Source organism: Hyaena hyaena, unplaced genomic scaffold, assembly GCF_003009895.1.
Source record: "Hyaena hyaena isolate Hyena2069 unplaced genomic scaffold, ASM300989v1 scaffold_346, whole genome shotgun sequence".
NCBI classification, from domain to species: domain Eukaryota; kingdom Metazoa; phylum Chordata; class Mammalia; order Carnivora; family Hyaenidae; genus Hyaena; species Hyaena hyaena.
The window spans coordinates 137,795-209,883 of NW_024080978.1; positions in this window are offsets into that span (position 1 = coordinate 137,795).

Sequence of the window (72,089 nt, forward strand, 5' to 3'; positions counted from 1 at the left end):
TTATTGTGCACACAGCAAAAAGTTTATAAACTTGTGCACACACCAAAAAGAGAGTTTATAAACAGGAATCACTTAAACAAAAATATATAATGAGGCTCAGGGGCATATTGCTATAAAGAAGCCTATAATAGTGAGAAGTCAGTGACAGTTCTCAGTAATTGGTTATAATATTCAAATTTTTGTAAATGACAGGGAATTGATCAGCAGTTAACTTCTGTTAATCTTGGGAAACAGTTTAAGTTTTGCTTGTGATTTTCAGAGGCGTAAGCAAGAAATGGCCCAGGTAAAGTCAGTCTTACAGTATAAGCTAAATTAAGCTTTGTTTAAATGAATAAACTGGTTTTGTCTGCTCAGGGAATTTTCAAGGCTGATCTCTGTTTTTGATGTTAATAGTTTCTAATGAAACTGCTATTTACTATAAATAAGATTATGGAAATGGACTCAGCATGTGTGGTTCATTTTACATATCTGGAGTATAGTGTACTATAAAACAGGATGTGAGAATATAGTAGAGTTTGACTTATAGAGATCTTAGCACAATTCCTGGAACATACTATGTTTCATCAAATCTAAGATAACATCGATTTAAAGATATATGATTATTTAATTTATAGTGGGAAGAAGAGTAATTACACTATGATCCAATAGTCTATAATCAGACATTTCACTTTATATTTATTGAAAGAGCTCTTTTAAACTTATATATATGTATATGTATGTATATGTATGTATATGTATGTATATATGTATGTATGTAAAACATATATATGTAAAACATATATATACATATATATATATATAAAACCTGGCTGGCTTTGTCAGTTAAGCATCATACTCTTGATTTAGACTTAGGTCATGGTCTCATGGTTCATGAGTTTGAGCCCCATGTTGGCCTATGTGGTGAAGCGCAGAGCCTGCTTGGGATTCTCTATCTCCCTCTCCCTCTGTCCTTCTCTCTCTCTCTCTGGCACTCTCTCACTCTTTCTCTCGAAATATATAAATAAACATTAAAAAATAATATATACATACACATATAAATCATAGAGCATTATTTGCATACATTAAAAGAAAATGTAAGCAAAATAAATTAAGGCATTGCTAAAACTTTTAAATATTGGCTTTTCTTAATATCTTTGCAATTCAGAATTTCATCTTCTGTTTTACCAACATTGTGATACAAACATTGTTGAAAAGAGTGTTCAACTATTGGGTCAATGTGTTTATTTTTCTAGCCAGTGACTTAAATTTTCCAATTTGGGTGATAGATATAAAATAAAATATTTTTATCAGAAGTTGTATCAATAGAACTATAACTCTGGCTAATATTCTTTCTTTAAATTGATTCCTAAATTATTTTTGAGTCAACTGTTAAGTAATCAGATGTTCCCTCAGGTATAATTGACTAATGTGTCACAACTGTCAGGTGGCTGAGAGTGATTGAAAGATTAAATAGTCATCCCAAATACAGAGAGAGGACAGGTTGGGACAAATATGCATTATTATTTGAAAAAAAGAATGAATTGAAGTACAGCAGTTTGTGCTCAAGATAAAAGGTAAGCAGGTAGTAGCTACCCATTTTCTCTTAAGAGTGTTTGGCTGTGGAAATATGGAAAGAGCTCAAATGTCCAGTGACAGATGAACGGATAAAGAAGATGTGGTTTATACACACACACACACACACACACACACACACTGGAGTATTACTTGGCAATCAGAAAGAATGAAATCTTGCCATTTGCAAAAACATGGATGGAACTAGAGTGTATTATGCTAAGTGAAAATAGAGAAAGACAAATATCATATGACTTCATTCTTATGTAGAATTTGAGATACAAAACTGATGAACATAAGGGAAGGGAAGCAAAAATAAAAAAAAAACAGGGAGGGGGAAAACTCTTAAATATGGAGAACAAACTGAGGGTTGCTGGAGGATTTATGGGTGGGGGCATGGGTGAAATGGGCAAGGGGCATTAATAAGGACACTTGTTGGGATGAGCACGGGGTGTTATATGTAGGGAATGAATCACTGGATTCTATTCCTGAAATCATTGTTGCACTACATGCTCACTAATTTGGATGTTAATTTTTTAAAAAGTGTTTTGTTGTGGTCTTCTCTCACACTATATGCTTGAAACATTTTATATTTAAATACTTATTAACAGGGTTGTATATTGAAAGCCCAGGGCTTTGCACGTAGCAGTCCTTCAGTAGATACTAGGCTCTTCCTTTGCCCCTGAACTGCTGATACCCTCCTTGAATGCCTTGTCTGCAGGTCACAACTATCCCTAGCCTGGGTGTGTCCCAGCTACCATAATCCACTTTTAATGTCTGTCTGGACTCCACATGGAAATGGATTCTATGCTGATAGGTGTATTGTGAACCATGGAGTATGATATGAAAATATTAATGATGCATTTTTTTTTCTCTTTTTTTCCAGGAGTTTTGCCTTTACTGCTGCAAGATATTGGAAATTCATTCAAGGTTTTGGCTTTTTATGAATCTGGATTTATGGCTCCAGACCTACCTAGAGAATTTAATAAAGGTGAGTATCATGTACAAAAGTTATATTTCCTATCTCCTTCATGAGCAGTATTACATATTTAGTACTCATTTTACCAAAACTGGGAGACGTGTTTCTGTTGGCCCATATGTTTCCTCTACTCTTAATTCTACAGAATACATTCTGAGTTATTTAAATTAACTTTCAAAGCCCTTGGTAATCTGGTTCTATATTAATTCTCCAACTCTGTCTCCTTATGCTCTCTTCCAAAAAACTTCTGCTTAAGTCAGACTGATCTTGTCATGGTCTTTTGAACACACCATGTGCATTTCTGTCTTCCTATCCTTACTGTTCAAACATCCCTCCAGCTAAAATAAATTCTGTTCGTTTTTTTCCACAAAGAATGTTGTCTTTATTATAACATTCTCTACTGTTATTGTAGAACACACTCATATTTCCCTTATTTCATTCTTTCAACAACTATTTCTTGAATACTTATTATTACCAGGCAAGTGGATAAGACAAATGAAAGTCTCTGTCATTATAGAACAATAAAGGCTATAGGAAGTAATTAAGTGATAAACATAACCTTAAAATATAATTTTAGATATTGATCATGATACTAAGGGAAATTAGAGTGATCAAAATAGTTTCATAGACCTTATCAATAACTATGAATTCCAGTCTATGGCACATTTAGATACTGTGCATTAGATTGTTATTTTACCCATGTATATAGAGCTTGCCTGCATGATTAAAGCATAAAATTAAACTCCTAAATTCATATCTGCATTAGAATTAGCAGTACAGTAAGGAACAAGAAAGCAATTCAAACTTTCGTTCTTTTTCCCATAAGATGATTTGCAATTGCCAGGTATGTAAGCATATTTAAAGCCTCACAATAACACATATTATTATTATTGATAGATTGACTCTTATGCTCCCCTTACACTGCTTTTCAGCAGAGAGGCAGGCATTCTTATATTCATTTTGAGGATGGGTACAACAATTGACTTGGAAGAGAAGTGAAGCTTGTCTTTTGCCAGAGAATTGACCAACCACTCACTCTCAGGAAACAGAAGGGTGAAGGGTAGAGGGTAGTTTCTTGTGCCTCCAGTATCTTCCAGGGCCAAGGCCCCCACTGCTTGGAATTCTTAGTATTGCAGTTGCAGTCCAGAAAGTCCAGGTAGCCACAGAATCTGTTCAGAATATTTAAGCTGAAGTGGCCAAATTCTATCAGGTGGTGATAAACTACTTCTGGGCCCTAATAAATAATGAAATGATGACTCTGATGATAAGCACTAAAAAGGTATTGTAGAATGGTGTTGAATATTAGATTAGAGTGTAGATTGTTTCAGCTTTTATTACTAAAACCAAAGATGTTAATAACATTTTTCCATAAATTTTATAAGTATTTAATGCTCTTGCCATATGCAAAGTAGGCATTAGCTGACAACTTTATAGATGTCAAACTTTTAGCAAACTATTTCTATGCCTTTGTAAAACTTTACAATTTTTACCATGCTTATAGAAATAAAAATTTAGCAATGAATTCAACACATAAGATATTAAAATTTACCTTTTCTCTTGAGTTTGTTTGTTTTTTTTTTTCTCACCTCCTCAACCCCAGAGTGCTGGTGCTGCATGTCTCTTGCATTTTAAATGACATCTGTAAATAACTTTTTATGAAATCTTTTGGAAACTTTTTATGTCTTTTCCATGTAGCTACTGGCACCTACAGAGTTGCCATCTGAATTTGGAGATCTATAGTATTTAGTTATCTGGCTCCACAGGACATGATATTGGGTTCCTAGATTTGGAGATAAGCCATCTCTCTGAAGTGTCCTTCTGATAGTTGAAGAGCCCACACTAGTTTATCTATGTACATGTGAAAACCTCAAATCCTCTCACACGGTTTGGAGGTTATGCAGATGTCCCTTTTGGCAAATTACTTTCTTTTTCCTTTCTTATTCATGAGATCACCATTTTTCCCTTTTTATTTTTCAAAAGGCATTATATATTCAACTCCAACTGATGTATTTCTTTCAAAACGCCTTATTGTGAGTTATATACATCTGGGAAAACAGATGTATGAACAAAATAATGCAAAGAAAAGTTTATACCAAACCTCACATATTGAGTGCTGAATGGTTCCAATCACCTGGAAAAAAATCAAAGGTACTAGATTTGGTAATCACCAAGAGTTGTTAATCACATATCCTATTTTTCTTTTCCTCCCCATTCTGTCTCATTTTCTATATCTGTCAGTTCAGACTTAGGGATTTTGACTCTGGACTGCAGCCCATTTTTCCCATTGGAAGTTTTTCAGAAATCCTATGGGTAAGAGAGCATCTGGCTTATGATATTTATAAGTGTCTGAGCTCCCTAATATGCCTAGTTACTGTGGAGACTAAGAGCAAATGGGAACCTGAGCTGAAAACAAACCTGGCAGAAAGCTGAACTGAAATTCAGGCTTCAGTAGAGAAAGCATTCAGTGTAATTCCACAGTCCTTTCCAACTCAAGTTTTGAACCGGTTATATTCAGTGTTCTTTGTTTGCAAAGACACCAGTTTAAAAAATCACAATATTGGGGCACCCGGGTGGCTTAGTCGGTTAAATGTCAGAGTTTGGCTCATGTCATGATCACATGGTTCATGGGTTCAGGCCCATGTCAGGCTCTGTGATGACGGCTGACTCAGAGCCTGGAGCCCTCTTTGGAGTCTGTATCTCCCTTTCTCTCTAACCCTCCCCTGCTCACGCTGTCTCCCTCTCTCGGAAATAAATAAAACATTATTTTTTTTTAAATCACAATATTTGTCAGTACTGAAGACAGACATCAGATAACCCCATTTGGCCTAGCATAATGTACAATGAAAGCTCTGTGATATTTGAATCCAATTATTTGGTGTGAGATTATATATATATTTCTGCTGTTCACTCATTACTATTTTAAAATGTTAATTTATTCATTCTAGATAAATATTATATATTTCTACCTCACTTTACTCATATTATAACAAAATAGTACCTCATACATTTTATACCACATTATTTGTCAGTTAAACTCGTTTATGATGGATGAGTTTTCCTAGCCTGAAAAATAAAGGCAAAAATGAAGCTACCCTGTTTGCCAAGTCCACTTCCTGCTGTACGTTTGCCTACAGGCTTTGTTAGTGCTTACCATTTGCTGTTTTCTTTCCTCTTACCATTTCTATTTCTCTTAGCCATTTGTATTACCATTTACTCTTTGTTTGAAAGAGATGCTGTGCTTTCTTCTTATACTTGATGGCTAAGGATATACCCAGCTTTAACAGTACATAGAAATTTATCTGTGCACCCTCTCTTCAAAAGAGTGCTACTCTTTGTTGAAAATCAATCAAATAAGGGGCACGTGGTGGCTCAGTAGGTTGAGCCTCAGCCTTCGGACTTCAGCTTAGGTCCTGATCTCACATTTAGTGAGTTCAAGCCCCACATCAGGCTCACTGCTGTCAGTCTGTCAGCACAGAGCCCTCATCAGATCCTCTGATCCCCTTCTCTGCCCCTCCCCCATTTGTGCTTTCCCAAATAAATAAATATTTTTTAAAAGAATGAATAAAATAAGGAACTATGTACTTCAGTTAAAACTAATTTTCCAACATTTAAATATTCTTCTATACGTAAAATATATCTTTGATATAAACAAGTTATGATTCTTCACACAAATACCTTTTATCCTAATTATAAACTTCTTTTTTTGTACAAGTGTTTAAAATGATTTTAGTTGCAAAAGACAGGATGTTGCTCAAGACAGGGACTAAAATAGAAAATAGTAGAATTGGAAAGACCTGACATATGAACTCAATTTTTCCATGTCTACAGTTCATTCTTTGAGGATGTTCATTGGAGGTGTGATACCGTATAAAGAGGATGAAACAGAAATTCAGAATCCTGGGTGCTAATTCTGGCTCTACCAGTTAGTAACTGGGTATATTTTCAAAAAGGAACACTAATTTCTGCCCAACCAGGCTGACAGGGTCCTTGTAAGGATCAAATAATCATGAGAGTACTTTATACGTTATGGAGTAGCATCTAAGTCTAATATATTAATATTTATTGCTGTATTCCTGATTTGCAAAGTAGCCTTATTTATAGCAGATACATAATGAATTGTTTCTAATTAAATATTTTTAAATTGAAAAATGATGGATGCTCCTTTGAAGAAGAGAAACAAATTGATAACTATCAATATGTACTTACAATATGTACTTACAAAATTGATAACTAATTTTTAAAGCTTTTAATGTTTATTTTGAGAGAGAGAGAAAGAGAGCAAGTGAGCATGAGTGGGGGAGGGGCAGAGAGAGAGGGAGACACAGAATCTGAAGCAGGCTTCAGGCTCTGAGCTGTCAGCACAGAGCCCAATGCGGGGCTCAAACTCATGAAGGAGAGATCATGATCTGAGCCAAAGTCAGATGCTCAACTGATTGAGCCCACCAGGCACCCCTGTAATCTTTCTTAACTCTCAGATAGAAACACGATTAAAAGCCCAGTATATAACCTTCCACAACTGTTCATGCCCGTGTATACGCAATCCCGTAAACACATGTATGTGTATGTGTGCGCCTATATTTAACTTTTGTTTTTCCTCATTATTCTCATCCTAATGCATATTCTTACTTTTCTGTATTAGTTCTTCCATTCACTTATTTACTTAAAAGTCTATCAGTTTGTACAGTTTAAGTGTGATCTCTGTGCATGAAAGAAGAGCTGACATGTTGTTTGAAGTCACTTTATGATTTTTACATGATGAATGTAACATAACCTAGCTAATTATTCCTTTATTGATGTACATTAATGTTGTGTCCAAATTTTGCCACTATAAATAATTCTGAATAAACTTAACTTCTATAGCAAGTCCTCAATTTCTATTGGACAGATTTATAATGGTGGGTCAAAAATGTATATTTTGGGGGCACCTGGGTGGCTCAGTCGGTTAGGCAGCTGACTTTGGCTCAGGTCATGATCTCGCAGTTCATGGGTTTGAGCCCTGTGCATCGGGCTCTGTGCTGACAGCTAGCTCAGAGCCTGGAGCCTGTTTCAGATTCTGTGCCTCCCTCTCTGTCTGACCCTCCCCTGCTCAGGCTTGCTCTCTCTTTCTCTCTCTCTCTCTCTTTCAGAAATAAATAAAACATTTAAAAAATGTATATTTTAAACAATAAAAGATAATATCAGATCACTTGCTGAATTCATAGTCATAGGAGCCATGAATTTAGAGGACCACTATTTTTCTTTAGCTAATTTTATAGATCTTAAAAAACAATCATTTTTGTTGCACCAATTCTCTTCTTTCTTTTCTTTTTACTACTAATTATATACGCTTATTTTCATAGTCTTTGAGATAGATCTGCCTGTTATTATTCTTGACTAATTAAGAAAAATATCTGTTTATTATTGTACACTTTTAGAAAGTAATAACTATGGTAATATCAGTAATCTTTTTGTTAAATATTATTGTGTGTTTAAAAAACTTTCAAGACTTAATATTAAGCATAAAAGCTCAATCTAAACCACAGAAATTGTCTAGATCAGTGCTGTCCAATAGAACTTTCAGCCATGATAGAAAGTTTCTATACCTGCAGTGACCAGTATGGTAGCTATGAACCACATGTTACTGTTGGGTACTTGGCTGAGGAACTACAGATTAATGTTACGTAATTTTTAATTCATTATTGTTTAAATTTAAATAGCCACATGTGGATAGTGACTCTTTAATGGAGAGGGCAGACTAGAGTACTTTCATGTGTTTAGAATTGATTCTCTGCACAAGGAAAGGAAGTGTGGTTTTTCAACTTAACAGTTAAAAATATAGTGAAATGATTATTTTTGTGGAAACACTGTGTATGTGCTACTGAAGAACTGGCTTGAAAGTGACTCAACACCATCAGTCATCTTGATCTATTTTGGCAGGTCAAGTCAATCAACCTTTGGAATCAGACTTAGCATTTAAGATGCTTATCAGTCAAAAATAGTACATGGTTCTGCTCTACTGCAATTTAATTGGCCAACTATGAAGAAATGGCTTTGTAATATTAATTCATGCTTTTTGTTTTGTGGCTCTTATAGGTTAATAAATATTACAAGATGTGCATTATTAATTTGAAAATATGTATTTTTTAAAGTTTTTCTTAATTTTTTAATGTTTTATTTATTTCTGAGAGAGAGAGAGCGTGAGCAGAGGAAGGTCAGAGAGAGAGGAAGATACAAAATCTGAAACAGGCTCCGGGGTCTGAGCTGGCAGTCAGCACAGAGCCCGACACAGAGCTCAAACCCACGAGCCGTGAGATCATGACCTGAGCCGAAGTCGGACACTTAACTGACTGAGCTACCCAGATCCCCCAAGAGAACATGTATTTTTATGTGATAGGTTGTAATATAACAACTTTCCTATTTTTTAGTGCAGAACAACATTTTTTAATTTTAATTTTTAAATTCTTATTTATTTTTAAAATTTATTTTAGAGAGAGAGAGCAAGAAAGAGAGAGGGGCAGAGGAAGAGAGAACTAATACTGGGCTTGATCCCATGACCCTGGGATCATAACCTGAGCTGAAATCAAGAGTCGGATGCTTAAGGAAATGAGCCACCCCAGTGCCCCAACGTTTTCTTTTACCTAAATACTGCCTCATGTGACTTTTCAACACTGCAGTAGTTTTAAAGGGTAAGTTTTATAAAAGTACAGTATTCAACTACTCTTTCTGAATTTTTAATTTCCTACAATTAGCACTTGAAATGAGTTTCTCTCCCCATCCTCCCATTCTGACTTGATTTCTGACTCACCTAATCATGAGATTTCAAAGTAACTACTTAGAAGTAGGCTTGTTATTTTCTCCTATTATTTCTTTCTTTGCAGAAAGGAAAGTCAAGAAAAATTCTGTCTTCTGTTACTGGCACAAATCTGGGCTTAGTAGAGCCATCCCAATTTCTAAACCCTACCAGTTTAATATGCAAATATCAATGGCTTGACTAGCAGAGAATGTAATCCTATTATAGTCTCTAATTTATGAGTCCTTAGAAATCCTGATTAGCCTTGGTAATCACCTGGCTCCTTTCTTGGATATTATTAATATCTTCGGTGGTTTCACATTTTTCCATGTCAGAAAATATGATTTTGGCTACAGATGCTTCTGTCAGAGAAATACCATAGAGTTTGAGTTTGTGTAATAAAATATCTAGACAGATATTTTGTTCCATATTCATTAATTAAAAATCATGTATCTATTTGAAAAGTGAACCCACACTGAAACCTAATTGTTTGCAATATTTGATCTATTCTATTTCATTTACTATCCAAACCACTCTATAATATACGCATAAATCCATTCCTGTTTTGACCTCAATTTTACATATACATTATTATAGTTATATGAACTTTCCAAGTGTTCACATCCATTTAATATTTTATATGGTGAACTGAAATCTCGAGTACACATATATACCTAACACAGATTATACCCCAGTGCCACAAAGTATGAAAACTATGAGTTTGGAGGCATACTTTCCTACATTTTGCTATCATTCTCTCAACTTAGGCTGCATTCTTTCATCTGTAAAAATGCAGCTAATTATACTTGTTTAATACCAATTATTACTGTTACAACAATTAAATAAAATGTATTACCTGCCATTGGTTATTGCATTTCTATCAGTATACCTAGCATTGGATAGCTGCTTATAAATGGTACTTCTGTTAGTTTTTCCTTTCTTGTCAATTTCACTCTGCCCCAATGTAGTCATACCATCTATAGTTGATTCACAAAAATTGTTTAAAAATATGAAGTAAGCCCAAGCAATGGGGGCAGGGGAGCTTTTCAGATCAATTTTTTTTTTTTTTCTAGGACAGAGAGAGACAGCGTGAACAGGGGAGGGTCAGAGAGAGAGGGAGATACAGACTCTGAAACAGGCTCCAGGCTCTGAGCTGGCAGTCAGCACAGAGCCCGACGTGGGGCTCGAACCCATGAACCATGAGATCATGACCTAAGTGAAAGTCGGACGCTTAACCGATTAAGCCACACAGGCGCCCCCAGATCAAATTTAACTGAATTTGAGTCTCAATTATATCAAAGCCCTACAATATAACAGGCAGCAAAACCAAAAATGTGAATCTTCTTTAAGTAGGAAATTTAAATAAAGCTAAAGTATATCTGATAGTTTGCAAACATTGAATACAAATGGGAGTATTAGTGATATTTCAACATGGGTAACTTAGTATGTCTAAGACTAATATAAATTCTCATTAAACATGTATTAAGAGAGCTTAGAAATTCCAAATCAGGAGAATCAGGAAAAGGTGAAATTATTAAACGTATTTGAATATAACTTTTTTTTTAATTTTTTTTTTTTTTTGCTGACAATGTATTGTGTAAGATTAAGGATAATGGCATCAACATTGACATTCCTTCTGTCAAGCATTAGGGATTACTTCCCCTTCTACCTAACGGACTGTGGCAGCACTGACACTATGCCACTTCAGAGCTTAGCATTTAGCAGGACAGGCACCTTCCTCCCAGGTCTCTTGGAGCCCTAAGATGATAGTAAGAAGTTCAGTGGCTCTGTAAAAAACACACATGAAGGCTACATAGAGAAAGAAAGTGACCCAGTTGAGAGAAGCCTTCCTGCAATCCACCTACCAGTTGAATGCCATGGAATGGCCCCAATAAATGACATTTAGAGCAGAAGGATCTCCCATATGAGGCCAACTCAAATGCCGCACCTGCCAGATCATGAATTATAATAACATGTTTTTTGTTTTAGAACATGAAGTTGAAGAGTAGCTACTTACTCTATAATCGACAACCAAAAAAATGTAGGGGTGAAGAAAAAGAGCTCCTTGCCAGTTGAAGTTACATACACAACTGTTTCATTGATTCTACGTGTATTAACTGTGAAGATAGTAATACAAAAACAATTTATCCAAACTTGTTATTTTAGTAGATTAACTGGCCTGAGTGTTATTAATGTGTGGATAATCTTTGCAATAATTATTGGTCTTTACTATTTTAATTTATAGAACTAATGTCTTAGAAAAATAATGAAATGATGCAGGAAAATTGGATATTTAGGGAGGCAGCATATTGTATTTATAGAAGAGAATACTAAATTCTCTATCAAAAAAATCTGAGATAAAGGCATGTCCAGGTGGCTCAGTTGGATAAGCATCCAACTTCAGCTCAGGTCATGATCTCACAGTTCATGAGTTCGAGCCCTGTCTTAGGCTCTGTGCTGACAGCTGGGAGCCTGGAGCCTACTTCAGATTCTGTGTCTCCCTCTCTCTGCCCCTCCCCAACTCACACTCTGTCTCTCTCTCTCCCAAAAATAAATAAACTTTAATTTTTAAAATAAAAACCTGAGATAAAATATTTACTCTGCCACTCATTAGTTTAGAGACTTTGATCAAGTCACTGCCTTTGTGGGTCTTAAATTCTTCACCTGTAAAATTAACTCATTAGCTTATCCATAGGTAGCTTCCAGCTCTCTTTGAAAATCTCTGAGTTCCAGGGTGCTTCCATGGCTCAGTCAGTTAGGTGTCTGACTCGTGATTTTGGCTCAGGCCGTGATCTCACAGTTCATGGGATAGAGCCCCATCCTGGGTTCTGGCTAACAGCATGGAGCCTGTTTGGAATTCTCTCTCGCTTCTCTCTCTCTTTCAAAATAATAAATAAACGTAAAAAAAAAAAAGAAGAAGAAGAATCTTTAAGTCCTTATTTTATCTTTGTTTTGTGTTTTTTAGCTTTATTTTGAGAGAAAGAGAGAACACAAATGGGGAAAGGGCAGAGAGAAAGGGAGAGAGAATCCCAAGCAGGCTTCACACTCTGGTGCTGAGCCCCCTGTGGGGCTTGATCCCATGACCATAATATCATGACCTGAGCTGAAATCAAGAGTCAGATGCTTAACTGACTGAGCCACCCAGGCACCCCTGTTATGTATTCTTTCAGGAGGTGGTCAATCAGATGTATCCACAAGAGGCGACAAAGGAGAGGTATAATAAAACAAAGTTTAATTTGCTCACAGGTGCTATAGAGACAGAGTTATGAGGGGCCACATGGGGGAAGTGCTAAGGGAGCATGCTCAAACAGATAAATGGGCACCAGAGAGCACAAGGACCCATGGGCAAGTGGGTGTCAGGTTGGAGGACACAAGCAAAAAGCATGAGGGGATATCACTTGAATGACACTAGGTCACAGATATGGGAACATATGAAGAAGAACTTGTGGCAGGGGTCACCTAATCATACTGGGTGCACCTAGTCACCTGGATGGGGTGCTCACAGTATATTTTGAGAGATGTTGAGGTAGCAGGAAAATAAGAAGTTTTAAAACTTACAGTATAAGTTATTAGATTGCGCTATAGTCAACATTCATGTCGACCTGAAAATCATATGTTAAAATCCTAATGCCCACTATGATGATATTAACAGATGGGGTCTTTGTGAAGTACATGGGCTCCACCTTCATGATTAGGATTTGTTGTTATAAAAGAGACTTCACAAAACACCTTAGCCCCTTCCATCATGTGGGGATACAAGAAGTCTTCCACCTGGAAGAGGGCCTTTATCCAACCATGCTGGGTGGCCCCCTGATCTCAGACTTCCAGCTTCTAGGACTGTGAGAAATAAATTTCTCTTGTTTTAAGCTCTCTGGTCTGGCACTCTTTATAGCAGCCCAAACAGACAAAGGCAGGTTGCAAATATTTTAACATGTCACAGCAGAATTTATGGTACCAAACCTAGTAGGTTTGAGAGCAGATGACTTCTTTCCCCAGCACCAAGTAGTACAATATCTTCAACGCTCTTGGCTCTCCTAAATATTTCAGCATTCTAAACTAAGCCTTGATGATTTCCCAGTGAAAACTACTTTTGTACAGGAAGGAGTCAGTACAAACTGCTTGATTCTCATGTGTTGACTTGTCAGGTAACACTAGTAGTTTAGAGAATGCTTACTTATATATTATTTATCAAGGAAGCTGTATTTTCTTAGGCCTCATGTGAGCAATTCAGTATATAAATAATTTGTACTTTCCCATTAACTTGATGCCTTCTTTGCCATTTCCATACTTTGAAGTTACTTGTGATAAGTCTAAATAATAAAATAATACTAGAGATAATTTAAAATATATTGTCAGCTATAGGAATTTTCTAACTTAATTGGCTTCCCTCAGCATGTGAGTTTTAGGGAGAGCATTATTACTGCATGTGGGTTTTACCTTTAGATTCACGTGGATTGGGAACATTGTGAATTTCACAGTAGCACTTTCTGTCTTCTTGCCTTCATTTAAGGTGACACTTTGATCAAAGGTGGCAAAGCATGAAATTATGGCCAGCTGTAAAAGTGTCACATGCTATTTCAAAATCCTCCGGCAGTTGGGAGAATTTCCTGATTATCTGGACCCACCATGGGAATTAAAATTCAATGTGCCTGACATTACAGCATGTTTTAACAAGAGCACAATTATATTCCTACCCTGTTTCAATATAGAGTTGCCTCGTCAGAATTGTTAGACAAGTCCATGGAGGATTGGAACTGTCACCAAGCATCAGCTCACACAGGAGAATAAAATGAAGTCAATGGTTTCTGCCTTTATGAAAATCACTAATTGTATTTTATTTAAAAATATGTGCTCCCATGCCTGGGGCAGGCCCTGAGAATGTAAGAGAATCAATCTATTTTCAAATTTTATGGCAAAATACTTTATATAATAAGAGTGCTTAGCTATTTCTTCCTCTATAAAAAAAATTCTGGGACATATGCAGCAACTGTCACAATCATAAAAAATAAGACGCTTTGAAAATATGTCTGTAAAATTACCAGCTTTATTTTTATGGAGAAAGGAAAAATGTCTTCTGTGGGCTTCAATTTTATTGAAAAATATTGATTGAGCACCTACTTCACACAGGCTATTTGCTAGACTCTGGGGTACAAGAAATGCATAAATACATTTTCTACCTTCATGAAATTCACAGGCTAGGAGAGGACACAGGAATTCAAATAAAATTAATTCCTAAGTCAGAAGGAAAAAAAGATGAGAAAATAAATAATTACAACCTAAAGATGATAAGCCTGTCTCATAGGATGGGTTCAAAGACAGTGCTCAGGCCTAACAGCAACTGCAGAAGTCTTAAGTCTGCAGAAAGTAGTAATCATTTCTAAGAATATCATTGTTCTAAGGTGAAAGGTGTACAATTTACCTGTTTGTCGTAATTTATGTATAATGTATGTCTTTCATCTAAATTCAAGAATCACCTAAATTCATGAAACTTGTATGACATTGTTAACAACAATAAAAAAGTCATTTTTTTAAACTGTAGCTTTAATAATATTTGGTGTTTGCACCTAAGGAAAATAAAATGTAAGAATTCTAATGTAACCAGCAGACCTAAAGTAACAGGAAGGCTAAAGAGGAGGAAACTGAGTTTTGACGGTTGCTTTATGGTTCCATGATAGAAAGCTAGACATATGTATGCATAAGGGGTATCTGAGCTTCTATTCTACTCCATTTCTGTGAGAGCATTTCTGTTTCCATTCATTTCTGTTCAAGTTTTATTCCTCTTTTTTTCTGCATGATTTTTAATTATGTTTTTTCTTCTACTTATTTTTTTTCTATTTTTAGGGTGAACATTATTCATGTAAGACCTTTCTTCTTTCCCAAAAAAGGCATTTAAAACTATGCATTTCCCTCCAAAAACTGAGTATCTATACTCATAAATTTTTACATGTTTATTTTTTATTTTCATTTAATTAAAAATAACTTTACATTTTCTTTAAGTTTCTTCTATGATACATGTGTTATTTATTGTAAGTATTTGGGAGTTTCCCAACCTTTTGCTCTTCTTTCTAATTCAATATTTTTAAATATTTTAATCCTTTAAAATTATTGGATTTTGATTTCTGGTCTAGCCTAAGATTTATTCTGAAAATGTATGTATGCATGAACAGAATGTATATTATTTTCGTGTCTGGTAGAATACTCTATAAATATGAGTTAAATCAACTAGGCTGTTAGTGTTGGTCGGATCATGTATAATCTTACTAATTTTTTACCTAACTTTACAATCTATTTTTTATAGAAAGGTACTGACAATCTACACCTCTGATTTTTAAGTTGCCTACTTATGCTTTCAGTTTGCTTAGATTTTGCTCCATTGTCCATTGTGGCTCAGTTGTCAGGTTTATACATGTTAATGGCTTTATATTTCCCTGATATATTAACACTTTGTTCATCATGAAATGTCCCTCTTTGTCTCTAGTAATATCTTTTGTTTTATAGTGTGTTCTGTCTGCTGTTAATATATTCACTCCAACTCTTTTATAGTTACTATTAGCATGATGCAACTTTTCCCCATCCTTTTAATTTCAGTCTGTCTGTGTTTTTTAATCTATAGCATGGATCTGTAGATAGGCTATAACTGAATATCATCCTTAGTTCAGTGTAACAATCTTTGTCTTTTGATTAGAGTTTTCATCTATCCGCACTTAATGATATTACTGGTATGATTGGGTTAACCTCTGCATTTTGCTATTTGTTTTATATATGTCATGTCTCTTTTCTTTTTTTTTCTTTACTAGCTTGTTTTGTGATTTTTAAAAAAATGTTTTATTTATTTCTGAGAGAGAGAGAGAGAGACAGCATAAGCAGGGGAAGGTCAGACAGACAGGGAGATACAGAATCTGAAGCAGCCTCCAGGCTCTGAGGTAGCTGTCAGCAGAGAGCCCAATGTGGGGCTCAAACGCACAAACCATGAGATTATGACCTGAGCCAAAGTCAGACGCTTAACCAATAGAGCCACCCAGGCACCCCACTTGTTTTGTGATTATTGCAAATTTTTATTGTACCATTTTAATTCCTCTGTTGTTTTGTAGCATTTTTCTTCTTCTAGCTACTTTCTTAGTGATTATTATAAAAGTTAGAATATGAATCTTAAATTATTGTAATCAATTTCAGGTTAATACTTAGTTGATTCTGGACATTAGAAGCAACTTTCCTCCAGTGCATTTTTATTCCTTCTTCGGTATACTATTATTTTCTTGTATATTTCATTTATGTATGTAATAAATCCAACAATATAGTCTTACAGTCATTGGCTTTTTCACTATATTTATCCACATTTCCATCATTTATATTGTTATTTATTTATTTATTTATTTATTTATTTATTTATTTGTTGTAGACTTGAGTTACTGTCTGATGTCATGTACTTTAAGACTGAAAGCCTTTCAGGGCGCCTGGGTGGCTTAGTCGGTTAAGCGTCCGACTTTCGCTTAGGTCGTGATCTTGCGGTTCGTGATCCGAGCCCCGCGCCGGGCTCTGTGCTGACTGCCAGCTCAGAGCCTGGAGCCTGTTTTAGTCTGTGACTCACTCTCTCTCTGACCTCCCCTGATCACGCTGTCTCTCTCTCTCTCTCTCCTAGAAATAAATAAAACATTAAAAAAAAAAAAAGACTGAAAGCCTTTCTTTAATATATATTAAAGCATATCTGCTAGCAATAAATTTACTTAATCTTTGTTGAATTGTGAGTGTTTTATTGTCTTTCCTTTTTGATAGTAGTTTTTTTTTAGGTATACATTCTGGATTGACAGTTTATAATTTTTTCTTTCAGCATTTTGAAAAGGTATCTCTCTGCTTTCTTGGATTTTATTGTTTCTGATGAGAAGTTACCCATTAATCATACTATTATTTCCTTGTACAAGATTAGTCATTTTTCTCTTGCTGCTTTCACAACTTTTTAATCTTTGTCTTTTAGCAGTTTGATGTGTCCAGATGTAGATAAATCTTTGTACTGTGTGAAATGTTTTGAGCTTCTTGGCTGTGTAAATTAATGTTTGTCATTAAATTTGGGTAGTTTTAGGCCACTATTAAAATAGTTTTCTCTCTTTTACTCCTGGTTCTATTACATGTAAGTTGGTATGTTTCATGTTATTCCATAGATTTTTCTGGCTCTATTCCTTTTTTTTTTCTGTCTTCAGATGGGATAAATGAAATTGATCTGTCTTTGAGTGGGATGATTCTTCCTTCTGCCATTTAAATATGCTATTGGGCCAGTCTATTTTTATTTTGGATATAGTACTTTTCAACTTTAGAATATCCATTTGGTTCCTTTTAAATAGTTCCTATTTCCTTATTGAGACTCCCTATATATTATTTATTGACCACATATATTTCTATAATCTTTAAACATAGCTTCTTTTAATTCTTGAATATATTTATAATTTCTTCCATAGGTCTTTGTTATAGTCAACATCTGAACTCACTCAGGGATTGTTTTTATTGACTGCTTTGTTTCTTTTTTTTTTTTTTAAAGCTTATTTATTTTGAGAGAAAGAGAGAGAAGGATAGAGAGAATCCCAAGCAAGCTCTCTGCTGTCAACACAGAATCCAATGTGGGGCACAAACTACCTATCCATGAGATCATGACCTGAGCTGAAATCAAGAGCTGGACGCTTAATAGTTTAAACCACCTAGATGCCCCATTAACTGCTTTGTTTCTTGAGCGTAGGTCATGTTTTCTGTTTCTTTGTTATGTTTCATAGTCAATTGTTGAATATTGGCATGCTCAGTAATATGTCGAACCTACTATGGATTCTGTAGTAGCTGATGTCTCTGCTCAGTTTTGATTTTGTTGTTGTTTTTTTCTGTTTTTTCAGCCTGACTTCCTGAGGCTCCTGTATCTGTATACCCCTCTGATCAGCCAGTGATGGGTTACAGATTGTGCTCAAATACTGGGATCCTGTATGATTTATACCCTCTGCAGATAGATCTTTGTTTAGTTAGGGAGCATGTAAAGTTCAGACAGCTTCAAGTCTCCTTTGACATTTGCTTTCCACTGTGTCCTCGTGGATGTCCCCTGTGGAAACATGCAGCCTGCCAGTCAGCCAGGCATGAATACAGAGTTCGTCTTACTCTTCCAATGCTCTTGCATTCCTCTAGTTTCCTTATAAAATACATGGCAGGTCTGTTGATAGCCCCAGATGAGAATGTAATCCGAGGATGGCAGAATTGAAGGCTTTCCGCATTCATTTTTATTGAGTGTGCTACTTTGCTGACATGCTCTCAGCTCGTGTTTTTGCCTTGGCTGCAGGTCACGACAGCACTTCCCATGCAGTGAAGCTGCTTCTTTACATGGTCAGCACCACACTAACCAAGCTGGGGAGGGGTATGAAAACAGCTCCAGGCAAAAAAGTCACTGTCTCCCATGAATCTTATCCAATAATATGGTAGCCTTTCATGAATACAGACTCTTCTGCTTATTGTTTGCCTTTAGTAGTCCCCAGAGCTATTCTTTGCATATTTTGCCCAATTTTATAGTTTTTTTGCTGGGATGGGGGAGGGAAGGATTTTCCAATCTCTTTATTCAGACACATACTTTTTAGAAAATAAGCATTAAGTAGAAACTAATATAACTATTTATGATTTATTATAAGGTTACTCTGACTAATACAGTATAAATCCAGAATAAAAATAATTAGGTCTATAAGTAAACATTCATAAAAGAGTCTAAATAAATATGGAAAAATATATGACAATGTTTTGTTTAAAATGAATGTGGAAAAGGTAGTTTTGTAGTTTTACTTGCTGGTGGTATAACTGGCTATCCATTTGGAAGAAACAAAGTGAATAATTATCTATGAAATATAAAGTATATCATAAAATAATAAATTTCAATAAGTCTAAGATTTAAATTTTAATAATTTGTAAATAATGTTAACAGAAAATTATTTATGTGAGGGGCAACTTGAGATTTTTCTTAAGCAAGACTAGAAGCACAGAGACTTCGAATTAAAAACAATGCTTGAGAAAAGAAAAAGAAAACATGATATATAGAATAAGAAGCCAAATGATAACTCTAAGGAAAAAATTGTAGTAAATAAACAGACAAAATTTGGCACTATTAAAATGTAGCCAAAGTCATAAAGTTGGTGAGGAAAAATACAATAGAGAAAAAAATAAATAAAAGAGATTGTGGTTGACACAAAGGCATTGCCATTCGGATCTCTTTTCAAGAGAGAACCTTCCGCAAGGAGATCCCTTAGGTAGCAACCTATAGCTGAAGATGCCTTCTGGATCTCTGTCTGTGATCGTGCACTTCCTCATAGCTCCTGGCAATGATTGAACAAAGTGATGTTATAAGGCCTCGCCATCTGCCCAGTGCAGTAGCAATATTTGTATCACCCCTCTCCACCAGGCTGGCACAGTCTTATTCAGAGCTGCTCTTCTTAAAAAAATTCTTCTTTCATCTACGTTCACAGTCTCCCAGGGCCATTTTGGTCTGAAAGCTCCCTGCCTGCCCTTACTCTCTCTCCCTTTTATTTTTCATATGAATAATTCCCAATAAATCTTATTTCTTTCAACTTTTCCACATTCCCTTCCACTATTCCTAGAATGAACTTTTAAGAATTTTGAACTTGAAACTCAGAATTATGACCACAAAAAGTGTGCTTTTAGAGACTCATCTAATATACTGAGTGATTATCAGAACAAAGTGAGTCTGTCATTGAGAGATCTGGGAAGGTAGGTTGTAGAGTGTACCCTTGTACAGTCAATAAACCAATATGATGAATTAAGATTTAAGAGCCATTCTGTAGTTTTGATGAAAATAACTTCAGTTTCTCTTCCCTAAAAATAAAATAAAACAAAAATCAATCAATTACAAAATACATAATAACAATAAACGTGAAAGAAACAAAAGTCCCAAAGGCTTGAATATAAAGAAAATAGTTCCATAAACAAGCCATGTGATTTCGATTGCATAGCATTTGCCTGTTCAGTTTCCTCTGCCCGGTTACTCCCTATTCTTCTCTTTGTTAGTTATTGCTGAAATGTCTAAAATCAGGGAAATGTCACTCCTAGAGTAGATCAGAGGCCACTGTCAAGTATTGTCATGCACTTTTTCTTATTAGATGATGTCACCATTTGTAATTAACTTATTCACTTTGTAATATCCTAACATCTTGCTTTCCCAGATTCTGAATTTTACAACAAAAGAGACTGTCTTGAGAATTCACTGATGTAATTTCATTACCCAACAGAGGACCTTGCACTAATAGCCTCTCTATAATATTTAGTAAATAATGGCATAGATACATTCATAGAATTCAAATACCATAACACCTTACATCTGTCATTGCTTATAGTTTCCAAAGCTTTTTCAGTACTAAAGTTATTTAAACTTCACAATTACTGTATACAAGATGAGCATACATATTTCCATTTTATACATGAGGAAATTGTGTCATAAAAACAGACAGGCACACACTGATAGTAGACAGGGAAAAAACAGTTTGTTTTTTAAATTAATATCATCCACAATTCTCTAGCCTGGCTACTCAAAAGAGTCACTCTCAGATTTATAATATCTGTGTCATCTGGGCTATTAGGAATACAAAATGCCAGACAGGTTATCTTCCCAAACTCCCTAAATCATCATCAACACTTTAACAAGATTTCCAGGTGCATATTAAGCTTTTGGAAGGATGTTTTAAGAAATTTGGATCCTTTTGATGAGTAAGGTGAAGGATATAGAGGTGAAGATAGGGTGAAGTTTCTCAAAGCATGAGAAAGAAGTGACAAGATGAGACCACAGTTAGGGAAAGTTAGGGGAAAAGAGACTATGGCTTCAAAACAGAAAATTGAAAAGATGTCTGGTTGGGTTTTCTTAATTGAAAGCTTCAGTGTCATATGATATTAGTGTTCTCTCCATCTCTGCTATGAAAACTTCAGTAAAATATGTATTGCTGTTACTTCTGGGGAATACCAAAACAACAGTGAGGACATTTTTTTATTTGATTGGTGTTTGTTGGTGACTTTGTGGCCAGGTGATGTTTCATCAGTTTTGTTATTCACAGAGCAGTAGGTTCATTGAAAAGGAGGCACAGAGGACAAATGAAATAACACACATAAAAATGCTCTAAGCAGTGCAAAGATGCTAAGTAAAATCACAGCATTAAGATAATGTTCATGAATTATCACAATTATGAATGAAAGTGCTCATTTATGTTTTTTATGGAATTTTCTCTAGAAGAATATAAATAAAAGAATTTAAGTTTGTGGACACTTTCTAATTGAATAGCTAATTATTCTTTCAGTGTCAGCTATTATGGAGTAAGACAAGAATATAACAAAGAAAAACACTTAAGGCAAATATAAACTGCAGCGAGATAAATAATTTACTGGTGAGTTTAATAGGTACAGACCGTGTTCTCTGATGAGTTTATACATAATACTTTATAGGCAAGGAATTCAGCATTCAATTAGATTCAAGAAGTTTTATGAGTCCTACACTATGAGGAGATAAAGATTTGTGTGAGATATAGTGTCTTACCTCAAAGGTCAAAGATCTGGCATGTTTCAGACTCTGTGGATATTGCTCCTTTAGAAAAAATTGTTCTGGGATGCTACTTAACTTAGTTTAATGTAAATATCTTTTCTCTTAAATATACAGGTGATCCACTTCCCAAACACGGATTCTTTTTTTTTTTTTTTTTTTTTAGTTTATTTATTTATTTTGAGAGAGAGAGACAGCACAAACAGGAACCAGATGGAGAGAAGGAGAGAAAGAATCCCAAGCAGGCTCTGCGCCAATGGAGAGCTTGAACTCATGAGCTGTGAGACCATGACCAGAGTTGAGACCAATAGTCAGGTGGTTAACTGACTGAGCCACCCAGGCACCCCTCAAATACAGATTCTTAGTGTATAGTCAAGACACTCTTTTATTTTTTTTAAATACAGAATCCCAGTAATTAAAGAAAAAATTTAGTGGCTTATCATTGAAAATTATTAGATCACAGGTGCTTTTAAGCAAAGCCGGAGCCTGGCATAGAAACAATGCCATCGAAAGTATATCCCGCCCTTTTCGTCTCATTTTTGCTTCTGATTTCTGTGTTTTTCTTTGTTCTCAGGCAGGCTTTCACTACATGGCAGCAATTGTCTAGCATGTTTTTAGTGTCCAGGAGCATCAGGAGGAGAAACACTTTCTCCTCACATCCATTCTAGTTCTGAAATTAATGCTGACCATTCCATTCTGCTTGAGTTTTGTGACCATTCTTGCACCAAGCACAGAATGCAAGTGCAGACGTCATTCCTGGCCCTCTCAAGCCAGGCAGTTAGAAATCATCTTAATGACAACTCCTGCAGATGGGGGCCAGTACAGTTAGGAAAGCAAACTAGTAATCTATGACTCATGTGGTTAAGCGTCCGATTCTTGATTTCAGCTCAGGTTATGATCTCACCGTTTCATGGGATAGAGCTCCACATCAGGCTCTGCACTGGGTGTGGGACCTGCTTGGGATTGTCTCTCTCTCTCTCTGTCTCTCTCTGTCTCTCTGTCTCTCTGTCTCCCTCTGCCCCTCTTCTCACACTTGTTCTGTCTCTTTCTCAAAATGAATAAACATTTTAAAAATAAATAAATAAATAAATAATAAAAGAAAGGAGAATGATGACTGACAAGTGACAAGCAGCATTTTCCAGCCCCAAATATACATTTTGGCATAAGGATCATTTAGGGCTAATTATTTTCGAGAGGCTGCCAACACAGGAAAAGCTCTGAAAACCTGGAGTGCAGGTTACCCTTTTGTAAGACACGTTTAACATTTATAAGGGAAATTTCCATTTGTAAGTGCGTCTCCCTTTCTGTACTGGGAAGAGGATGATGACTACATCTCTAGAAACTCATCCTTGGAGGAGGCATGGACTTAAACATACATTGCAACCATAACCTCATTTACTGAGCCTTTCCTCATAACCATCTATATGTAGCCCCCAAACCCAAAATCTTTTATCTTTATCTAGAAACTGTTTTTGGGTGGTGACTTGGACCATTTTCAACAGTTGCTTTGTTTTTCTGGTGTCTCCCATGTATAAAGGAGTTACATGTTATTAAGCTTGCATTTGTTATTCTCTTGTTAATCAGTCTTTTGTTGCAGGGGGTCTCAGCCAAGAACCCAGAGAAGTAGAGGGACAAGTTTTTTTCTCCCCTATGTGAACAGGATAACAAGTCCTTAGGGGCCATATCTGTATTTTGGTACATGTTTTATAGTATCCCCTTTTTATCTGGTAAGAGGTACAAAATTCTAATTCACCTTGAGATTGCAGTGTCTATAAATGAACATGCACCTGAGGTTTTTTCTTGAAAAGAAAACATGCTTTATGAGGAGTCAGTTTAGCACCAAGGTTTCAAAGAATTAGCTCTGGAGAAACTCAAGTTCTGTTCAGCAGAAATTTTTTTTCTTGGTTGAGATTAATTTTGTGTTTTCCCTTATTGAAAGCAATGGCAGAAAACCAATGAAACTGCAAAGTAATCTTAAGCCTTAATAATGTCAAAACCAAACCCAGTACCTGAATGTCCCCCTTTATCCTTCTCAACAAAAAGTTGCTAAACTGCACGTTGCTGAATTTGAAGTCATCACATGACAGTTTAATCAACTCTTCCCTTTCCTTTGCCAAGAAGCCATCTGGCAGTGTGTCTTTTTCATTGAAAATGTGTCCCTGATCCAATTTTCATTTGTTATCCTGTCGAGAAAGCATTCGTTCCAATGGGGGACCAAATTTGAGCACTGTTCTTTTCTGTAAGCACAAAGGATGAATTTTCATTTTATTTTCAATGAGTAAAGTTTCTTAAAGTTATGGCATTATTGGCAGTTCTTTTTTGCTGCTTTTGTATGTTCTGCTGATGTTACTTTCTTGTTGCTTTTGTTTTGTCATGAACATTCAAAGGCAAGCTTTTTAGTTGTAGTATACTGGCATCCCTTTCTTTCATTATGGTGTGTGAACAACTCAGTTAAGTAGAAGCAGCTTCACAGACATAATTCATCCACAAGAAAACAATGACATTAAAGATAAAAGTAACATGCACCTCAGCATAGACTTTCAAGAGCAGAACCAAGTACTTTGGAAATATTTATTTAAAAATACACAGATAGGGGCGCCTGGGTGGCTTAGTCGGTTAAGCGTCCGACTTTCGCTTAGGTCATGATCTCGTGGTTCGTGGGTTCGAGCCCCACGTCAGGCTCTGTGCTGACTGCCAGCTCAGAGCCTGGAGCCTGTTTCAGTCGGTGACTCCCTCTCTCTCTGACCCTTCCCTGCTCACGCTGTCTCTCTCTCTCTCTCTCTCTCCTAGAAATAAATAAAAAATATTTTAAAAAAAGTTTAAAAAAAATAAAAATACACAGATAATAAACTTTTTTGCAATGCCTTACTCTCTTTTCTTGCTTCCCCCCGGCTTAATTGGGGTATAACTGACAAATTAGAAGTATATATATTTAAGGTGTGCAACATGACATTTTGACATATGTATACATTGTTAAATGACTGCAGCATCAAGCTAATTAACATTTAAATCACCTCACATGTTTGCCATGTGCATATGTGTGGTGAGAACACTTAAAATCTACTCTCAGCAGATTTCAAGTATACAATACAGAATTGTTAACTGTCGTCATCGTGCTGTACATTAGAGCTCCAGAACTTACTTATCTGACAAAATTGGAACTCCATACCTTATGACTGACATCTTCTCATGTCTCCCAACTCTCAGCACCTGGTAAATACCAATTCCACTCTGTACTTATGTGAGTTTGACTTTTTTAAACTATACATGTGAGATCATGCAGTATTTGTCTTGCTGTGACTGGCTTATTTCACTTAGCTTAATAATCTCAAACTTCATCAATATTACAAATGACATAATTGTCTTCTTTTTAAAGGCCAAATAATCTTCCACTTTATATCTATAATATATTACATATTATATATTCCAGAAATAGATATGTCTGTATTTCTCACATTCGTTTTGTCCACTCATCTGCAATGATACTTGGGTAATTCCCATATCTTGGCAACTGTGAATAGTGCTGTAGTGAATGTGGGAGTGCAAACATTTCTTTAATTTCATTTCCCTTGAATATACACCCAGAAGTGGATTTTATAGGATTATATGCCTTCCCTCAATCCCATAAAGCCAATCTAGATGCTGAAAACCTCACATTTAATTTCCTTTGGTCCCTGTGCTGAAGTGGTTAAGGTTATGTATGTGCCTTCCCCCAAGTCCAGCAGAGTCGAACATCTATTTGCATGTGCTTGTGTATAATCTATAGAGATTTGCAAGTGCCTTCTGTTGGGGTGGTGACTAGAGCAGGGAGGGGCACACAGAGTACTGAGGGCACCTGTGGGCTTCCTGTAAAGAGGTCTGCAGGTGATATGACCCACTAGCCCTCTTAGTGGAGTCCATACAGCATTTAGTAAAAACCAAAACTCTATTGAGTTTTGCACCCCAGCTGCTGTGAGCTGCCACCACTATTCCCTGTTCCTAGCTACTTCTAGGCTCTTCATCCTGATGATGTCCTCAGTTTTATGGGTGGGGCAAGAAAGAGGTGAGTCTCTTGGGCAGTGTCCTGTGTGGCTGGGGAAGCTGGGCACTCACTACACTCTCACTCTCCCTGTGGGACAAATCTCAGGTTGATGGAGCCTCCCACATCTTTCTCCCTTTCTCTTCTTGGAGGAGAGATAAGGTGTTTAAAGTGATAGTGTTCTCCTTATCTACTTCAATGCATCTATTCTAAGGTTTTTTGATTCAACAGAGTGCTAAGGCCTTCTGCTGGACTCCCCAGCTATCAAAATGGTGCTCTCCTCTGGGGGTCGTTGTCAAAATCACTGTTTCTGTGAAGAATGAGCACTAAAAATTCTTGCTGACGTCACTCCCCTAATTTCTTGCCTTCTTTACACTGCACTGTCCACAACCATGGCCAAACTAAAGTTGCTTCCTTTCTTCAGAACAAATTGAAGATCTTTCATGATTTTCTTTGATATGACAGGCTTCTTTATAATATTCTGAGTTAGGTGATATGAAACAAAGTGAATAAATTCAACAAAATATATAAAATTCCTGACTACTTGTTTAAGTATAAGAAGATAGGCTACCAGATAAGTGGGCCAGAGCCATTATAACAAAATACAAAGCAAGAAAGCAGAACGTTTCAAATATTATTTTATAAATTTGTAGTGTGCTGCATGAAAAAAGCTAACACTCAGCAAATGCGATTAGCTTGCCTGAATTTTTTTCTTCTATAGCTTGACAGACTTTTGTTTTTCATAGACAATGGCTTCCTCTGATGAGTAGCTTCTGTTGACCCCTTTGTTTTTCCTTTGTATGTATCTCAGTTGTAACATTTACCCCATAGACTTACTATTATACACATTCTGGTGTCCTTATAAGATATAAACTCCCATGGTATAAAGTCTGTTCCTCACTATCTTTTTGTGCCACTGTCTAGCATTTTGTGGTTAGGATAAAGTATACAATATGTGAATGGAAAGATGAATAAATTAATAGAAGACAGCTTTCTCAGAAACTTCCAAAGGAAAAAACCCTCTGTAGTCATTTATAGGATGAAGAGGAAAAAATAGTTTAGTCCAAAATCTCAGAAAATGTCTATTCTTATGAACAGCCTGTGGGATCTATGGTGTTTGTTAGTAAAGAAGTACAAGTGTCATAAACATAAGCCATCAATTGTGTAAAAAAAAAATGTTTAGGAATTTGAGAAATGGCACACTACATTTGGCTCACTACAGAGGATGAAAATTTAGTAAATAAGATGGACAAAACAACAAAATCTGGAATTTAAAATGTTTTGAGCAGTGTTTAACAGTTTTTAGATAAACAAGATATCCTGAAGAGAATGAGGAGACAAACTAAAGACTGAAGTTAAAATAAATATGAGGCTCCATATATAGAACATTAAGCCTTCAGAAGAAATAGTAGCTAAATCATTTCAAACCCGGAAAAATAAAGAATGTTCACTTTTGCTAATGAGTAAGAAAACCTGTTAAAGGTTTTTGGAGAAAAGACCAGTATATTTTGTAAAAAAAAATTTATAGAAATTATAATTGACTTAAAGCTAAGACCAGCAATTTAATTTAGGGGTAAGTAACCCTCAGCTGATTGTAAAGTAATACATTAGGTTTCAACAATCTCATTTCAGAAATCCCTTTAAAAAAATTGGAATACAAGCAGAACTAAAGCTAGGTTGGTGGTAGAATATCTAGAAATTATATCATATGCAGAGCAGCAAATTTCACATCATTATAATATTTAAGTATCTAGTAATTGAAACCAACCTGCTAGGAAGCAATATTATGAGGAAGTAATCCTACCATCATTGGAAAAACACTTCTCAGTGAAAGGATATTCATCTTTGCAATGGTAAGGAAGAAATTTCTACCCCAGTGCCATATTTAATTAATGACCTCTTTGATCTCTCTTACCTTTAAGATAGCATTTTGAGTAGGAAATATTAATGGATCTTTACAAAATATTTTATTGCTACCAAATATAAAAGAGTTGACAACTCTTCACCTGGCCACCCATGTTAAAAGTTGAAGTCTTCATATCACATAAACCTAACCTCTTTCTAAATATTGTTAGTTTCACCATTTTTTAAAATATGCACTTTGCTTTTCATTCACTGCTCTTAACTACTGTAGTAAACTTCTGTTTCTATTTTAGTGATTTCCTTGCCCTCAGATCCTCATTCTCCTCACTGTTCGATAATCATTTTTGTAGATAATGTATAAATCAGCTCATTTCTTTCATCTACTTAAAAATATTCAAGTAAAGGATGAATTTTATTTGGTTTGGTTCTGTATTAAGATGGTTATACAGCCACAGCACCTAGAAATAGCTAAGTCATATTTTGTAACAGTCACCCTCTTCCTCATATGTTCCTTAAATGAGATTTATGAAAGACAAAAAATAGCAAAAACAAGAAGGTACTACTTTCTGGCCTGGACTTCTGCCTGAGATTAGAACTTATGGTTTGACCAAGATGTCTTTAACATTCTCCTCAGCTTGACTAATTTTTTTTTTCTTTTTTTAGAGGGGGAAAGAGAGTTTGAGTTGGGGAGACGGGCAGAGAAAATTCTAAGCAGGCTACACATTCAGTGCAGAGCCTGATGCAGGGCTTGATCCATGACCCCTGGGGTCTTGACCTAATCCAAAATCTGAGAGTCTGACACTCAACCATCTGAGCTACCGAGGTGCCCCACCTTGACTAAACTTTAGACTTGTTTCTTCCTTAGGATAAGCCACTGACCTCCCTTTTGTTAAAGCATTTGAAAATTTATAAATGCAAATTTTTCTGCCTGTTTTAAATATATATAAATCTCTTTAAAAACCTCCTTTTGGTTTTAAGACTTAGGGAATTCCAAGAGTGAACCCAAAGCCATCCCACTGACATGTAATCATTAAAAAAGATAGTGTCCCTATGTCCCAGCCTGTGTGGGAAGGTGGGAGTCTAACTTTAGTGGGCCCTGGCTCCAAGTTATAAAACTACCTCCTGTGATGAAAAAGAAAGTCTGTATTTCCTTTGTGTAAGCTCAATTAGCAAAATTAGAATCTTAGATGCCTTAGGACCCTAGATCTTAAAAACTGCCCACCCCTTTTTTTAAAGGGGAGTTCATGTTAATCTCTCTCCTCTCTTGCAGTAGTCTTTACTGAAATCTTCCTTGCCTTTTTAACTTTGGTGCAATTTTGTACTTTCATAGGCTTTTGTCTAAGAAGAAAAGAACATTTTTTCTCCTCTAAGATCAGATTTTAAAATCTTAACATAAGCCACAAACATGGGCATGTTCAAAGAATGATAAGGTAGAGGATGAATAAAATGACAGCCTGGTATTAGCCAGCTCTTCATGGGTCAATTTACCATGGGAGCAAGGAGTAGAAGAGCATCAGAGGCAACATGGTGGCTGGGCTGGACTGGATAAGGTATGGGTAACTGAGGGAGCCACAACATATGTCTACTAAAATACACACCAATGAATGGAGCTTAATCAGTGTCCTGGAATAGGAACTTCTCAAATTTTTATTGCTTCTTATCATTTAAAGCTGAAGCCAAGGCAAGAGAGCTAGTTTGGGAAGAAGAAAGGTAAGTACCTTCAAAAGTTTCTCATTTGATTGTATAATAAAGTCCAACCTCAGACTGGAAGCTAACTTAAGAGTTTCCATTCCTATGTGGTACAGTGATTAATTGAGTTGTTTGGTAGATATTTACTCGTCTCTATCTCATTCTTGAAGTTTGTGTGCACTCTCCTGCAGTGCATGAGCTTGGCCATGAGACTTGCTCTGGCCAAAAGGGAATGAGCATATTTGAATCAAACAAAGGTTTTAAATATGCCTGCATAGTTTGGCTTGTTCTATTGCAATAGTATCATTCTCCATGAAAAGAATATGCCCCGGAGGCCACTAGTAAAAAGAGGAAGGGAGAAACATAGAACAGATCCCATTCCAATCCATGGCTTATAGACAGGCCCAGATGCTCCAAAGGCTGAAGCAGTGCCACCAAGCCCAGCCAAGGCTAGATCAGTTGAACCTGTGTGCAAGACATAGTTATTTTTTTAGTTGTTTTGTTTTGTTTTGTTTTGTTTTACTTTTTGAGCCACTGAGAATCTGAAATTGTTTCTTATGTAGTGAAAATACATATGGTAGTATACTGCATTATAATTATTATATGTGTCTGTCTCCTGAATTAAACCATGTAAATTAGAAGGCAATGACTCCCTATTTTTCATTATATATCTGAGAGCCCAGTAAATAGTAGATATTGAGTTACTGAGTCAAATACACAAGTTTGATTGAACTATCTAGCTATTCTAAAATGTTAATCAGATTATTCCCATCCAGTACATAATTTACTATTTTTGAAAACATATTGGAGATTTTATTTTTTGCAGTATGTCTCAAACATTTTTTAGAAGTGGATGGCATAGAAATTTAAAATTCTAGCTATCTGAATAATTTAAAATCCTTTGAAATTAGGTGAATATTTTAACTATGAATACTTCCTGCTGTTGAAATCTAAGAAATGCAATGGAAAATGTATATCATAGGCTTTTACCTTTATTTGTCAATCACTGATTTTTCTAGCCATTGAGCAAGGTAACATCTTTTCACTTTCTACCTTTGTGATACCATTAAAATAAGCAGAACCTGGAATATGGTATGAAGTAGTAACAGAGGAAATCAAGAGCCAAGGACAGAATGGATAGAAAAACTAAAAACATGAATGAATGTATACATAGGTTACTAGTACAAGTTCTCCTTGACACTAATCATGAAACCAACTAATTTGGCATCACTGTTTTTTATTATTGCCACAAAATTCTTTGGTAAAAATGAGCCAGGTAAATCTAAACCTCTAGCGATGTTTCAAATTTTACAAAGGATTAAAAACAAGAATTCCTATCATGCAGAAAGCACTAATTAACTACTTAGCATTCTTTTTGTCTGGTCTCTTCATCACTTACCAATATATCAGTTTGAATAATTGTCCAGTTCTAATTTGTCTCTCACAAGGATGTTAAGTGAGGATGTCAATGCTTATCAAAGTACAACATATGTAGGAAGCTGTTACAAAAGTCCAAGTGGGAGAAAGTAAGAGCTAGAAATTGGATAGTAGCTGTGGATCTAAAAGGATAGTAGGTATAATTCACATTAATTATTATGGGCTTGTATGTAATTGAATGTGCTGAAGTAAAGAAAAACCAAACAAACAAATACAAACTGAGGTTTTAATCCTGAGTGATAGACACTTTTATGCCATTACCCAAAAGTGAGCAATCAGAAAGAGGAGCTAATTTGGAAAGAAAGATATTTTCATATATGTGAGTCAATGATGCACAATATGCTTTTAATTATTCACTTGTTATTATTTATCCAGATGGGAATACTTAGTTTAATTAGGACTACTGTTTCCTATCAAACTGGCACAAGTATAGAGACATTATGGCATGTATTAGACTTTAATTTCTTCCTCCCATCCAAACTCCTAATTTAGTATATTAGACTTTGATAATGATATGGAGAAGGAAGGGAGAATGAAAGAGGAGAAAAAGGAGGAAGAGGAGAAGAAAATAAGGGGGAAGAAAGAAAAGAATCCCTCATCTCCCCATTTTGGTTGTCTGTTTGCCAACCTTTATATTTAGATACATTATGAATATTAATTCAATTTAGAAGGTATCACATTTCCTTGTGTACTTGTTAACTTTTCTGTATTTGACTAATGCAAAAAGCAAGGTCAAGAGAGGTTAATGATTGACCTTTGACGTAATGAAAGTCAGAAAATATTTGCTCTGTGAATTGAACTCCACATTGCCTCACATGTGATTCTCTTCCAGTTTGAAATCATTCATAAGTGTAATATGGAAAGCTGTTCTAATTTTTTTCTGGCCAGAAACATAACTAAATGCCTATTTTTGCCAATAAAGTATTTATGTATGCATATTAATTCAGCTATTTTTCATAAGAATGGGAACACCTTAAGGAAAACAAATTTTTCCAGTGAAATTTTAACCCAAATTCAATTTGATGTCAAATCCTTACACATACATTATTTTGTTACTACCACGTATTGTAGCCCACCAGTTGTAAAAAGTCATGATTTCTCATCAAAAAATCATTTTTGTATTCAGCAATTTTTAAGCAGAAGTGTAATATAGGGGGAAAATGGAGAGACCAAAACCTATTGGCAATTACTATCTACTGATTCTTGATATTAACTTGTATATATATTTTTTACCTGCCAGATATAAAAGATGTTATGCATTCTGTGACCAAGAGAATTCTAGAACGTTAGTATTTGAGAAAAGTTGGAAATCTATTCCTGTCTTCTTAGAAAGTTAATGGTTTATCAAAAATACAGATGCTTTCTCCTTCTGCTTTGAGAATTTAATACATTTCTCCCTTTTCTTTATGTGTGTTCTCAATACCCATTCAAGAGTCACTCCATCAATTAGCCATAATTATTGATAGGATTGTATCAGTGCCACAAACATTATGGTATTAAAAACTTATAATACTATGTAACCTTATTTACTAATGAGCTAAAATAATGTGCCAAGTATTATGCAATTAACTATTCACAGGGATATGAAAGAACTCATTGTGGATGATCTAATCCTCAACCTAGTATAATTTTAATATATTGATGATACTCATGCCAAAGGAGAATGGTAGATATAAAATTCAATCTTTTAGAGAGTGATCAACATTCCTTCTACTTCTTCCCAGGGTGTTGGTGACTGGGAGGAAATAGTTTTCTTTTGATTTTTTACTAGCATCAGGGGTTATAAAGAAGAAGATAGGAATATCCAGAAGTCGTTTTAAAGTACCCACAGATGCAAGAATGTTTTATGCCAGTGAATCCTAAAATTATGTATTTTCTCCTTCCCACAGTGTTTATGTCCTTACAAGTTGAATCGGAAACCTTTAGACATGCAAGTGAGCAACTGATTCCACACGGTGTCATGTGCCCATTTCAGATATATATGGCAATCTGAGAAAGATAAGAGTTTCCTCAAAATGTATTTTATTGTCAATGGAGATACACTTTTTTTTTTTTCACTTTTTTTATTATAGTTTATTGTCAAGTTGGTTTCCATACAACACCCAGGGCTCATCCCAACAAAAGCCCTCCTCCATGCCCATCACTCATTTTCCCCTCTCCCCGACCCCCATCAACCCTCAGTTTGTTCTCGGTATTTAAGAGTCTCTTATGGTTTGCCTCCTTCCCTCTCCTTAACTATTTTTCCCCTTCACACCCATGGTCCTCTGTTAAGTTTCTACTGTTCCACATATGAGTTAAAAAATATGGTATCTGTCTTCCTCTGCCTGACTTATTTCACTTAACATAATACCCTCAAGTTCCATCCGCATTGCTGCATATGGCCAGGTTTCATTCTTTCTCGTTGTCATGTAGCATTCCATTGTAAAGATAAACCACATCTTCTTGATCCATTCTTCAGTTGATGGACATTTAGGCTCTTTCCATGATTTAGCTATTGTTCAAAGTGCTGCTATGAACATTGGGGTACATGTGCCCCTATGCATCAGAACTCCTGTATCCCTTGGGTAAATTCCTAGCAGTGCTATTGCTGAGTCATAGGAGAGTTCTATTAATTTTTTGAGGAACCTTCACACTGTTTTCCTTAGAGGCTGCACCAGTTTACATTCCCACCAACAGTGTAGGAGGGTGCCCATTTCTCTGCATCCTCGCCAGCATCTATAGTTTCCTGATTTGTTCATTTTAGCCACTCTGACCAGCGTGAGGTAGTATCTCAATGTGCTTTTGATTTGTATTTCCCTGATGATGAGTGATGTTGAGCATATTTTCATGTGTCTGTTGGCCATCTGGATGTCTTCTTTGGAGAAGTGTCTGTTCATATCTTCTGCCCATTTCTTCACTGGATTGTTTGTTTTTCAAGTGTGGAGTTTGGTGAGTTCCTTATAGATTTTGGATACTAGCCCTTTACCTGATATGTCATTTGCAACTATCTTTTCCCATTCTGTCAGTTGCTTATTAGTTTTATTGACTGTTGCCTTTGCTGTGCAGAAGCTTTTTATCTTGATGAGGTCCCAGTAGTTCATTTTTGCTCTTGATTCCCTTGCTTTTGGAGATGCGTTGAGTAAGAAATTGCTGCAGCCTGAGGTCAAGGAGGTTGTTTCCTGCTTTCTCCTCTAGGGTTTTGATAGCTTCTTGTCTCACATTTAGGTCCTTTATCCATTTTGAGTTTATTTTTGTGTATGGTGTAAGCAAGTGGTCTACTTTCATTCTTCTGCATGTTGCTGTCCAGTTCTAATGGAGATATACTTTTAACTTAAGTTGTAGGTACAAAAGATAATAGAGTAAAACAAACCACTTGTTGGTAATGAGACAAACATGTCTGATACTACTCATTAGACATTTAATGAAAAATGTGTTAATCAGAAAGGGGGTAATTATTTGAATCTTATAAACACACACACACACACACACACACACACAACTTGTAGTGGCAAACTCTAGTGGTAATATTCAAGAGAGGGTGCTTTTCCTGATATAGTTCTCAACTGTCAGTCACCTAACCCAGAGAATCCTGCCTGTAAAATGAACATATAATACTTTTGTAGACTAAAGCCATTAAAGGTTGCTTCTTCCATTCAAGGACCACCAGTCAACCTTCAATTATGATTTGGTTTCCTGAATAGACCTACCTATAGGGAGAAAATGTAAAGATTATGGGATAAACTGTCCCCTTTAAAATGAATAAGTCAACAATCTGGTTTTTACAAAGAAATCTCATTATCTTGGTTGAAGGTAATTGGTTAAAGGGAATTAGTTTCTAAGGAGATTGATGCATTCAGTATCTTTTAACATTTAGTTTGCGGAGTCTTCAAATTGACCATTAGGTCCTACATCAAAGGGAATTCACTAAGGCAATAAAGGGCCCCTATGAGGCCTCTTGGGAGTTAACCTCTAAGCCTCAATCCCTGGAGAAATAATATTGTCCAGTGACTGAGAAAGAAATAATTACATGTTTTCACTTTTCATGTTTATTTAATTAACCAAGATTTATTGTGTGCCTACTATGTTCCAAATATATAATTTTGATACATATTTACATCCCATTCAGATCCTTTAAATCTGGCCATGTTTTACCTACTTTCATTTTTTCATAGAATGTTGATGGAGCAATTGGCTTTATGTGACTCAGTGAAATTGTCCATACATTGGTGAAGTTTTCTGCATAAAACCTAAAGCACTGTTGCATTTGATAATGTTAACATCAGTATGCCTTAATTTTTCTTCATATTACACATTTATACTTGTATTTGAACCTACTCTTCAGTATATTGTTTTGCTGTTCTGTTTGTGATCTATGGTGTTGTAGTCTTTACTGCAATGAAAAAACAGATACCATCCATTAAAATATTGTACTTTATGTAGAACAATGAGAATATTAAAAATGGTTGATTTTCATGATGAGATTCAAAAACTCAAAAATTATCTAATTATTTAATTAATTATTAATCTAATAATCAGAATTACACCACATAATTTTGTGTTGTGATCATAATTACATTAACCCTCAATGTATCATTTGGCCTCTTGCTTTGAAATAGATAACATGGTTAGATATGAAAAAAAAAAGAATCTAACTGGTATATACCAACATATGCTTCTAGTCTTTAATACCCTTTATTGTTTCTGAAATAAGTATTACAGTTTTATGGAGTGAGATTTAGTAGTAAAGTAATTCTTCACACTCAGCATTCTTCAAAACCACTGCACAACTGGTGTTTAAAATTAATAGAATTAAAGTTGTATACTAGAGAGTGAATGGACTCAGATGTAAGAGTCCTTTCTTAATAGCACCCAGCTGTGTGATAAGAAGTACTTCAATTAAAAACAAGTTCAACATTAAACATGTAATTACCTATGTTTTGGATTCGTTAATGGTATTAATTTTGTGAAGATGTTCTTACATATTTTCTATAGAATATTTCTAAAGTGAAGTTTATCAAAACCAAGAAATATACTAATTCTTAGGTTTGTAAAGGGAACATAGGAAATCACTAAGAAACCACTGCTCAGAGTCCAAATACTTATTTCGGTAACAAACAACCTGAACAGTGAAAATTTTCAGCCTAATCTTCATTCATTAATCTTATGTATTCTAATAATTATTTAATCTTCATGTACAGAAATAATGTCCCTGATGTCTTTGACCCAAATAAAATATATGCACTTTTCTATGACAACTCATTTTTATTTTTATAATCCATTAATTTAATATAATTATATCATAATGAGCTTAGGACTTCACCAATTCATCATCAAAGCAATTAGTTCATTACGCAAATAAATTGTATGTGTCTACTGAGAGTAATTCTGTGCTGTCATGATGGCGATTTAAAAATTCACCAATCTTACTACCTAGTCTCTCTGCCCTATTTCCCTGACAGGCTACATAGAATGGCAATTAGAAGCTTTGGCTCTGGAGTTCAGAAAAACAGGGTTTATATCCTAGTACTGTATACTCACTGATTTTTCTGAACATTGGAAAGTTTTTTGTCCTTTTCAACCTCAGTTTTCTCCTCTGTTAAATGGAAACAATGATAGTACTACAATTTACATTGTAACTGCAAAGACGTAATAAGAATCCTGGGCAATATTGGAGAAAGGGGAACCCTCTTACACTGTTTGTGGGAATGCAAACTGGTGCAGCCACTCTGGAAAACAGTATGGAGTTTCCTCAAAAAGTTACAAATAGAACTACCCTACCATTCAGCAATTGCACTACTAGGTGTTTATCAAAAAGATACAAAAATACTGATTTGAAGGGACACATGCACCCTGATGTTTATAGCAGTGTTACTAACAGTAGCCAAATTATGGAAAGTGTCCATTGACTGATGAATGGATAAAGAAGTAGTGAGATATCTTTCTATTGGGCGCTTAGGGGGTGGAATATTATTCTGCCATCAAAAAGAATGAAATCTTGCCGTTTGCCATGATGTGCCTACAGCTAGAGTGTATTATGCTAAGTGAAATACATCAGTCAGACAAAGACAGATACCATATGATTTCACTCATATGTGGAATTTAAGAAACAAAACAGATGAACATAGGGGAAAAAAGAGAGAAACAATAAAACAGACTCTTAACTATAGAGAACAAACTGAAAGTTGTTGGAGGGGACATGGGCAGGGGGAGATGGTGTAAATGCGTGATAGGTATTAAGAAGGGCACTTCTTGTGATGAGCACTGGGTGTTATATGTAAGTGATGAATCACTAAATTCTACTCCTGAAACTAATATTACACTATATGTTAATTAACTGGAATTTAAATAAAAGCTTGAAAAGAAAATCCTGGACATTGTATTTAGGACAATGCATTAGCACGCATTAGTTTTCTTAAGGCAGACTAATAGTACCACCTATCATTTATAGTTGTCTTCTAAAAAGTTTGGCTATTCAATAGACTAAACCATATGGATAAAAGCAACAAGCTAGGATAAATACAGAATACAGAAAATAAGGAACTTCCTTCTGTAAGACATCTGAGAAAATCTGATGATATAATTGGCCAACTAATTTGACTTTAAGTTTCTTGGTTACTAAAGCAATGTTCTGGTAAAAAAAAATTTTTTTGAATGCATTGTTACTAAGGATTTTAGTCTAGAATACCATTTATCAAAGTATTTTCTAAAATAATTTTGGGTTAGTAATCTTACATAATCTGGGTTAATTGTTGAGATATAATTACATTACACAACAGATACCACAGATAGCAATCAAGTTCATAAATCCTTCAACTGGGTCAAAAACATGACATTTTGAAATTCTCATCTGTACTAAGGGTTGGGTCATCAATGTGTTTTCATTCTAATTTTTCACAGTGTAAAATAGAAAGTCATTTTTTTCCCTAAAGAATTTGTGTATGTTGTAGGTGGACTTGCTGTAAATAGCAGTTAGATTTTGTATTCTAGAAACAAAATACAATGTTGATGTTAATCGTTATTTCACTTTTTATTGAATGGAATCATTTCGGCGATTGTAGCTTTGGGAGCAGTAGATATGTTATTTATCACTCACATTCTGGTATTGCATTCAAAATACTCTATTAATTTTATATCAAATTTACATTTTTATTGTTTCCAGAGTGCATTTATTTTTGAATATTTATTACTTAAGAAGTTTTGGCACTTTTAAAACAACAGCTTCCTCAGCACAATAAGTTGCTATTTTATTACTGATTGTGGATTGCATTTACATATACTAATTCTGTGTGATTACTCTCTAAACTTCTTGGTAATTTTCAGAAGATTGGACAGGTGTTTTGGAACTGTTACGTCTCCTCCTGGAACTTACCTCCTACCACGCTTTTAAGCATACAGTTTATTCAGTAGTGTTTAGGTTTCTATTTACTTGGGTCAGTTTATTTTATTTTATTTTTCTTTAGTTTTTTTATTTATTTCTAGGAGAGAGAGAGACAGCATGAGCAGGGGAGGGTCAGAGAGAGAGGGAGTCACAGAATCTGAAACAGGCTCCAGGCTCTGAGCTGGCAGTCAGCACAGAGCCCAACGCGGGGCTTGAACCCACAACCGTGAGATCATGACCTAAGCGAAAGTCGGACACTTAACCGACTAAGCCACCCAGGCGCCCCTACTTGGGTCAGTTTAAAACAACTAATTAATCTTTATAAAATTGTCTTGGTTTTGGCAAATTACTTTTGACCTGACCTTTCTTTAAATGCTCTGTTTCCTTTAAAGACATAGCTGACTATCCTCTTCATCTTATATCTCCACATATTAAATAGCTATGCATAGATCTGGGCCCAAAAATCTACAAAATCCACTCAACATCATGTCACTGAGTAGGACATTAGTGATAATTATTTTTAAATGGTTATTATGCTTTATTTTGTCTATTTATTTATCTGTTTATCTTCTCTTCTATTCAATGTAATGTAACTACCAAGTGATGTGAATCTTTTGTACTCCAGTGTGTCTCCAGGATATAGAAGAGTGCCTGGTGGACACCTGATATATCTTATTAAGTTAAAAAATGAACTAATCCATTCATATACTCTCATATACCTTTACAGATGAGGAAAAAATGGCAGCGTAGTTTAAATCAAGTATATCTCCTGACAATGTGATGTATTTTTCAACCTACCTAAAATAACACTAGTTTAAAAATGAGTATCATTTTATAAAACTTTTCTTTATAACTAGGGCATTTATTAACATTAACGTTGTTATTCAAAAGTGGGAGTGGGGCTCCTGGGTGGCTCAGTTGGTTAAACATTTGACTTAGGTCATGATTTGGTCATGATTTGGCTCAGGTCATGATCCCACAGTTTGTGGATTCAAGCCCTTTGTCGGGCTCTGTGCTGACAGCTAGCTCAGAGCCGGGACCCTGTTTCGGATTCTACCTCTCTCTCTGACCTTCCCCTGCTCACGCTGTTTTTCTCTCTCTCTGTCTCTCAGAAATAAATAAAACATTTAAAAAAATTTTTAAAATAGTGGGAGTTACCATGATTCTTTTATTATTATTGAAGTATGTGTAAAGGAAACAACTCTATAGCTTAGGAAAGGTTAAGACACTCAGATTTTACTAGACTCCTAAGTGAGTTTCCATCTCTTTTTATTGTGTGCATAGAATAAATATATATAGGTCCATTCTCATCATAAGTTAGTTTATCCACCAGTTTAATTACATTGCAACATTTTATCCACAGAGCATGGGTGTTTAAATTCTTATCCTCTGACCATTTTCTTTTATTTTCAGGATTATCTTTTTCTCCTATAGCCAGTTTCTTAATAGTTGCAAAAAATCTTACAAAAATTGTATCTAAATCCCCCATGCTCCTGTAAGATTAAGCAATGTCTGTTTTGATCACATGTCTGTGTCTGAATATATATGATGTACAGTTAATAAAAAGCTGATGAGTAATTTATTGTTAGAGTCTGAAATATATTTAACGTGATGGATGCCTGTAAACCTGCCTGTGAATCAAATGGCAGCATAATCTTAATATTGGCAAAAGTGAAAAGCAAAGTTATGGTTTTATGCTAATACTATGTATTTGATGGCTGCTCAAGGATATAACTATTGTAAGATTAATCTGAAGAAAGCAGAAGCCAGTCCCTTTTAATCATTGATTCTGAACACAAAAATTCTTCTTTTCTGTTAGTAGAGAAAATAGCAGAATCCTTCCATATTGTGGAAAGCAAACTTTGAAAATTTTATTTGAAACAAGGTAATGACTGGTAGCATCGAAAATTGGGAATGTTTTTTTTTTTTCTGTAGACAATTTTAATTATTCATAATATGCAGTATAAATATAAATTGCTTAAAGAGGACAATAGTCTAGATCCCTTAATTTAATATGTATGTAATCATTTCTCAAAATAAAGGTACTGGAATAGATATTTTAGTCTTGGCCTAATCTTGATACCACAAAGTAGAAAATGCTGTATAATTACTTTTGTGTATCCAGTATAAGCTCTTTTGGGGAGAGATAGGGAACTAGACAAAAATCTTAATTGAAAGAGTAATTACCAGTGTCTTACAAAGAAAAGATACCATAATATCTAGAAATTGTCCATAGAATACATAAAAATAGTATTGTACATTTCTATTGGATATTGTTTAATTGAACATTAGACAGTAATCAGAAGTTCAAAAACTGGCACTTTTTTTGTCCTGTGATATCAGACATTGAGATAAAGAGCTCCAAGATATAACTTTATTCAAAACATTTCGAAGTCTCAACTAGCTTCATTCTCCTAAGAAAAGGACCTAAAATAGAATAAGTTTGTAATTTAGGCCATACATCTTTATTTCAGGTACTTTTCCTCAATCTTTGGTCCTTCTCCTCAACATTGTAGATACACAAAGTCAGATCAGAACTCCGTCAAGGCTCTGCTGTCTGCTGGATAATTAACAAAGTGATATTTGTTTAGATGCTAATAGTCATCCATTATCTAGTCAGATACCTTTTAAAATATCTTGGTAGATAATTTAATGCTTTAATACAGTGATCAACAAGCTGTGTCATTTGAGTTATAGTAAGTCATACCACAGATTACATAGTTGTGGATAGATTTTTATCAACTTCCATGTGTGTTCTTTCCTATAACTGCTCTACTTGAGAACACCCAGAATGAGGATGTCTTAACCATTCTCTTTTTCTATCTTCCCTTTCAAATTCTCTTTTCTCCATTTCACCAAAACAAAAAAGAAGAAGAAGGCATCTATCTTTAATACTATTGTGATGCATTTTCCAGAGTTGTATAAAATCATAGTTACACAACAGAAATATAACTCAAAATATTTGTGTCAGCTGAGCCTTTTATGCCAAGGTAGCAAGAAGCCAGGTTACGGTTTTATGTCTTTCCTTATCTATTGCATAATCCCTAAAGACACCACTGTACTTCATAAAGTGCATAAAATTTAGAAGCTGTATGGCAGATGGTGACAGATTTGGAGGTACATAAAATATAGATCTTTTAGTTTTGTCAGTTCATGGGTATTTCCTATCACAGCCAGTTAGTCATTTTTTACATTATTCTCCATTTAAATAGACCATTAAATCTATTATGTGCCTTGAAAGACTTCCTACAAATATGGTTGTTGAAGCGATTTTCAAAACTTTGATATTTTATCTCCAGACATGAGGATGCTGCAGTAATGAGGCCCTAAAGTAGCTTTATTAAGATACTGACATTTTTTAAAATTTTATTTATTTTTTTGTTTAATTTTCAGAGACAGGGCATGAGCAGGGGAAGGGCAGAGAGAGAGGGAAATATAGAATCTGAAGCAGGCTTCAGGCTCTGAGCTGTCAGCACAGAGCCCGATGTGAAGCTCAAACTCACAAACCTCGAGATCATGATGTGAGCCCAAGTTGGCCACTTAACCCACTGAACCACCCAGGGGCTCCAAGATACTCAATTTTAAATTCCATTACAATTTGGAAACTGGTTGGTTGCAAAAAAATTTAGTCCAGATTAATATGAATTTTGGATATTCCCTTAAAATGGCAAATATGATTAAATATAGGACCTTATGCATCTTTATGATGTGCATTTAGAAATGGGATTGTGGATGTGGTACCTGGGTGGCTCAGTCAGTTAAACGTCCAGCTCTTAACTTCAGCTCAGGTCATGATCTCACAATTCATAGGTTCTCTCTCTCTCTCTCTCTCTCTCTCTCTCTTTCTTTACCTCATCCCCCACTCATTCTTTCTTTCTCTCTCTCAAAATAAATAAATAAGCATAAAAAAAGGAGACATGAGATGGTGGAAAGGTAAAAGCTTTTTTGATTTGAATTTGATTGAAAAAGGAGGTAAAACTATTTTCTAAGAGGAAGTATAATTTGACTGATTCTTTCAGAATTGGTCTTTACCAGTATGTGATATATCGGATTTTTTTTCACTTCTTTTTTAATGTTTTATTTATTTCTAGGAGAGAGAGAGAGAGAGAGACAGCGTGAGCAGGGGAGGGTCAGAGAGAGAGGGGGTCAAAGACTCTGAAACAGGCTCCAGGCTCTGAGCTGGCAGTCAGCACAGAGCCCGACGCGGGGCTCGAACCCACGAACCGCAAGACCATGACCTAAGCGAAAGTTGGACGCTTAACTGACTAAGCCACCCAGGCACCCCTATTTTTTTCACTTTTGCAACCAAGTCTGGAATCCATTAACTTCCCTTACAGAGCTATGGTGTATGGGTCTTGGGAATAGAAAAAACAGGTAACCCAGACATTTCTTTGTGAACATACTAATGACAGATCTTGTTGCATACTAATTAGACATTTGCTAGCAGGAGAACTCTTAACTACGGAATGCTTTTAGGAGAATATTCCTGGTTGTCTAGGATCCCTTATGACAAATAAACCAGCAATCCCCGAACTTATGTGGTAAAGCTCTCTGGCAAAATGGCACATTAACTATATGAACTATCTAAGTATAAAATGGAAATGTTGGATGAACCAAATGGTTATTTTCTTATATAGAGAGTGACCATAAACTTTACCTGTAAAACCCATACATTAATCTGTTCCAGAGGATGTCAGATCCTGAAGGAGCCTGGGCAGTTGTTCCAGGGGTTCAGGATCTCCCCGGCTTTTTGTGTGGGACCTGTTCATGAAATTATGGGAAAACCTGACACTGGAGAAGGCCTGTGATACAGGTAAGTCTAATTTGCCAATCCAGTTCTCTGTATTATCTCAACTGGTTTCTAATTCTTTGTTTAACAGTATGCAGAAAAGGTATAATCAGTTCATTAGCTGGATGACAATTAAATTTTTTTTAATGAAAAGTAACTAATTTTGGCATGCAATTGAGAAGCTGTTGACAATAATTGAATGACAGTATTGTAAGACTGTGTCTTCTGTTTTCAACGACTTACTTTTGTGAGCTGTGTTTCTTAGCAGGCACATGTGCACAAATGAAAGCACTATATGAACTTTAGATAAGGAAATGTCACAGGCAATGAGACTTCATACTTATTCCTCAGGTACATGTTTCAGATACAGAAAAACAAAAACTGGTACACATTCAAGTAGGCAGTTATTGTTTTTGTTTGTTTCTTCGTGGAAGCTGCCCCTGTTGGGAGACTAGCCTTCAAGTCTCAAAAGACTTTGAAATTAGCTTCTATATGGGTGCCTGGGTGTCTCACTCAGTTAAGCATCTGACTTGCACTCAGGTCATGATCTCACAGCTCTTGAGGTCGAGCCCCGTGTCGGGCTCTGTGCTGATAGCTTGGAACCTGGAGCCTGCTAAAGATTCTGTGTCTCCCTCTCCCTGTCCCTCCCCTACTTGTGCTTTCTCTCTCTCTCAAAAATAAATAAACATTTAAAAAAGTATATGGAATTAGCTTCTCTAAACCTAAGTTTAAACCTGTCCTGGAAATCTATGTAACTTTCCTTTGTACAAAATAGACTTTCACTGACACAATTGTCTTATCAAATGTTTACTCTTACTTTTAAAAATAATAAGCCCATTTTCTATATTTTAGGAAATGAAAAAATGTACAGGAACCAAAAACCATCTCTTCACTCATTAACCAAATTACACACTGCTAGAATTCAGATGTATTTCTTTTTATTTTCTTTGTTCTTCTCATTTATAAAATGTTAGTGAATATCATTTTTAAAATTTGGAATCATAGGCCTTCATTCAGATCTTTCACTTAAATTTAAGTCGTTAACATTTTCTTCTGTTACTAAATATACTTTGAATGCATGGCTTTAATGGGTGAATAATATACTACCAAAAATAAACTAAATGTATTTCAATATTCTGTGACCAATAGTGTTATCCTGAACACTAATAAAAACTATTGCCTCAATCTCTTGTTTCTAAGAAGATCTATGAAATAGGATCTCTGGATCAGAAGGTTTGTATAGATTACTACAGTGGCAAGTAACAAAAATGCCCATCTCTGAACATTCTCCACATCAGTTGGTATCATTTGAAAAGTGTTTTCCACATTGATAAGTGAAGAATTTTAATTTGTTTTTCTGGTTATTTAAGGTTGAATGGTTTTTTTCTTTTTCTTTTTTTTTTTTTTTTTTTGGTGTATAAAATTTTTTCTCCCATGAATAGTTAAGGAATATAATCTTGATAATGATAGGTGTTCTCCATTTTATCCATTTTTCCTTGATATCCCCAATAATTAAAAATATAAAATTCTCTTTTATGGTTATTTTTTAAAATTTTTTAATGTTTATTTATTTTTGAAAAAGAGATAGAGAGACAGAGTGCAAGCAAAGGAGTGGCAGAGAGAAAGGGAGATACAGAACCTGAAGCAGTCTCCAGATTCTGAGCTGTCAGCACAGAGGCTGGCGTGAGGCTGGAACCCACAAACTGCGAAATCATGACCTGAGCTTAAGTCTGATGCTTAACCAACTGAGCCACCCAGTGTCCCTCTTTTATGGTTATTTTAATAGACAGGATTCAAGGTCAGTCATTTCAGAACATACACAAAGAACCTGCTCTCTATAAATGATTTTTTTTTTCAAGAAAACTTCATTTTTCATTGCATGGGAGAGGACTAGTCACCTCTATTGGGCACATCAAGATTAAGGGGCTATTGTAGCAGACATGAATTTTGCTTTGCCCTGAAAAATAATGTGCAGTTTTCTCACAGTTCTATCTCTAACTGTTCTGTTTCAAAGATATATAACAAATGATCTATATATAGCTAGCAGGAGATACAGAACATTGGAAAATTTTTTAAAAAATTAAAAGCCTATCATTTCCCTAAGTGCAAAGGACCTTATTGGTCCTGGAATTGTATCATCCCATGAAGTACATATGAAATATTCCAAAGTGCATTTGAAGTGGAAGCCAAAAATCACACCTAAGAGGTGCTGATGTGGTGTTTGTTGTTGGATTATTTTTAGTTCTGCTAGCTGAGATCAAGCGTTGCTATATTATTTGCATTTGCATCCCCCTCTTCTGTAAAAATTAGCAATTCTTCTTCACAGTAAGCTGTAGAACCAATTTAATGATATTGACATTAATTTCCTACAGAGGTTAGCCTGTTATTCACAGTAAAACATTGCTGTAAACTACACTTAGCAAAAGGAGGTCTTTTAAAATCAAAATATGAGCTACAAATGTCTGAGGTTTTTTTTTATTCTTAGCTTGACTGAAGTGTTGATATCATTCAAAAGTTTATAGATAAAGTTTTGTTAAAGGAATATAGAACCATTAACAAATATATTTTATCTGATAAACCATTGTTTAAACCAGAGTTTCAGGGCAAGAAGATTAAACACTAGCAGAGGAGTACCTTTTTTTACTGAGGTTTTTTTAATATAATTTATTCTCAAGTTGGCTAACATACATTGTATACAGTGTGCTCTTGGTTTTGGGGGTAGATTCCTGTGATTCATTGCTTACATCCAACATCCAGGTCTCATCCCAATAATTGCCCTCCTCAATGCCCATCACCCATTTTCCCCTCTCCCCTCTTCACCCCCATCAACCCTCAGTTCTCTGTATATAAGAGTCTCCTATGGTTTGTCTCCCTCCCTCTCTGTTTGTAACTACTTTTCCCCTTCCCTTCCCCCATGGAATTCTGTAAAGTCTCTCAAGTTCCACATATGAGTGAAAACATATGATATCTGTCCTTCTCTGACTGACTTATTTCACTTAGCATAATACCCTCCAGTCCCAGCCACACTGCTGCAAATGGCAGGATTTTATTCTTTCTTATTGCCAAGTAGTATTCCATTGTATATATAAACCACATTCTTTATCCATCCATCAGTTGATGGACATTTAGGCCCTTTCCATAATTTGGCTGTTGTTGAAAGTGCTGCTGTAAACATTGGGTACATGTGTCCCTATGCATCAGCATTCATGCATCTTATGGAAAAATTCCTAGTAGTACTATTGCTGGGTCATAATGTAAGTCTATTTTTAATCTTTTGACTAACCTCCACACTGCTTTCCAGAGCAGCTGCATCAGTTTACATTCTCACCAACAGTGCAAGAGGGCTCTCGTTTCTCCACATCCTTGCCACCATCTTTTGCTTCCTGAGCTGTTAACTTTAGCCACTCTGACTGGTGTGAGGCAGTATCTCAATGTGGTTTTGATTTGTATTTCCCTGATGATGAGTGATGTTGAGCATCTTTTCATGTGTCTGTTAGTCATCTGGATGTCTTCTTTGGAAAAGTGTTTATTCATGTCTTCTGCCCATTCTGTCACTGGATTACTTGTTTTTGGGGTATTGAGATTTTTCTTAACCACCATGGTAAACAAAGATGGTAGGCAAAGTTAAGTCATGATTAGGATGCTCTTTATACCAGGCTGACTGTCTAATTTGAAAGATAGCCTTGTAGGGGAATAAGATAAGTCTACACCTGATCAGAACAGAGCCTATCTCCAAAATGACTCAGAAAAAGTGTTTGCAAATACCCATGAAAAAAATTTGAAAAGCTTTGACAACAATAAACTCACTTCTTATTTTCAGATAAGTTCTCAAGTGTGGAAGTATTTCTCATTCTGTGGGCCCAGAATTGAACATAATCAAACCCATATAGAACTAGTGACTATATTCATCTGACCCAGTCACCTGCTTTAATGAGTACAGGGATGAATGAATGGAATAACTGGCAGGTGTCTATTTTTCTTGATTGTACCAGCTGGTTAATAAACTTCAATTGAGTAATTGTTGTATTTCACATTTGTGTATTCCATGGGCCATACATTCTTACGAAAATAGATCATTTGGAGAACTACAAGGCTTTGTAGTGTGTAAACGGTTCAATATGAAAATTGGAACCATTGGAGAAAACATAATAACTTTGTACATATATTGGTTTATTTTAGTCTATTCCAATTATTCCCAAACAGGGTGATTTTAACTCTGGAGGGGCATTTGGGAATATATGCACACATTTTTGGTTTCCACGTCTAGGGGAGTGCTACTCACATCCAGTGAATGGAAATGCACCTCTCATTTTTCGAACACCTTTTGTCTCCACTGTTCTATGAATTTGACTTGCTCATTTATACATTTGTACTTTTACTTGGATATTTTTCAGTAATTAGGAAGCGTTTCCTATTTTTGTTCAAGAAGCTAAATCTACCTGGGCTTCAAGGGCACTAAGAACTCCTTTCTCCATTAGGGTCTCTGACTCTTCAGGCTGTCATCCTTGATCTGCAGTTCTGTTTAAAACTTCATATCAAAGGAAAAATTGCACCAGACAAAGCTAAACAGGCCAGAAAGACTTTATTAAAGACTATTGCAGTAAGAGACACTAAACCCAATTCCACTGAAATGAAAGGAGAAAGAGTTTTTAAGTGTTGCCTGATCTAGTGGAAAAATACTGGAGGCATTGGAGATGGGACACAGGGATGGGTGGGTGGGGTTTCGTATGTCATTCCTGAGTTTGCAGATGTTTTTATCTGTGATTAGATTCTCAATGTTAACTAATCAATGCCTACTAAAGTGACTATTCTTCCCTTACACAGAGACTGAAGGAGAGGGGTGCTCTTTCCCCCAGTGTTTACATTTTAAAAAGATCTTTTCCAATTCCTGAGAAGGACATTTCCTGGGTTGTAAAACTGTCAAAAAGCTGGGAGAAGACTTACATCTATTTCAAAGGGGCAGAGAGAGACTTCACAGTTGTAAGTTTTATAAAGTAAATGCACAAAGAAAAGGGAAATCAGGGGCCTATAGTCAGGAAGAAACCTGTCTATAGTAAGGCTGAGGGGAATATTTTTGCCATTCTGGTCATTTGTTATAGTGTTTGTTCATTACTTCTTTAAAGAGTTATCCATTTCTTCCAGTTATGTGAAGACTTCTATAAAGAGTCTTTCATTCTTTTTCAATCTAAGCACAGTTGTTTGTTGTTGTTGTTTTGTGTATGTGCTCAATATGTAGAGTAAAACACACAGATTTGGTGGTTATGGTTAGGTCTACCTTGGCACTAATAATTTTATTGAAATAGGCTGAAATTCTCAGGTCAAATCCTTAGTTATATAAGACCTGAGGTTTTTATTCAAAACTTGATGATGAAAAGAAAATCAGTACATTATACTGTAAAGTATAGCATAAGGACTTTATACATGTCATACTATATAAGGTAACAATCCTAACTAATAACATTAAATTATAGCCTGGTTCATGAATGAATTGGTTGGCTTTGGAGTCAAACATGTATGGGGATCAAGTCCCAGACTAATCATTTACTAACTCGTGAACTCTAACAGAGCTTCGGTTTGTCAACTATAAAATGGGTCTAATACACCTTCACAGATTACCTTAATGATGAAGTGAAATTATATGAGCTATTTTTGCTCCCTTTGCATCTTCTCGTTGAGTGGTCTGGTCTAGTCTCCTGATATCAAATATAATTTAAATAATGATGAAGTTCAAATCTCCTATCTAAAAGAGCTTCCTGAGCTCAGGATCCTTATACAAGCTGTCTACCAACTTCTCTCTTAGCTTTCAAATGGAACCTCACACCTGACATATCCAGAACATGAAATAGCACTGTCGTCTACACAGTTGCTCAAGACAGAACTATGGAAGGCCATCTTTTCTCTTTCTATCCCATGGGGAACTGTGACTAATCAATTCAGATACTTTCAGTTTTACTTCTTAGCCATTTCTCAAACTTGTTCACTTTCTTCCAATTCAATTGTTATCTCCTACTTCATGCTACTATTTGTTCTTAATGATGAAAATTTCTTTGTGTTTTTTTCTGGGTCCATCCTGGCCTTTCTATAATCTAGCTCCTACCAGATCTTTCTGAAGCACAATTCTGGTTACTTTAGCTGCCTGCTAATTCTAGAGTTTGGTATATAGTAGGCACTCAAAGGTTGGTAACTAATATTGCTATGACTACTACTATTATTATTGTTATTGTTATATAATTTTTATTATTATATAATTTTTCAAATCTCCATATTCTGGGATTAGTGAAAAATGCATACCCACATAAAACAGTGAAATCATTTTTTTTTCTAATTTATTCTCCAATTTTTATTTAGATCTCTCCAAATTCTACTGGTGTTTCTGTGTATACCTCTCTGTTTTTTTCTTTTTTTTTTTTTCTTACTAGCTTCTGCTGGGTGTTGTACAGAGTATTTTGGATTATGAGATCATTTGCCCTTGTTTGGTTTTTATTTGGCTTAAAAGCACTTGTAAGGTTTAAGGGAAACTTTTCCAAGTAGAGTATGGCCAAGATATCTGTCAATAAGCTAACTGGAATATTCAAATTAAAATGATATAACTATGGTCCTATTGGAATAATTTCCTAAGCAAAGAAATCTAACCATGCAGCCAAGTTCTCAGCTAATGTGACTATATTGTGATTTACTGAACATGCTGGACTATATAAAATATTTTAAGCAGAGATTGTGCTTTAAAATATTTTGTGCTTTCTATAGCTTCTAAAACCATGCAAGGCATGTGGGAGATAATAAATATTTAATTGATGATGGATTGTTATTCAGGGACTTGAAGTAATTAAAGTGTATCCAGAGAGGACTTAACTCATATTTTAAAGAAAGTAGCTTGAGTACTTGTAAATAATCTAATTTGCTTGTTATACACTCTGATCAAAAGTTTTTGGATAGAACCTCTCTCTTTATCCATTATACTCGCACTTACTGTCAAGTACAAACTCTGTTCTAGCACATATTATTCTGTCTTGCTAGTATTTATTTACATGTCTCCTCTACTCTTTGAATGCAGAGAAAGTATCTTATTCATATATTCCCCTTCTCCTTGGTCTTCCAAGGAACTCAAATGTTTGTTGAATTGATGAACTAATTAGTGTAGGATTTTTTAAAAAGCAGAATCAGTGCAGAGTGGAATAAATATATTTCATTGGAAACATTCAGAATGATGGGAAACTTTACCCCTCAAAAAAGAGGGTAGTAGTATCACAAATTAATATTGGTATGTTAAACCCAAAGTCTTGATAGCTTGATGTGTTTTGTTTATAATAATATGTGAATGTTTTGAGAGGAGGTATTTTGCTGGAAGGAGCAATCAGTATCTTTCAGCCTTTCTATAACACAAACAAATTTAATAAAGCCTAGGTGGATCAAATGCTCTTGAATATGATTTCTTTAAATGCTGTGACTCTATGATTGGGTTATTATTGGGATGTAGCAGAGTTTAAGGCATGAATTATTAATAACTGAGTGAAGAGAAGTACAAGAGGAGAAAACCATGAATCCAGAAAACATGGCTGTTTTACCATAGGAAAGCTCATGGTGCTTGGAAAATACACACAAGAGGGTAAGGAAGGGGTTTTGTCTCAGTAACTGAGCACTTATAAACTCTCTGTTCACTCCCTCAGTACTTCAGCTTTTCCCAATGCAGCCGAGAGAGAGAGAGAGAGAGAGAGAGAGAGAGAGATTCTTTGAGCTAAATGGAATTGTGTATTCAAATTACAACATACCCCATAGGGAAAAACAGAAATTGATAGCAGGAAGAAAAGGCATCCTAAGCAATGGTCATGTGAAAAAATAATTTAAGTTTCTTAGGTTTGAAGAGAATGTGAGATATTTCCAAGGCCATGTAGAATCATATTAATCCAAATTACATCTTCTGAATACCTATTATGAGCTGTATTTTGTGCTAAAGGCAGTCATATACATTTCCATATTAATTTAATAGAATCCTAAGTATTAGATGTGGGCAGAAGAGTAATACCATATCAAGATTAATCTTTCATATGTGCAATTGGTTCTGGAAAATCTGTTTTACATGAACAATTCTTCTTTGATTAAGGAGAGTCTACTTCTATTGGCCTTCCTACTCAATCCTACTCAACTCGCTGAGTAAGAGGTGATGCACACCTAAAATCAGACCTGTTCAAGAAAAGAACAGAGAAGGATATTGGTAAAACAAGTGGTATGTTAGTCTTTTGCATTATCTTCCATAATGTGCATTTGTGAAACTGTTATCCTCAGATTATTGTAGGAAGAGACAAGGACTGAAATAATTAAATTGTAATATTTTCTATAAACAAACAAATGAAGAAATACATAAATAAATAAATGTAAGATTTTCCTCAAAACTAACAATATAACAATTGACTTAACACTACTATATTCCCTGGTCCAAAATCAAAGCAATAATAGACATTATTTCTAGAAGGGGAAATTTTATCACAAAATTTGTCACTTTGTCAATAGCAGATTGGTCCAGAGGGGCTAGGATGAACCTACTAGATAGTTTGTAGGACAGATGAATGACTCTCAGTGGAGGCACAGTGGTTTAATGTCAACACCAGTGGTTATAATGGTCCGTGTGCAAAGGGTAGAAGTCAGTTAATCAGATGAGTGAGAAGAATGGCACACACCTTAAAAGAAAATCAGAAACCAGAGTTAATGTGTAGTTCTTTGGTACCAAGCTTGCCATGCTTCAGTTTCAGTTTATTTAAACCCCAGACCTCCTCCTGGGTTCTCTGAGATACTCTTCAAACAAACAAAACCAAAAAACACTGCCTTTCCCTTGTTTGAATGGCATTTCTTCTTCATTCAATCCACAAAGACCCTAGCTAAAACAAACTCATTCATTAAAAAATCTTTCAATCTCATATCAGAATACTAACACATCAGTTTGTCAAGTATCTAATGTTTAAAAAGCTTTAGTGACAGTTGGAAAGTTGTTATTCTCTTCATTTTTGTGTCTGAAAACATACATCTGGGTGCAGTTGTACTGATCTACATAGTGATGTGCTAAGAGTCTTTCATTACTAAACTGAGTTTTTGATTGTTAAATCTTTGTTATAGGGCAGACCTTATTTAATCTGTAAACTGATCAATATTGATTTTCATTTTAACTTCTGGTATGTGCTATTTTTATACTTTGAATTTCAAGTTCAGAAGGCTGGTTGAACCATTTTAATGAGTGTATTCCACCTAGAATTTGTGATTGTTTTGAGGATATTTTGCCCAATTCAGTTAGCCAATCTCTCTCCTTATTTTCCTAAGATGTTTTTATTTAATATTTGATGTACCAGAAACCATGTATGTGAATTTATTTCTCTCAATATTTGGATAGGTCATTTGCTCTTGATGGCTTGTTCTCAGGCTAAATGTGTAGTTTTATATTTTGAATATGAAGCTAATATAACTCTGGACAATCTGTGAAGGATTATGTATATCTGAGTTAGAAATTTAGATTTTCTTGCATAAGCCATTTACCTTTTCTGCTAAGTTGACATGAGTTATATCTTTTTATTATGAAAAGTTTCTCTTGATATTTGAGACATGAACAGTGCACTGGTGTGGGAGTATTTCTGAGCCATTAAAAACGTGAGTGTAAGAGGATGTCAAAACTGGAATTTCAACTTAGGCATCAAGAGGCAGTAATTGTCACTGAAGGCACCAGGTCAATGTTACAAAGGGAATGAAAAAAGATTTGGATCCACGATTCTCAGGAACCCCTCAGGCAAGGGCATAAAATAAAGGTATTAGATTTGGAGGAGGCAAAAGATTTTGTGAGGGTGTGTGTGTGTGTGTGTGTGTGTGTGTGTGTGTGTAAAAGAACTGTTGTAATGCTTTGAATGAAGATTGAAATATTGATTAATAGTTTACACTGAACATTTCTAACCTCTAAATTGAGACCATGTTTTATAACTTGAGTTAAATCTTGAACAATTTATTACTCTAGATTCAGCCCGAAAGTCATAGAGCACAGATTTTCATCCAGTGAAAGGAAAAATAAGCTGCCGTGGTGAATAAAATTTAAAAATAAAATTATGTTTTGTTTACATCCATAGGGTATACTTTTTCAACAAGATGGCTACACCGATGTTTATTTAGATAAAATATGCTGTTGGGGAGTTATCTCTTGTGTTTCATGTATCACGTGACCAGGAAAGGTCATTAAAAATAAAACAAAATTTAGAATGGTCTCTAGCAGATGATCACTCTTGCTGTAAACCACATTTTAACAGAATATTTTATTTTGTGATTGATAGAATAAGACATGTATTCCTTAAATATCAGTAATTTTTTCAAGTGACGTGTTCTTTTTTAAAAGCATTGTTGGGTGGAACAGGGTATTTAAATACAATATATTGGACTCTTGAACCAAAGGAGTTCAGGTTGGGATTGAGATCTTTGAAGACAGCACAAAAAATAAGAATAAAAGCAGTATTTTAAAATTTAGCTCCATTAGTATATAATGATACAAGTTTTGAATTAATCCTGACAGCAGTATAATCTTTTAAAATTTCAGTTGGTTGCAGTGAGGGGGACCAAAACCTTACTGGAGAGTTGATTTATGAATCAATGCCTAGGATGTTTAAAAGAAAGCAGAACAAATTGAAGAAGGTCTCCTGTTTATATTCTCCAAGGAGATCTGAAGTAGGAGAGTTAAGTATATTTCAATGAGGAACTGAAGAAAATAGAACTCCAGTACTTCCAGTACATGAAAAAGGAAAATGCTAAAGAAAGGACGGGGAATACCAGTAAACTCTGGGAAGTTATGAAGAGAAGCCAGCGAGGGTAGATGCATTTGTCATTATAGTTAAGCCCAGTTAGTCGACAGAATAAGAGACAGAAGGAGAGAGCAGCTGCCACCACTAGAAAAGAATGTCCTCGTGCTAAGAGACAATTATCGAGACACTGTTTTCATTTTACTGAATATGCCACTCTCTCAAAAAGCCATTTTAACAGCCCATGGTTGATTTTATATGGGTCAGAATTGATATAACCAAATTGATGGAAAAAATAGATAATAATAAAAATAGTGTCCATTTATCAAGTTTGCCATCATTAAAACATCTTCCTGCAGTATAATGCTGTAACTGACAACAGGGATCTGAGAAGCTGTGGATAAATTGAGAAACGCCTTAGTAATAAAATGTAAGTGAGCTATTGACATCTGCATACTATTTATTTGAAAAAGAGAGTCACATAAATTCAGGACAATTAACGTTTTAGATTTCACTTTTGGGTTCCATAGCCTGACTACGTGGCCCTGGATTCATAGAGCGCCTCCCGCCCTGCCTTCTCCTCCTTCTTTCTGTCAATGGCGACTTTTCAATTATTTTACCTCATGTCAGTAGGTCTATCACAGTGTAGGAGGAGAATGACAGAGAGGCTGTAAAACCGGAACCAGTTTGTTTTTGTAATTGCTACTGGTACTGTTAGGAGCTTACACGGAAAGAAAGATTGAAAATACTAACTAAAATTACACTAGGGTATTATTTGTGGCTTTTAATCATTCAAATCTTTGTCTGTCATTACCACATATAATTGAGAAGTGGCCCCTCATAACAAGGTAATAACAAGCAAAAATTCTTATCCTTTGCAAACAATAGAAACAAAATGTGTTAGCTAAGACTGTGCCAGTTTTTGTTTGTAGAACTCTCCCCTTTCTACTGCATGAATGAATGTTTAAATGTAAAGAAACCCAACTACTTTTGCAAAGCAGGACAGAATTTATTCCATTCCCTCCATAGGCATGCTATATTTTTGAACATTATGCAGTTGAAGTTGTGAAGTCATTTTCCATTAATCCACAATTGTGAAATTAATTTATTTTATTTTGTTATAAAAAGGAACAGTCTTACACCTGGAAATATAGAATTTTCCCTTTACAATAGCACCCTCTTCAATCTTGCTCCCTAGAGATAACCAGCCACTGTTCACAATTTAATATGTAACTTGCCAAAATATTTTCCATGAATATATAAACATGTAATCATCCTACCAATGGGTAAGCTGTTCGTTCATCAAAGAATCATAATTCATTTGATAAAACAATGTGGTTTTAGTCTTATGGCTTCTGTCTTTATAAACAATGTTTTTACATCCCCATGTGTCCAGTACCTCTTCCTTTAAATTTCTGACTACTTTGACTTATTAAAGTTTAAATCAGCCTTCTGCACATATTAAGATTCTAATACCAAATGTAATAGTTTTCCTTTCTCTAGGATTCCTCACTTGCATTTTCCTTTCTTATTTTTTCTGGGGGCTCGTGGTAGGGGGAGAGGTCATAGGACTTAAAATTGGAAGGAAAAGGGACTGTGGCTTGCTCTTTCACTCCAGGCCCCAACCCCCTGGGTTTAGACCCTCTGGGAATGGAATGGGGATGAGGAAAAATGCAGGTCAGGGTTTTTCCAATAAATGGGAAGTCACCACCAGTAATAGGTTGGTTTGCCCTGTTTCCTTCAGGTTTTCTCCTTTACTGGTGGCCTCCACTGATTTGTAGTTTATGAATTCACTATACGTCTGATATGTTAAGATGGATTTTAACCTCACTCGCCATCCTAGATATCATGTACAAACACCTGAAGGAGAACAACTTGTGTCCCTATTGGTCCTGACTCTCTGTATCCTCTGCACCGGGCATGGCGTCCCTGGGCATGAACAGCTCTTACCCCTACTCCAGGCTTCATATTTCTTTATGAGACCCTTTTTATTCTCCAGGAAGCACAGAGATTGATCATGGGAGTCTGTTGTTCTCATCTCAGGGATACTATCCCAAAGATCTTTTTCATCCTCTTTGTGGCTACTCTTAAAAGCCTCTACCTTCAGGAACCTCACATAAAATGTAATCTCCAGCCTTAAAATTCATAGTGACTTCCAGACTCCAGAAACCTCTGCTTGCGCAGATAGTTTTGTCACCACGTTTTACTGTTCTGGCCACAATAGAGAAGCCTGAGTTTTAGCAGTTGAGCAAGCACGCAGGGAGAAGGAAGAGAGGTGCTTGTCTCCTAGAAAGCCACTCTCCGTGTTTACCAGTCAGTTTCCCAGAGCTATCCTTGCATTTGGCTTTGAGTGAAGTGGGATAGCAGGTGCAGCAGGTTCAGGGGAAGAATTTTTAGTGGAGATGAAATTTTCAGAGTTATTTTTCTTTCCTTTTTGTAAGCCTACGAGAGGGATCTGGACCTAGCCAGTTCACTAGGAATTGAGCCCCCCAGCACGATGGTCCACAGATGTAAACACACTGACACACATAGCCACACAGGCATGCATGAAGTACAATAGACTGTCACTGTACTACCCACCTTGTTGTGCAGATTGATATTGTTTAACATTTTATCAATATCTCCTTTGCTGTAAATAAAGTGCCACACATTCTGTTAATAGAATGAATATGAACCACCTCCTGGCCAGGATATTTAATTACTGGTGACAGATCCCCCAGGGGTGTTCCCTCTGCCTCAGAGACAGGCAGGTTTGAAATAATATTTGTTCCATAAGGTAATGCCCTGAAGCAGGGATATATGGAGACTTGAGGCATTAGTAAGAAACAAACCTTTGTTCAAAAAGCCACTAAGTTTTGGGAATGTTTATTACTACACCATAGCGTTTCCTATCCAGACACAATAAAAACTGTAGTTATTTATTATGTCATTACATTTAATGCATGCCATTTATTTCATTTCATTGGCTCTTGCACTGTTTCAATGAATATCACTCTACATTTATCTTTGTACATATGAATTACTGAGCCAAGTATTTAAGCTGTGTTGGAAAGTGTTAAATTTGTCTCTAGAAGACATGATTTATATACTCACCAACAATATTTCAGGATACTTACCCTGAATATTATGAATCTCTTTGCTAGACAAAGAATTCTCTCATTTTAATTCATATTTTCTAGGTTATTAATAATATTTCATTCATTGGGCATACATTGGTAAATTTTTCTTTCAAACCATTTTCTTTTTTTCCATTAGATTGTTTTTCTTTTCCTATTTAGAATATTCCAAAAAGTATTTGAAAGTAAGAACCTTGACCCTTTGTCTTTAAATATTTTTAATACTTTCTCCAGTGTAGATCATTGGAAATTCTTCAGAAATATTTTATTATATGAAACTTGACAGTTTTCATAAGGTCGTATCCATCATTCATTTTCTCATACATGTTTTGTCATGTTTCAGAAGGTACGTTGTGGAAGTTTTTTATATTTTTCTTCATATGTCAGAAGCTCAACACTGACTGCACATTAGAATTATTAGGAGAGGTTTTCTTTTTCTTTTAATTTTAGTTAGTTAACATACTGTGCAATATTGGTTTCATGAGTAGAATACAGTAATTCATCACTTACATACAACACCTGGTGCTCATCACAACAAATGCTCTCCTTAATATCCATCACCCATCTAGCCCACCCCCATCCCCCACTTTCCTCCCTGCGTCAACCCTCAGTTTGTTCTCTATCATTAAGAGTCTGTTTTGTGGTTTGCCTCTATTTTTCCCCCAATGTTCATCTGTTTTGTTTCTTAAATTCCATATATGAATGAAAGTATATGGTATTTGTCTTTCTGTGATGGACTTATTTCACTTAACATAATATAGTCTAGCTCCATCCACCTCACTGAAAATGGCAAGATTTCATTCTTTCTGAGGGCTAATTAATGTTCCATGTGTTCTTTATCCATTCATCAGCCAAGGGACATTTGGGCTCTCTCCATAGTTTGGCTATTGTTGACAATGCTGCTATAAACATTGGAGTGCATGCACCCATTCAAATCTGTATTTTTATACTCTTTGGGTAAATACCTAATAGTTCATTGCTGGATTGTACGGTAGTTCTATTTGTAGTTTTTTGAGGAACCTCCATACTGTTCTCCAGAGTGGCTGCACCAGTCAGTTTGCAATCCCTCCAGCAATGAAAGAGGGTTCTCCTTTTCTCCACATCCTCACCAACACTCATTGTTTCTTGTGTTGTTAATTTTAGCCATTTGGACAGGTGTGAGGTGGTATCTCATCATGGTTTTGATTTGTATTTTCCTGATGATGAGTGATATTGAGCAGCTTTTCATTGTCTATTAGCCATCTGTATGTCTTCTTTAGAAAAGTATATATTCCTATCTTCTGCCCATCTCTGAAATGGGTTGTTTGTTTTTTGGGTGTTGAGCTTGATAACTTCCTTATAGATTTTGGATGCCAACCCTTAATTGGATATGTTGTTTGCATATATCTTTTCCCATTCCATAGGCTGCCTTTTAGTTTTGTTGATTGTTTTCTTTACTGTGCAGAAAGTTTCTATCTTGATAAAGTCCTAATAGTTCATGTTTCCTTTTGTTTCCTTTGCTTTGAACAACGTGTCTAATAAGAAGTTGCTGCAGCCTAGGTCAAAGAGACTGCTGCCTGTGTTCTCTTCTAGGATTTTGAAGGTTTCCTGTGCCACACTTAAGTCTTTTATCCATTTTGAATTTATTTTTGTGATGGTGTAAGAGAGTGGTCCAGTTTCATTCTTATGATTGTTGCTGTCCAGTTTTCCCAGCACCATTTGTTGAAGAGACTTCCCCCCACTGGATATTATTTCCTGCTTTGTCAAAGATACATAGTTGTGGGTCCATTTCTGGGTTTTCTATTCTATTTCATTGATCTATATGTCTATTTTTGTACCAGTACCATACAGTCTTGATGATCAGAGCTTTGTAATATAGCTTGAAATCCGGAATCATGATGCCACCAGTTGTGTTTTTCCTTTTCAAGATTACTTTGGCTATTCGTGGTCTTTTATGGTTTCCCTACAAATTTTAGGGTTGTTTGTTCTAGCTCTGTAGAAAATGCTGGTAGTATTTTGATAGGTATTGCATTAAATGTGTAGATTTCTTTGGGTAGGATAGACATTTTAGCAATGCTTATTCTTCCAAACCATGAGCATAGAATGCTTTTCCATTTCTTTGTGTCCTCTTCAATTTCTGTCATAAGTATCCTATAGTTTTCAGAATACAGATCTTTTACCTCTTTAGTTAGGTTTATTCCTAGGTATCTTATTGTTTCTGGTACAATTTCAAATGAGTTGATTCTTTGATTTATTTTTCTACTGCTTCGTTCTTGGTGTCTAGAAATGCAACATATTTCTGCACATTGATTTTATATCCTTCTACTTTGCTGAACTCATGTATTAGTTCTAGCAATTTTTTGGTGGAATCTTTGGGAATATCTACATAGAGTATTATGTCATCTGCAAATAATGGAAGTTTGACTTCTTCATTGCTAATGTGTATGCCCTTTATTTCTTTTTGTTGTCTGATTGCTGAGGCTAAAACTTCCAGTATTATGTTAAATAGTAATATTCAGTTGCCTGAGTGGCTCAGTCGGTTAAGCATCCAATTCTTTTTTTTTTTTTTAATGTTTTATTTATTTCTAGGAGAGTGAGAGACAGTGTGAGCAGGAGAGGGTCAGAGAGAGAGGGAGTCACAGACTGGAACAGGCTCCAGGCTCTGAGCTGGCAGTCAGCACAGAGCCCGACGCGGGGCTCGAACCCACGAACCGCGAGACCATGACCTAAGCGAAAGAAGGTCGCTTAACCGACTAAGCCACCCAGGCGCCCCAAGCATCCAATTCTTGATTTCAGCTCATGTCATGATCTAAAAGTGGTGAAATCAAACTCTGCACTGGGATAATGTGAAATATTCTCTTTCTTTCCCTCTCCCTCTATTCCTCCCCTGACACCTTACTTGAATGAGCACATTCTCTCTGTCTCTCTGCTTTGTCTCCCTGTCTTTCTGTCTGTCTCTCAAAAAAAAAAAAAATATTGTGAGAGTGGGCATCCTTGTCTTGTTCCTGACCATAGCAGAAAGGCTCTCATTTTTTCCATATTAAGGATATTAGCTGTGGTTCTTTCATATATAGCCTTTATTTATTTACTTTTTAATGTTTATTTTTGAGAGAGAGAGAGAGACGGAGGGAGGGAGAGAGAGAGAGAGAGAGAGAAAGTACAAGCAGAGGAGGGGCAAAGAAAGAGGGAGACACAGAATCCAAAGCAGGCTCCAGGCTCTGAGCTGTCAGCACAGGGCCTGATGTGGGGCTCGAACTCACAGACTGTGAGATCATGATCTGGGCTGAAGCTGGTTTCCTAACTGACTGAGCCACACAGGCACACCTGTATATGGTCTTTATGATGTTGAAGTATGATCCCACTATCCCCTCTTCATTGAGTGTTACCAAGAAAGGATGCAATGTTTTATCAGATGATTTTTTCTGCATCTGTTGACAGGATCATATAGTTTTTATCCTTTCTTTTATCAATAAATGTGATTCATTTATGGATATTGAACCAGCCCTGCAGCTAAGAATACACCCCACTTGATCATGGTGAATAATTCTTTTTATGTATTCTTGAATTCAATTTGCTAGTATCTTGTTGAGAATTTTTGCATCTAAATTCATTAGGATTATTGGCCTGTAACTTTCATTTTAGTGGGGTCTTTGTCTCGTTTTGGAATAAAGGTAATGCTGGCTTCACAGAATGAGTTTGAAATGAAAGTTTCAAAAGTTTGAAATGAAAGTTTTACTTCCATTTATGTTTTTGGAACAGTCTGAGAATAGGTATTAACTCTTCTTTAAATTTCTGGTAGAACTCCCTTGGGAAGTCATCTGGAACAGGACTCTTGTTTGTTGGAACATTTTGGATTACTGATTCACTTTCTTTGCTGGTTATCAGTTTGTTCAAATTTTCTATTTCTTCCTGTTTTAGTTTTCGTAGTTTCTGAGTTTCTAGGAATTTGTCCATTTCTTCCAGATTGTGCAGTTTGTTGGCATATAATTTTTATAGTATTTTCTTATAAATCATTTGTATTTCTGTGGTGTTGGTTGTGATCTCTCCTCTTACATTCATGATTCTATCTGGGTTCTCTCTCTCTCTCTCTCTCTCTCTCTCTCTCTCTCTCTCTCTCTCTTTCTGTCTTTGGGATAAGTCTGGCTAGGAGGTTATCATTCTTTCGAAGAACCAGCTCATAACTTCATTGATCTGTTCTCTTTTTGTTTGTTTCTTTGTTTCTTTATTGTATATTTCTGCACTAATCTTTATTACTTCCCTTTTTCTGCTGGCTTTAGGCTTTATTTGCTGTTTCTTTTCTAACTCTTTTAGGTGTAATATTGGACTGTGTATTTGGGACTGTTCTTGCTTCTTGAGATAGGATAGAATTGCTATATACTTCCCTCTTAGCACTGCCATTGCTGTCTCCCAAAAGGTTTGGACTGTCTTATCTTCATTTTCATTTAGTTCCTTGGTTTTTTTTTGTTTGTTTGTTTTGTTTTTAATTTCTTGGTTAACCCATTCATTATTTAGTAAGGTATTCTTCAACCTCCATGTACTTGAGGGCTTTCCAAATTTCTTCTTGTGGTTGACTTCAAGTTTCATAGCATGTGACCTGAAAATATGCATGGTATGAGTTCAAACGTTTTGTACTTGTTGAGGGTTGATTTGTGACCCAGTGCATGATCTATTCCAGAGACTGTTCCATGTGCACTCAAGAAGAATGTGTATTCTGCTACTTTAGGATGAAATATTATGAATATATCCATTAAGTCCATTCAATCCAGTGTGCCATTGAAAGCCATTGTTTCCTTGCTGATATTCTGCTTAGGTGATCAGTCCATTGCTATAAGTGAGATGTTAAAGTCCTCTACTATTGTTGTATTATTATCAATGAGTTTCTTTATGTTTGTTATAGGTCAATTTATATATTTGGGTTTCCAATTTGGGGCCATAAATAATTACAATTGTTAGATCTCCATGATAGATAGACCCCTTAATTATCATATAATGTGCTTCTTCATCTCTTGTTACAGTCTTTGTTTTAAAATCCAGCTTGCCTGATGTAAGTATGGCTACTCTGGTTTTCTTTATGTCCATTAGCATGATAGATCATTCTCCATCCCTTCACTTTCAATCTGCAGGTGTCTTTAGGTTTAAAATGAGTCTCTTATAAGCAGCATATAGATGGATTTTGTTTTTTTATCTATTCTGGTAGACTGTGTTTTTTAATTGGGACATTTAGTCCATTTACATTCAGGGTGATTATGGAAAGACATGAATATAGTGCCATTGTGTTACCTATAGAGTTGGTATTTATGGTGATGTTTTTCAGTCCTTATAGTCTTTATTGCTTTGTTTGTTTGTTTTTTGTTTTGTTTTTTTTCTCCACTCAAAGAGTCCCCCTTAAAATTTCTTGCAGAGCTGATTTAGTGGTCATGAACTTTTTTAGGTTTTGTTTACTTGGGATACTCTTTATCTCTCCTATTATGAATGATAGGCTTGCTGGATAAAGAATTATTGGCTGCATAAGTTTCACATTCAAGCACATTGAACATTTCCTGTCACTCCCTTCTGGCCTGCCAAGCTTCAGGGGACTGGTCTGCTGCTAACCTTATGTGTCTGCCCCTGTAAGTTAAGGACCGTTTGTCCCTAATTGCTTTCAGATTTCTCTCTTTATCTTTCTATTTTGCAAGTTTCACTATATGTCATGATGTTGACTGCTTTTGTTGATTTTGAGGAGAGTTCTGTGGTCTCTTGGCTTGAATGCCTGTTTCCTTACCCAGATTTGGGACATTATCACCTAAAATTTGTTCAAATGAACCTTCTGCCCCTTTTCCCCACTCTTCTTCTTCTTGGATGCCTATAATATGGATGTTGTTTCATTTTATAGAATTGCTGAGTTCCCTAAGTCTACATTTGTGATCTAATGGTTTTCTTTCCCTCTTCTTTTCAGCTTCATTGTTTTCTATAACTTTATCTTCTCTACCACCTGTTCTCTCCTCTGCTTCTTATATCCTCATTGTGACCATATCAAGTCAATTTTGCATCTCAGTTATAGTGGTTTTTTTACTTCAACATGACTGGTTTTTAGGTCTTTTGTCTCTGCAGCAAAGATATCTCTGGTGTCTTCTATGCTTTTTTCGAGTCCAGCTAGTAGTCTTATGACTGTTGTTCTGAATTCTTGTTCAGATATATTGCTTATATCTGTTTTAAGCAAGCTCCTGCCTATGATTTCTTCTGAACTTTTCTTTTGGGGAGAATTCCTCCATCTTGTCATTTTGGCTAGCTTCTGTCTTGTTTGTGTTTTCAAAGTTTGTTATATTTCCTGAACCTGAAAGTAATGCTATATTAAAAAGGCATCATACACTGTACAGGGCCTGGCACTTAAGTGTTTCTATTATATGCTGTCTTGTGTTTTGGCTGCTCTTTCCCATTGGCCAGTCCTCTACAGAGCTGCTCCTTGCTTGCCGTGGGGAGTGTTTGGACCTTTGCTATCTTAAATCCTTCAGGAGAGGTTTTTAAAACATTGATATTCTAGTCCCATTCCCAGATATCCTAATTTAATTAGTATAAGAGGGTCTAGGTATCTGCATTTTAGAACTGCCACCACTTCACTTTCCCTGTGACTATTGAGTCACAGAGTGGGTCTGTTCCAGTGAGAAATCCTCCTCTTTGTGAAGGGCAAATGGGATAGGCCCTTTTCCATGGAGTACTGGCAGCCTGGATCTAAGAGGTGCTTCAGGAGTGTTCTGTGCAGACCAGCTGCCCAGCGCATTTTGGCAGATGAAATGTTTCCTTTGTGGTGAAAAGAAACAAGATCTTATGGAAAGCTTATAGGTGCATCCTCCACCATGGAGGCTACTCAGATCTCAGCTCTGTAGTTGTTAGGCAACCCAGAGTAAGGTGACAAAACCATTTTCAGACATTTATGTTCAGACTACAAGAGTTTGGATTAAGAAAAAAGTGAAGGCAGAATTAGAAATAGATATTAATGTAGACAGAATCCTACTAAGCAAGAATATGGGTTACTAAGATTTAATGGTCATAAGATTTTAATATGATAATGGTTTTGTTGCTGTTGTTAAAAAGAAACTTATGCAAAGATATCAATGTTTAAAATGTAGATAGGGGTACCTGGGTGGCTCAGTCAGTTAAGCATCTGACTCGGTTTCAGCTCAGGTCATGTGTTGTATATGCAGTGGAGTCATGTGTTGTATATGCAATGGATTGCTACCCAGAAGTAAAAAAGAATGCTATACAGACATATATTCCAAAATGTAAAAATTGCAAAAGAATTATGCTAAGTGAAAGAATCAAAAAGTGTAATTCTGCATAAAATATTATATTCATATGAAATTCTGGAAAAGGCAATGGCATGTTGACAGAAAGCAAATCAGGCATTATTAGAAGTCAGAGCTGGAGGAAGGGAATTATTGTAAAATGACATGAGGGAATTTTGGGGGAATGGAACTGCTCTATGTCATGATTATGGAAGCAGTTTCATGACAGTGTGTCAGAAGGTTAAATTGTACAATTACAATCAGTGAATTTTAATGTATATAAATTGTACCTCAATAATATAATTGTTCAAATTAAAAAATAAAGTTTTATTTCTACAATTATGAGTGAAATTAAAGATTAATCATATTTATTAGCTTTCATAGTTTTATTTTTTTAATATTTATTTTTGAGAGAGAGAGTCAGGACATGAGCAGGGAAGGGATAGAGAGAGAGAGGGAGACACAGAATCTGAATCAGGCTCTAGGTTCTGAGCTCTCAGCACAGAGCCCAATGTAGGGCTCGAACCCATGAACCATGAGATCATGTTCTGAGCCAAAGTCAGATACCCAACCGACTGAACCACCCCGGTACCCCTAGCATTTCATACTTTTTAATAAATTACTTTGTCATCTATTTTGTCTTTGTCTCTTTGGATGCTGTTTTTAATGATTTAAAAGAATGACATTAAAAATTATTTAAATAATTAACTCTCCAGCTCAGTCAATATAGGCTTATACTTCTTAAAGACATTTCTTATAAAATGAGTATGTGGTCATATATCTTACATTCATGCATTATTCTCTTGCTTTTATTCTTTAATATTTTTTATTGATTCTTTTATAGTATCTATTTTTTAAACTGATCTCTTTGGCTGTCATATTTAGAAAATAAAAGTATACAAGACACTGTTAAATTAAATCTTATGACCAAATGTGCCACCAGTACAATTTTTAATAATAACAGTCTATTGAGTAAAATTCCAACTTTATCAAAAAAGAGCTACAATGTCTTTAATGGTGATATTTTTGACTCAGTATTTTGTTATTCTTATTTTAAAAGAAATTCTTTCGAGTTTTTTTTTTTTTTCTAAATTTTTTAATGTTTTATTTATTTCTAGGAGACAGTGAGAGAGACAGCGTGAGCAGGGGAGGGTCAGAGAGAGAGGGAGTCACAGACTGAAACAGGCTCCAGGCTCTGAGCTGGCAGTCAGCACAGGGCCCGACGCGGGGCTGGAACCCACGAACCGCGAGATCATGACCTAAGCGAAAGTCAGATGCTCAACCGACTAAGCCACCCAGGCGCCCCTCGAGTTTTAAAATATCTAGACATTATTAAAGTTGGAACAGCTTTGATGATATGCATTCATTTGAAAAAATAACATGAATATTAAACTGCATATGAAGGGATGTTGTTTTTTTTTTACATTTATTCAGTTCTCCCTTATAATTATTAAAAATTTCTTGATTCTTTTATTCTGCCAATCAATGCTCATTTTAAGTTTATTCCAGTGTTTGTGTATGTTTATGATTTTTAGTGTAGTAGTAGTATTACAAGTATGTAAGAAAGCTCTGTGGAGTTGAAAACTTAAATAAAAATTTTTTAATGTTTATTTTTGAGAGAGACAGAGACAGAGACACAGAATCTGAAGCAGGATCCAGGCTCTTAGCTGTCAGCACAGAGCATGATGCAGGGCTCGAACCCAAAACCATGAGATCATGAAGTGAGCTGAAGTCAGATGCTTAACCAAATGAGCCACCCAGGTGCCTCTGTGGAGTTAAAAATTTAAAGTGCTCATGAATAAAACTCTATATAATTAACCTTATTTATAACAGTTTGAATTTGATAGCTTTAGAATTTTATTTTGTACACCATTTTTTTCTCATGATAATATGATGCCCCAATAGTTTTTTTAGAATTGCACACAATACTTTCTTATACTATTATCCATTTTATTTTCAATTTATCTGTACTCATTTTTCTTTGTTTTTAAATATTATTTTGTGTAAGCATTTTATTACTTAACAAAGACATAGCCCTTGAAGTTACTTATTCATTTTATTGTTTTACTGCTTTTATAACTCATTATTTTCTATGATGACTTGACTGCTCATCATTTGTTTCCAAAAAGCTTTGTTTCAGAGTTTCTGATTTTCAGAGTTTACAGAAATTCTCTTTAATGTCAACCATATGATCACTTACTGTAAATGCTTAATGACACTATAAAAAGCTTCATCCTTTCATTGGAAGGTGAAAATTTAGAGATAGAATTATGATGTCATCTTTAACATTTAATTATTTAACTTAATTTATATATGTCATTAATTTTTCTGCTTAACTATTAAATACTGAGGAAGGTGTATTAATTTTCTAATGTTTTCTATGAGTTAAATGACTCATTTTACACATGTTAATTACATATAATTTATCATAACGTTTGTTTCTCAAATAATAAATCTCCATTTAGTAGATTTACTTCAGAGTCTACTTTGACTTATAATTATACTGTGATTTCTGCTTTTCTTTAAAAGCCTTTGGCTGGTGAATATTTTATTCTATATTTACTCTTTTGGTCTTTGTGGAAATGGTATTTGTCTAAATTTTGGTGTTGTATGTTTTAATGAGGCATTTAGATAGTTTAAATTTATTGCCAGAACTCATGGTATTTATTGGTTTATTTTCTACTCATTAGATTACCAGTTCCTTGAGGCTTAGAATTGTGATACTTGTCAAAATTTTGTACATCCTCAAAAACTTACATAATAGTCCTGATCCAGGGCCACCTGGCTGGATCAGTTGATGGAGTATTCAACCCTTGATCTCAGGGCTTTCACTTCAAGCCCCACATTTGGCAAAGAGTTTACTTAATACATATAAAATCCTGGGGTGCCTGGGTGGCTCAGTTGGTTTCAGCTTGGGTCATGATCTCACAGTTTGTGAGTTTGAGCCCTGCATTGGGCTCTGTGCTGTCAGCACAGAGCCAGCTTCGGATTCTTTCTCTTCCTCACTCTGCTTCTCCCCAACTTGTACTTGCTGTCTGTCTGTCTCTCTCTTTCTCTCAAAATCAACTTAAAAATTTATAAATATAAATATAAAATATAGGGGCGCCTGGGTGGCTTAGTCGGTTAAGCGTCCGACTTTCGCTTAGGTCATGATCTGGCAGTTCGTGGGTTCGAGCCCCGCGTCGGGCTCTGTGCTGACTGCCAGCTCAGAGCCTGGAGCCTATTTCAGATTCTGTGTTTCCGTCTCTCTCTGCCCCTCCCCTGCTCATGTTGTCTGTCTGTCTCTCTCTCTTTCAAAAATAAACAAACATTAAAAATATATATATAATATAAATATAAAATCCTGGTCCATAGATCATATTAAAATTCTCAAATAAATGAATGAATGGCTTTCTATCTTTTCATTTTCCATTCTTTAACTTAGATTATGATCCCAGTTTAAGTGTCAAAATACTCTATTTTAGTCCTTAAAACTCCCAATTTCACATGGTTTTTAATAGCAATTAGTTTCTAAAATTAGTAAATAATTAAACATTTCTAGTTGTATATAAATACTTAAATTGGTAATGCCAGGATCTTAGAGTATTTTGCAATATAGAAAATATACTATAAACTTTTCTAAAATCATTGACCAAATCACTGGAAAAGGTGTTTATTTGGAAAAATAATAGGATTAGTTACTATTTATCCAGAAAATGATCTTACTGAGCTGTTGAAATGTAGTAAATTCTGCTAGAAATCAACACTCTGGAAGTTTAGACACATGCTTTAATGGACAAGTTACTTTGACATTCATTTAAAATTTAATCCTTAAACTAAAATTATTTTCACAGTTAATTATAAGGTTACACACAGAGTTATTCTGAAGAAGTATATTAAATGTTACTTTTCTAGGCACTTGATTAAAAGAGCAGTAGGAGTTAAAGAAATATGAACTGCAGGACATTTTTCAATCAATGCAATGTCTGTAAATAGACCAACATATTGCCTTGAAGACAGTGAGAACTTAGTGTGCTTTATTATTTTGTACAATTACTATTCATCTAAATCTGATGATTTTGATATGTAAAATGAGGATATTATACATACTAACATACTATTTCAATTAGTTTTGAGATGAGAATGAAATTACAAATGGAAAAAAATTTAACATTTTTCTTGGATTTAGTAAATAATGTTACCAAGATTAAATCCAGGTCAGCCATCAAAACCTCAGGAAAGAAGGAAGGAATCATGAGTATTCCCACTCTCACACACTCAAATGTCCTCAATGAAAAGGAAAAAGAGCTCATAAAGAAACAGTGGTCCCTGTTTCCCAACAAGTTTTCCAAACAAGTCCTTGTGATTCTGATGCTCTCTTAAGATTCTTCTAGTAGTGGGATCCTCATGACTCTGATTTCTGATCTTTAGGGCTAAGTCATCCCTTTATTTTTCAGGCTTGGCTATGAATAAAAAAACGTCTCCTTTCTTTTCCACTTAGATCTGAAAAAACAAATTATCAAAAATTTTGAAAAAAGGAAATTACTGAGGAAATAATACAAAAAAAAAGGAGATCTAACAAAATGATTAAGAAACAAAACATAATTCTAAAATGCTTCCTTACTTCTAATCAGAAGACTTAATGTTGTTTGTAAATCTGAATTCCATCCATTACACTTCTATAATCTGTCTCATGGTCTTTGCCAAGAAAATTTTACTTTCATATGTGTGAATAATCATTCCTATTCATCTAATTTTCACCCTACATACTCTCCTGGAGTGGGCTAATATATGAGTTGATTATACTGCTGACCCTTGAACAGCATGGGGATTAGAGGGACTGACCCCTAGAATAATTGAAAATTTGCAGATAATTTTTGATTCCTCAAAACTTAATTACTGTAGTCCACTTTTGACCAGAGTCTTACCAATAACATAAATGATTGATTAATACATACTTTGTTTTTTATGTATTACATACCATGCTTTTACAATAAATAGAACAGATAATGTCACAAAATAGTAAGAAAAAATACATTTATAGTACTGTACTGTATTTTAAAAAATTTCATGTATACATGGATTGCATCGCTCAAACCCATGTGTTCTGAGATCAACTGTATTATCAACTGTATTTTCAAGATGTCATGGGCCATAGTATGTTATTCCTTGATTCATGTTCAGAGGCTTTTATCAACTATCTCACAAATCCCACAGCAGAGTCTTTGACATATTATTGTGCAAATTAATGCATAAGTGATATTAGTGATATTACTAGTGAATTATGTTTATCTAGAATGAGCACTGTTTTGTACTCTGAATGCATATTTATTATCATATTAACTTACCCTTTCTACTGATTATAATTTGTATCCTTTCTAAATCTTTATCAAAATATAAAGTTATTATTTTACACCTGGGCCTTTCCTCTCAGGAAAAAAAATGATAATTTCAAAGCAGACCTAGAAATATAAAATTAATAATTCCAATAAACAAAGTGAAGATAATGAATCAGAAGTAATAAACATATTTTCCTATCATACTTCAAGGAATGGTTAGTAGAATGAATAGTGTATAATTTATTGTGGGAGAAGTTTTAAAAGTGTTATAAATGAAATGATGGTAGTAATTTGAAGGAGATAAAGAGAAGTATTTTATAATGAAAGTGGAATGTTTCCTTTATCATTATTTGCGTGAACTTTAAATATTGTGAAAACATTATCAAATTAATATGCAATTACTTTGAAAATCCTCCACAACTGAGCTTTTATGGATTTACAGACTTTGCTTTATTATTATCATCATCTCTGTTCTTTGTTTAAACCTTTTTAAGAACTAAAACCAAGTTGTTTTTTACAGTTTTGCAAAACTTTTCTCCTAAGTTCCTCTGTAGCACAGTGTATTAAAATGGATAAAAGCTTCAAAAGACCTTCTCTTAGTCTTGTTACTTAATGTAGCTCCACTGACAGCCCTCACCATTTTTCCGCAGGATAAGAGTGTAAACTTGTTTGTTCTCAGCCTATTTTATTTATCATGTGTAAAGTTTGAGACAAAGCAGATTTTCCAGCTTCTGTTGTAATTAGTCTATGAAAGTAATACAAAGCAGCAGCATGACGGTTGTTACCATACTAAAATCATTCCTGTGGGGTATTTTGAGAAGGCACAGCTGTTACAGAAAAGAAAACGGAAAAAAAAAAAAAAAGAGTTAATATAAGTCCTTTGGAGCGAGCTAAATGAAGGGTGTTTTCCTCATTATTGAAGAGAGATGGCTTCAAATATGGACAGAGAAGTGGCTGCATTTTAAAATTAGGTTACTAAGACAGTTTATATTCTTTATTCCCAAGATCATTTTTAAAAAGGCTCAAATTATCTTTCTAAAATGTATTAAAATAGCAGTAAGATACTTTAATTTTGGTTTGGCAATCAGTGTGAATTTCTATATGATGTGTTAATTTTTTGACATTCCTTTTACAATATTATTGAGCCTGATTCACTCTAATAGGAAAATCTTGTGTAAATCTAATAAATTACATACCCTTCTAAAAATAATTGATCTTCATTTAATGAATTCATTTATTCCTATTATTTGAAAACACCAACATGACCTAAAGTAAATGCCACAAAATCACATTTTCTTTTAAAACAAAATCTCATTTTATTCAAATATTGCTTTAAGCTCCTAAGAGCACCAAGAAAAACAAATGAATATGCTTTATTCTCTACCTAGATTCAGGATACTGGTGAAATAGTATGTTCTCTAACTCTTTGTTAAAATTGTTTCAGAAATGCAGTGAAATAGGTATTCTGTTCAAGTAGTATATGATGATTTTATTTGATTTACTCCCCTGTTATTACAACAGACTGTCCAAGAACTTCCTAAGAAACTATGTGTTAGGTAGATTATTGGGGCCTATTTATTTAGCTCTTAAAATTTTATTTTGGTGATCTATGTTGGCGGTATAGAATACTAGGTTGAAAATAATTTTTCTTCCAAATTTTAAATATATTTTATCACTCATATATTTCTGTGAAGAAATACATTTCTGTGGGGAAGCTGATTCTATTCTGATCTTTATTCCTACGCTGAAATCCAATTTCTTATTTGTTGGTGGTGGTGGTGATAGTGGTGTGTGTGTGTGTGTGTGTGTGTGTGTGTGTGTGTGTGTGTTGCTCTTACTCTCTGGTAACTTTTATGACCCTTTTTTTACCTCCCAACATTCTTAAATTTCACAGTGAAGTACTGTGATACAAATTTTTTAAAATTTTTTATTAATTATGTTGGAAGATAAATTCAACCTTTTAATCTCAATGTTTGTGTTTGTCATGGGTGGGATTTTTTGGTGCTTCCTTTTGTTTTATTTTTCAAACAATTTTTCATTTAAGTATAGGTTTAAATTTACTGAAAAGTTACAAAATAGTAAAAAGAGTTTCCATATACCACACACTCAGTCTTCCCTATTATCAATATCTTACATTAGTATGATGCATTTGTCATAATTAATGACAAACAAGTATTGATACATTATTTTTTTTAATTTTTTTTATTTATTTCTAGGAGAGAGAGAGAGAGAGAGAGAGAGACAGCATGAGCAGGGGAGGGTCAGAGAGAGAGGGAATCACAGACTGAAACAGGCTCCAGGCTCTGAGCTGGCAACACAGAGCCCGACGCGGGGCCCGAACCCACGAACCGCGAGATCATGACCTAAGTGAAAGTCGGACGCTTAACCGACTAAGCCACCCAGGCGCCCCAATATATTATTATTAGTTGAAGTTCATACTATATTTCAATTTCCCTCATTTTACCTAATACCCCTTTTCTGTTCCAGGATTCCATCCAGGATACCACATAAAGTTTAGTTGTCCATATCTCTTCTTGGCTCCAAAAGTTTTTCAGACTTCCCGTGTTTTGAATGACCTTGACAGTTTAGAGTAGTAATGGTCCACAAGTTTTGCAATGTCACTCAATTGGAAGTTTTCTGATGTTTTTCTTA